We start from the raw sequence: 72,089 nt of genomic DNA on the forward strand, positions 1-72,089 counted from the left end.
TTTTTTGTAAAGTTACTGTAGTGTATATTCTAAACCAAAGGAACATAAAGTTATTGAGCAGCCTGTATTTCCCACTGCTGTTGGGCAAGTCTTTTTGCAGAATGCTAGAATTGCCATTCATACTGGAAGGCAGTATCATTTTCAGATCTATGACATGATTTTTAGAACTTTAATATACTGCCTCGATTAGTTAGGCAGTAGGGACAACTATGTTCTTACTCTACCCCACTTTTCAGCAGCCTTCTACTCACCTTATCCCAAGCTGCAGCTGGTAAAGGTTCCTTTCTGGTCCAGATCATTGGAAGAGGGGGCCACCAAGCCCTATCCTCTGCTCAGTACAGCACCAGATCCAGTCCAGTCTGACTCAATGCCAGATCCAGAATGAAATTAAGGAAAGTGGATCTCTGTTGTCCTATACTTTAGCACAGAAAACACTAAATGGATGCAGTTGTTTTTAGGGTTAAATGTAGGCAAGGTAGACCGTTATGACAGAAGGAAGCACACTAAGTTTCATAGATATTGGTATGAGATTTTTCATACCATTTTAAAGCGCCCGTAAAAATGAAGTTTGTAACAATAGTAGTCCTAAAATGGGGAATAACCTTGCAAAATTTGAGATGGGTATGAGTGTGGTTTTTGTTTGTAATGAACGAAACACTATCCTAAATGTAATGCAGGTAGTTGATGTTTAAGGTGGAAGTATAAGGAATTAATTTACTGATACTCCTTTGGATGATTCACAGCATTGAATGAATTCGTAAGTCAGACCAACTACCAGCACTCACAAAACAGATACAAAGCTCAGGAGAGATTAGGCAATCTTGAGGTAGAGCAGACATTAGATGAACACTGTTTTCAGATCCTGCCCCCAAGATTGGGTGTGAGTCCCAAGATGCTATGATTGAGGCAACCAATGTTTTAATCACAGGAATCATTGATTTGAGGGCACACCTTCCTGTGAATGGAGTTCATGAAAATTAGCCCTGGAACAGAGCTGTGTGAAGAATCAAAATGAAGCAAACTCAGAACCGTTTGCTCCATCCTGCATTCACAAAAATCTGTTTGAAATTACCTTGCTGCATCTTGCAAATATTTTAGTCAGATCTGATAAACAGCCTATTACGCCATATTAAATTACTTTATATGGTATTGCAAACTGCTCAGTCTGGATGATTGGAGCAGCCTAGAAGCCTAAGTAAATAAACACATGCCAATACTCCAAATCCTGGCCAATGGTTTATGGCCTAGCAATGTGACAGAGGATTAAAAATGATAGTAAAATGCAGCAAAATCAATGTAATAGCTCTTTATAATTAGCAGGATTATTTTCATCAGTGTTTAAAGACAAAATTGAAGTAATAACTTGCTTTCACCTGCCTGGTGTGAGCATGAAAGAACAAGCAACTAAATACTGTCAGCCAACTCCGGAAATATGAGCGCTGTTAATAGCCACTGCTGATTTCTCATCATTTTCCCCAAACCATTGACTTTTCCAGTTGAGGCTTCAAAATTGGAGGCTCTGATTTTTAATATGGCTATCTACCATTCAAGAATGATTCAGAAGTGCTTTGGACCTTGCAGCAAGCCCAGTCCCTCTCTTAACACAAGAACCCATTTCATTTCAGACTTCTAGGTGAGCCTGATGGGAGCCATAACCATTTAGGCTGGAACTCTTAAAAGCAGCTGCCAGTAAAAGTCAGGTCCTTTCTATGAATACAAGAGGGGTGCTGTACAGTATTTGCATGAGGTCCAAAGATACTTCTTCCAAATAATTTTCAAAGCCTGCATAGTCCTCGCATCTTTTGGGACATTTCCCATCCAGTTTTCCTAATAGTTGGTATACAAGTATTTCCCCCACCAAACATAAAAATACTGCTAACACTTCTTGTCCACAAGTAGAACTGGGGTGGGGAACTTGGAACACTTCAAATAAGACTACCCATATCTGTGATTAAAGATGTTTAGCTAATTTAAAAATTATCAGGGCCAAGTTACAGCTGTGGATATGGTACATCTTCCTGCTTGTAAATATGAATAATGCAAATTCTTAAGCATGCAGGAATGCTCTGACAAAGGACTGTACTTTTATTTTAATTTTCAGGCTTTTGCATTGACACTGCAATAATTCCTTGCCTAACAAGCAAAGGATTAGAAATATGTCAACCCTGAGCAAGAAACCACAGTAATGATGGAGAATAATATAGTTAAAGCTGTACACCTCATACTTTTAGTTCCCAAAAAAAGTTTGTGCTATTGCATCAAAACCGTTAAGACACTTGTGGCACATTAAGAATGGTTATTAAGATTGAAGGATTAAACAACCAAAGTACCTTTTAAGAAATATTTACTCCTGAGATAAAATCCAAATTTATGGGAACTGAGCTATGTTGCAAGAAATAAAATGGTGATTTAAAGCACCTCTGCTATTTATCCATGTCAGTGTTTAGGATTAGGTGCTGGTTACATGTTTGAAAAGAGTTAAGTGTTCTATTCAAAACCAAAGCAATTTGATGAGCAGCAAGCAATGCTGCAACCCTCCCGAAGTAAAATAAAGTCAAGGATCCAGTATATATTCTTAAATATGGTTTAATACTCTTCTCCATTTCTGTACATCACAACACCAAGATATCACTGCTTGGGAGCTCTCTGAAGAGGCTACGTAGTATGCAAAAGGCTAGGATTCTCACCCTTTTAATGTGTTTGTGTAAGTGTAATACATATCAGTATATATTGATATATACATCAATATATAATGCAATATATACCACCAGAGATCACACATTGATTAAAGAGATACAAAATTTTGGCATCATTTCCAAACTTAAATAGTAAAAATAAAACTACCAAAAAAAGGAGCTGCATACCCTAAATGTGAAACAAGCAGTATATTCAAAACTCTAAATTTACACCCAATTTTTCTGCTCTTGTCATGTCATAGCAGACCCATTTACAATGGCAAAATCAAAGTATGTTGCTTTGAAGAGCTTAAGGATGCTTGTGATCACAATTTCTGCAAATCAGTCTGAATATTCATAATCATAAAGAGCTTCCCTAAGAGATTCCACCCAATGTGAAAACTTCCTGTAGGCAAACACATGCATTGCCTGCTTGCCAAGTTATAAAAAGATACAAATTCTATTGCTCACATTGACAGAAAGTCATTTTGGACCTCTTTTAAGTATATACTGTGATGAGAAGGCTTAGTTAAGACAACTCTCCCTTCAATTCAAGTGAGGCAGGATTTGGAACGATATACAATGTTCGCAGGTTGGGAGTTTTTGACCAACATAAGAATGATAAGGAAAATGAGAACGGAGCTAGGCAAAAATATCAGAGTACCTTTAGAAAATCAGCCAGTCCTAGGGGAATGCAGGAAAGTGAGCTAACTGCCATAGTGTTGAATGTGAATCTTTGGTGCCTAACTTCTAAAAAAAAAGTTACTTATTTCTACAGAAGCTCCATAGCCACCAGTTCCAAGGCTTATGTCGGTCACATTTTGCTAGATAATTGCATTTTGAAGCAGTTTGTGAATGTTTGCTGTTGATTCACCAAGGCAGCTTATGCAGTCCCAAAGCAAAACATAAAAAAAAAAACCTAGTAAAGTACAGAACCAAGCGTAAGCAGTATTAGCTTGCTTGTGGAAACTGTTTATTGACTGACAAAAGGGAAGAGTGAAGGCCACACAACTCATAATCCCGGTTAAGCCTGCTGAGACCCTGGCACTTCAATTTTCTTTAATGAAACACACTTCCTGATTTATACAAACAGTGTTTTTGCAGTCTAAGAATGAAACAGGTGGACTTCCCAATTTTAAAGTCACACCTTTCAAAGCTGGCACAGCAGAGAGTTTAATTCCTTTTACTTCCACCACTGTAGACTGGGAACAATAGGAACAAGGTCTCCCTAAGATGGTTCTTCTGCAATCTAAGCCAAGAACGCCATGTAAATGGGTCGTATCACTGCAAAAAGCAGCAATAAATTTCCTCCTATCAAAGTAAGAAACAAACCAGTATAATTATTTTGTTTCAAATGAAGGTTGAGAGCAGTTAATGTAGCTGAAGGTTAAAAAAATCATTTTCATAAAATACAAGAGCAACCAATTTCACCATTAAGTAAAAGTAAAAACTGGGATTTTTTTAATTAGTCCAAATGGCATTATAGAAACCTAGTAGAGTGCTGCTGTACTGACACTATGACAAATCAGTAGGGTTTGCTTTCTTTCTCTTTCTTTTTTTGAAACCCGATGTTCTGGATAAAGTTCTGGAAATACTCCAATTCTAAGGCAGGGATCTGTTTTGTTTTCCATCATGAGTTTTCTCCTTGGGTTGGATGCTGGAGGGGTGAGGCACATTTGCCAGACCCAGGCCGACTACCTAGTAGTCATCAAGGTCAAAAAATTCATCATCTCCTCCTTGGTATTCCATTCCCTGGAAGTCCACTCGGTACCGCAAGATACCTTTGGAAATAAATGTTAAAGGGAAGACATTACAAATACTTCATATTTATGAAGTACACTCAGCACAAAAAACTGTTTTCTGGTACCAAAGTACTGAACTGGAATATATTTCCTTCCCACTAGTATTGAACATTTTTTATTCATATTAGGGTGCACTGATTTAAACCTTATAGAGAAAATCTCAATTTAACTTGTTGGCTTCAAACATGTTTGCCACTAAGAATTCATGTTAGAGAACATCTAAGATGTGTTGGTTTGCAACACTCCACAGCATTTCATTTCAGTTTAAACCAAAATGTCCTGGATTTTCTGATCCACCTCTGTTTCAATTATATTTAAAAAATTCAATGACAGTGTATTTGCGAACTTCATTTGCCACATCTGGGAAAGATGTTAAAGCTATAAGGCAGGAATAGGCATATGCTGAAACAAAGCAGCTCAGTGAGACAGGACAGAACTGGTGAGGAATAAGTCTAACCTGGGACAGACAAGCAAGTAATCCCAGGGCAAACTGATTTCAGACTAAAGTGTAATCTAAAATAGCTGTAATCTGGTTCCACTTTGAACGGCATATATGCGGCCAAAAATGTAGGAGTATAGAGGAATAAATACATAACAATTCTCATAAAAGTAGCAAATGATTGAAAACATTCTTTAAATACTTACTGTGGACAAATACTGTGCCAACTAATGCACTGTGAAATATTGCCTATGTTAAATAGTATTACTGGAGATGTCGACACACAAATTTTTCACATCTCTCTTTACACAAGATAGGAGATATTTGCATTTTTTCTTCTACCCACCACATATTTCTACCCATCATTCCTAATTCAGAGAATATCTGGCATCCATGGTGGATGGAACAGGGAATGATAACATTGTCATAATCAGTAAGAGCAGATGATGTGGCAATCTTCTTCCTGGTTAGAGCAGCAGGGTTATGCTAAACCATAACAGTCTTAGTTCATAAACAGTGGTAAGCTTACAAACCCCAATGCTGGTTTCATATCACATATTCACACATTCAGCCCACTGATGTCTCACCTAATACTAACCTTTTTTCTTGCTGTCATTTCTTAGTATACTGTTAATGTATTTTGCTCAATCTCTTTAGTACGTTGATCAGTGCACCTTAATACCAACCCAAGATGCTTTCTTCAATGAGAACACAGAGAAGGTAGCATTCACATACTACCTATTTTAGCACTCAGCAATAACTCTTATTTTGGAGCAAATCTCATTAAGATCAATGAAACTTACTTCCAAGCAAATATACCCTTTCAAAAAGGAAGCCTGTCAGCTATCAGATCTACAGAAAGCCTAAATGATCTGACAGAATTATTGGGATAATTATGAAAGTATCATGAACACACCATTCTCCATGTAGTAATTTGCTTTAAATTCTTATTGCATTGTTTACATTGGACAAATTTATATTATCATCTTTAATCAATAAATAAATCAAGGACTCTCTTGAAAAAGGCTATCACTCTTTTTTCCCCCTGTAGACAAGCTTATTTGTGAGCAACAATCCTTCAAGAAGAGCTTAAAGCATGTCAATGCAACTTGAAGATCAAGCGAAAAACTACATAAAGCATCCACTGAAAACAAATCTCAGGTAATTCATTATAGTGGGTATTTAATAAATTGTAACTGTTTTCCAAATGATGAAATATTGATAGAACAGTAAATTAACACACAAATTATCAGTATTTATGCCAAAGAATTAAACAACGGGAAGATTAGTGGTCTGGGAGAGTACTGCAAACAGTGTTTGGCACAAGTGCCAAAATAATCATTTGTTGAAATAGTTAATTATTTCACTGGATTTTAGCATTCTCCATTGAAATTGTATGACATTTTGACAGTCTTGCCAGTTGGGACACAACAATGAAGGGCATATAATGATCATGCACTCTGTTGTTTTCATTTTCCATTTACCTCCAATCCCTCCAAATCCTTTCACAAACTGGGATCCTTCCTGTGACTTGTCTGTCACAATTTCCAACGTGGCTCCAAATTTCTTGTAGTTGTTTGCAAACCACTCAAGCAGAGGCATGCTTTCTATGAGTTCATGCTCCTGTCCAGTCTAAAAGAGATGACATGTGAAGAATAATTATCAGCAATGCTATGTTTCAAATCAGTAGGCAATATACCATCTGTCTTTACACCATTAGAGGCAGAGCATTCTGTTGCCAAAATAAAAAAGTATGCAATGGAAAAATAACCAGTGTAATGCCTTTCATTTACTTTCCATAGTGTAGGAACCTAGCATCATTACACCAAAGTGAAATTTTAGCAAGTCTATTCTGCTTATCTCATTTATTGTTATATGAATATGCCAGTATCAGGGCCCCATTCAGGATATTACTTATCCCCTTTAGAATCCTAAATGGTTTGGAACAACAGGATTTAAAAGCCACCCTCTTCACAGAATTATCTGCTTGCTAATTCCACCTGGGGAAACTGCTGTGCCTCACTACTGTCAGAGGAGAAAGACCAAAAGGACCAAAAAAAGGGGGGGGGCATTTTGCTGGTTATTGTGAACCTAAAGCCATTCCCCTTCCTTTACTGTCTCCATTATCTTGCTAAACTTTTTAAATAATTCTAGATTTATGACTGTTTTGCCAAACCCTTGTTTATAGACAACACTACAGACTCCATAGGCCCTGTTAAGAACTTTCCCATTTTTCTCCTGGAACTCTGCAAAACACATGCAGCATCTACTAAAAGTTGTGTCAAAAAATAGGGTTTCATAAGAGATAATAGCAGACTGGATAATTCTTTGAAGGCACAGGACAGCAATAAGGCTATTACAGCTGTTGGGCTGGTCCTCTTTCTGCTGGCAATTACTTTCTAAAACAATTCATTCCAAGGACATTGCTTCATGTCCTTGCTCTTGCCTACTAAGGCAAGAATGAGGAGCACACAGGGGCCCCACTGCTTCATACCACTGCTCTCAACTGGAAGGATCATATGACAGCATGACCATTAGAAAGAGTGTGCTTAGGCAAGAGTGCTTCCAGTCCTTTCCTGAACAGCAACCTCCTGTATCATGAAGAAAGATTAAGCAAGGCAGATAATCATACAATTAATTTGAGTATCTAGGAGAATTGTTATTACCTGTATTCTTGAGTTCTAAACACAATATTTTACAACATTAGTGTCCATTCCAGCACATACTCAAAGCACTTAGGATACAAATACACGAACTACCCCATATTCTTCTCTGTGAAGTAGATTAATAGTGACTTATCTGAGATCATCAAAATGAGCTCACCATAAATAGCTCTTAGCATTAAGGGAAAAAATGGTTTTGATAAATACCTCTTTATCTGTGAAGTGGGATTTATCTTTTTCTTGTTCTGGTGTCAAATAGAGAATCTTCTCTTCTGCAGGAGGGAAAAAAGCATAACATGCATAATAGCATAATTTCCTAAAGACAAATCAGATAATCCAATTAGCATTACAACAAACATTACTGAACACAGATTAGAGAATCTATTCACTTTGGGGAGAAGTTATGGACCTTTACCCCCATCTCACACACTCTTCTTTAGCATAAAGGAGATGCTAGAATATTGTTTTGTCAAATAAGAGAGGAGATACAGGAGAAAATTACTAGCTAAATGGAATCATGCTAGCATCAGTTATCCCCTTGGAGAAAGCAACCATTCACCTTTGCCTTCACCAGTTTAGCAATCTAAGAGAAGCCAACATATTTGTAAGCAGTGCCTGGTACAGAAGGCAGTAGTATCCTGCTATATTTCTAGAAGGAAAACCAGAACACCACTGTTAACTAAACTGGTTCGGAAATTCCAAGACAGTTTTTTTTTCTTGCCTATTCAAGAAGAAGCTGCTGCAACCCAATAGATAAGTATGAAATGGAAGAGATTTATTGTTATGAAAATGCAGAGTTAATGTCGCATATGATGATTTGTACATGGCATAAGCATGAAGAAAAGCATAGAAATAAAAGCAGGCAAACTGAAATTGCTTGATGACCATAGAGGGGGTCCCACAACAGAAAACATGAGTCAAAGAACAGAATAACAATCCTTCCAGATTTTTCATCTTGCTGCCACATATAATGGCTGCTATTGGAAAATAGTCTTTTCCTTTCCAGATTTCAATATAGATGAAGGCAAATATGTTAATTGTCCCTTTTTCTGTCCTATGCACTCAGACAACATAGTTACATTTGCATGAATGTAACACCACAGCTGAGAAGAATGAAACTACAACCGTTAGGACAACTGTAGTTATCCCAACCAGACAAGTTCTGGTCATAACCAGTGTAAAATCAGAGGTACCTGCACAGATCACACCTGATGAGTACACATACAAGTAAATTCAAATACAAGCATCTCTTGTGAATGTTTAAGCACTTATCTTACTGCTTTATCTAAAGGATTTTCTAACAACGCATCTATTACAATTCATATTATTTTAAGTACATTTATGAGCTTTTTGAGATGCTGATTTTAGGTGTATTTGTAAAACTAATGTTAGAAGAATTATACCTGTCAGGATGTATGGATTTTCATTAATGGAAGCAGCAATAATGCGAATGTTTACAGTGACCTACAATCCAACCACACAAATAATAATTCTTGAAATTCTAAGAGCAAAGCAATGGGAATCACATACCTTCTGTGCCTTGGCAATGAAGTACATATCTCATTATATCCAGGTTCTCATAAACTATCAGGATTTCTACTGCTCCCATTTCTAAGGCTTTTAGAGTGTCTTCAACACCAAAACAGTATTTTCCTGTGTCCTGACTGATTTCATCAAAGTATCGGCCTACATTTAGTGCAAACCAGAGAGAGATGCTATAAAATTTCATAATTACTTTAATTCAGTGCACAAAAGCAAATTAATTTGGCCAAGAAAGCTACATTACTGCGACATGAGGGAGATAGTGATGATTATGTTTAGGAAGATGAAGGTTCATCACACCAGCAAAATGAGGCTAGCTGACCTACTGGACCAGATACTTTTTATGGTTTCATCTTTTGGGTGGGTGGGGATGGTTACTGAAGCTGCTGGGCAGCTACAGGGTATTCTAGAGGAAGTACCTCAGTCCAGGTTCAGACCTGGGCACACGATACACAGCACTGGTCACTCTTGTGGATGATCTGAAGTAATTCCCCCCTTCTGGTGACCTTTGATACCACTGAACATAGTATCCATAGTATCCCCAAGAGTTGGGGACTAGAGGCAGTGTCCTACAAGGTTTCATTCGTTTCTTACTGAATAGTTCCAGATGGGATAGGAAGAGAGGTCAGCCAGATGTTAAGTCCACGAGGATGCTACAGGTCTTGCTACATTCCCCTTGCTTTTTAATATCTATGTGAGGCCACTGGGTAAGGTCATCCATCAGTTTGGAGTATGCTGATGTTACCCAACAGTACCTCAACACCAGGGTCAAACAAGATGTTGTAAATGGCAGCTACTGACTGATGGACAGGTTAAAATCATGGCCAGAAGAGGCTCTGCCCAACTCTCATTGCTATGCCAGTTATGTCCCTTTCTGAAACAGGAGGACCTATTAATACTAACTCATGTCCTCATCACTACTTGTCTGTACCACTGCCTTATGTTCTAGATAGGGCTGCCTATGAAGTCCACTACTCAGAAACTTCAATTACTTGGGAATGCAGTGACCTGATTAGTAGTTGGCATTCATCCCCAACAGCATATTACATCTCTGCATTAGCTTCCTATCAGCCTCTGAGTGCAGTTCAAAATGCTGGTTGTCATCTATAAAGTCCTACATGGCTTGGCAATGAAGTTATCCAGCTGGATTCAACCCACCTGATTTGTACATTCTGAGGGAACTACTGGTGATCTCTCACTCCCATGAGGTATGGGAGCAGAGGCCTATATGTGCCACCTTTCAGTATTAGCATCTACTTTGTGGAATAGCCTTCCCTCACAAATCAAATCTGCTTCTACTGTTTTGAAGTTTTTGAAAATTGAGTTATTCCAGAGGGCTTATGGTAAGTAGGAAGCCCTGTTGGGTTTTATGTTTTGAATTTTAATTGTACCATGGATGTTTTATTGTATATGCTTAAGAACTCCTTATCTACTGCCAAGGGTTTCCTGATTGCAGCAGGTATAAATTTGATAACACACACATTTGTGTGTATTGTTTAAGTGGAAGGCTCTGATACTTGACCTGAAAAACTAAATGCTTCCTGATATGGAAACAAACTCCTATTTTGTGAGCAGCATGAAGGTTATTGATCAGTTCCTCTATCCATGGAGCTCTGATTCAGTCAGTAGCAAGTTCTTTCATAGTAAACTCATATAGTCACCAATACCGAAGCAATAGCATTTTCTTCTAGTAAGCTCAAGGTATCGTGAAGCACCAATATAAAAACAAGTATGCATATGCAATAGAAGCTATGATCTGATCAAATACTGTGTTGTCTTAAAATATTTTTTAGTTCAGAATGTTCACATCTCTAACTAACTTGAAAGAGTGTAGAGCGGAAAACTGTTACCACCATCTCTAAAGGACAAGATAATTCCTATCTAAATTAACTGATGACCATATGAACACTACATCTTTGTTTTCTTCTGTCTTGCATAACTTAAGTGACAATTTTTGTATATTTGACTATAATTTATATTGCATGCAGCATGAAAAGACTGGATGTGTATTTCTTCATACCTATTAGCTTCTTTTCTTGAATGAATTTCACATTAGACAGGACCTCAGTGGACAATTCGATTGCTTGATTGAATCCATTTTCACCACCATATGAGATGTCAACTAGCTTTAGTACTTTGGATTGCAACCTCTACAAAAATAGAGGTCTAATATTAGAAAAGTTAGATAAATGAACAATTAAAAATCTAAAAGTATTACTCAATAAAGTGAAATAAAAAGTAACCAGCGTTTTTGTTTTAAAAAATGAGAACTCCCTCCAAACCATATTCATAACTGGATCACTACAATGCTTAAATGCGAAGCCTCTTTATTGTGCAGCATTTCATGAATAATCAAATTCTTCTTAAGACATTGTGCCTGTCATCTTTGACTGATTTTATTATAATTTCTTTGATTGTTGCGAGCCGCCCAGAGTTGTTGAGTTGGGTGGCATACAATTTTAAATAAATAACAATAATAGTAATAATAATTCAACATCATCTAATAATAATAATTCAACAACATTTGCCTATTCTAGGTCCTTGGGAAGGACTTAATAGGTGGATAAAAATGCCAAATTCAGTCTAAGCATCTGGCTGACTGTGCAACCAACCATAATAATAATTCAAATCGCCAAGATTTTAAAATCTGTGAGCTCCTTTCCTTTAGTACTCTCAAAGTTACTGGTTTTTTATTGTGTAAATGTAGCTCCAATATCCACATATTTCAGTTACTAATATCAGCTTCCTACTGGTAAAATTTTAGATGTATGCTAGTAAGCTATACAACCATCAATAAGAGAGACTTTACATGTATAACTGCTAGTAAGACATACAACCATCAGCAAGATTACTTCTGTTTACCTGATCAAACATATCTGATTGACTTAATTCAGTTTTGAAATCAGCTGATCCAGCTAATACGAGACCAGCCACGTTCACCTTGTCGCCAGAAATGAACAGCTGCACAGCAGTTTCTGCTACTTTCCTTACATAGTTGTGACGCTTTTCCATTCTCAAACGAGCAAAACGCAAGGCGGACTGGCCTCCTCTCCCTTTGAAAGACAAGAGATATAAATACATAAATATCAGCTCTGGTACCTTTCAACATTCAAGCTGGGACAGCCTTAATTGGGTATGCTCAGGATTTTATGGCTATCATGACAAGCTTGGGTCTATCTCAACATGTCACTTGCCCAAGACATGTGGAAAGTCACAGCTTACTTTGTGGCAGTGATAGAGCAACCCCCTCCCCCAAAAAACTCTCACTGTGTCCTATAATGTCACCCAGCAGAGCTTTCCTGTGTGATTCAGGAACTTTTGGGATCTGGCCAACCTAGAAATCATACAGAACCCCCCCAATAGTTTTCTGTAATTTTGTCTAAATCAGTGATGGCGAACCTATGACACGTGTGTCAAAGGTGACACACCAGTGTTCACCAACACCTGACAATTATTCTTCCTGTTTGAGTTACCGAAGAAACTCAGTTGGTTTTACTTGTATTTCATTTTTGTAATTATTTGACGTTTCTTTATATAATACATAGCACTACACATGATTGAATTGTATTTTTTAAAATTAAAATGAATTTAAGTAAATAATTGTCTCTCTTTTGTTCGGGGGGGGGAGTGTGACACACCAGCAGAGTCAAGTTAGCCATTTTCCAAATTTTTGATATGCCAAGCCCGAAAGGTTCACCATCACTGTCCTAAATCAAACTTGTAATAACTTAGACTCTACATCAGGGTTTCTCAACGGGGGTTCTGTGGAACCTTAGGGTTCCACGAGAGGTCACTCAACGGGGGTTCTGTGGAACCTTAGGGTTCCACGAGAGGTCACTAGGGGTTCCCTAGGAGATCATGTTTTATTTTAAAAAAGCAAAGACAAAAACTGAATAAAACCCCTCCAACCTCCAATACTGGGTTGGCCTGCCAGAGTGTGCGCAGACCCTGGGCAAGGGTGGGGATTGTACACACGCATGCAAGCAGGGAGGCGAGCAAAGCGTAAGCCAAGGAGTGAGCAATAAGTGAGAGAGAGAGAGAGAGAGAGCTCTGTGCTGAGGGTCTCCTTGCCTGCGTGCACCTGCCTTTCTGCAGGCACAGCGGCCCAGGGGGCTCTGTCTCAGGGCAGGCGCAGGAGATCCAGAGCTGGGCTGGCCCAGGCACCAACAGCAGCAGGAGCCACCCAAAAAGGCAGGAAGAGAGAGAAAGAGGCCGGGGAAAGGAAGAAGTGATGGTGGTAAAGGTTTTGGCATCAGGGTGGCAAGATTTCAGGAGAGGTGGAGGAGTCCAAATACAGTGCATTCGGAAAGTAATCAGACCCCCTTCACTTTTTTCAATTTCGTTATGTTGCAGCCTGATATTACAATCGTTCAAATTCTTTTTTTTTCTCATTAATCTACACTCAGGACCCCATAATGACAAAGTGAAAACAGAATTTTAGAAATGTCTGCAAATTTATTAAAAAGGAAAAACTGAAATATCACATTGGCATAAGTATTCAGACCCTTTGCAACAACACTTGAAATTTAGCTCAGGTGCCTCTTGATCGTTGCTGAGCTGTTTCTACACCTTGACTGGAGTCCACCTGTGGTAAATTAAATTGATTGGACATGATTTGGAAAGGCGCACACCTCTACAGAAGGCCTCACAGCTGACAATGCATGCTATATCAGAGCAAAAGCCATGAGGTCAAAGGAACTGCCTGCAGAGCTCAGAGACAGGATGATTGCAAGGCACAGATCTGGGGAAGGCTACAGAAAAATGTCTGCTGCACTGAAGGCTCCCAAGAGCACAGTGGCCTCCATAATTCTCAAATGGAAGAAGTATGGCACAACCAGGGCTCTTCCAAGAGCTGGTCGCCCAGCCAAACTGAGCAATCGGTGGAGAAGAGCCTTAGTAAGAGAGGTGACCAAGAACCCAATGGTCACTCTGAGCTCCAGAGATCCTGTGTAGAGATGGGACAAAGTTCCAGAAGGACAACCATCACTGCAGCCCTCCACCGATCTGGGCTTTATGGCAGAGTGGCTAGACGGAAGCCTCTCCTCAGTGCAAAACACATGAAAGCCCACTTGGAGTTTGCAAAAAAGCACCTGAAGGACTCTCAGACTGTGAGGAACAAGATTCTCTGGTCTGATGAAACCAAGATTGAACTGTTTGGCCTCAATTCTAAATGTTCTGTCTGGAGGAAACCAGGCACCGCTCATCACCTGCCCAATACCATTCCAATAGTGAAGCGTGGTGGTGGCAGCATCATGCTGTGGGGGTGTTTTTCAGCAGCAGGGACTGGGAGACTGGTCAGGATTGGGGGAAAGCTGAATGGAGCAAAGTACAGAGATCTCCTCAATGAAAACCTGTTCCACAGTGCTCAGGATCTCAGACTGGACCGAAGGTTCACCTTCCAACATGACAACGATCCTAACCACACAGCCAAGACGACACAGGAATGGCTTAGGGACAACTCTGTGAATGTCCCAGAGTGGCCCAGCCAGAGCCCTGACTTGAACCCTATTGAACATCTCTGGAGAGACCTGGAAATGGCTGTCCACCAACGGTCCCCATCCAACCTGACTGAGCTTGAGAGGATTTGCAAAGAAGAATGGCAGAAATTCCCCTAATCCAGGTGTGCAAAGCTTGTCGCGGACTACCGAAAAAGATTCAAGGCTGTAATTGCTGCCAAAGGTGCTTCAACAAAGTACTGAGTAAAGGGTCTGAATACCTATGCCAATGTGATATTTCAGTTTTTTCTTTTTAATAAATTTGCAGACATTTCTAAAATTCTGTTTTCACTTTGTCATTATGGGGTCCTGAGTGTAGATTAATGAGAAAAAAAAATGAATATGAGCAATTGTGGTATCAGGCTGCAACATAACAAAATTGAAAAAAGTGAAGGGGGTCTGAATACTTTCCGAATGCACTATATTAATGGGAGGGGTATTGGAGGTTGCAAGGTGTCAACTCCCCTCTAGTTTTGCAAAGGGGTCCTTGGGAAAGGTGGTTGAAAGGGGGGGCAAAAAAGGAGACGCTGGGTTTGGGGAACAAAGTGTTGGTGGTGCAGGGAGAGGGGAGGTTGGCCGACCCCACTCAGCATCCCTGTGATGCATTTTGCAGTTATCATTCATAACAGTTTGATATATTGCTCAAAAACTGTACATGCCCTTAAAAGTAGCCCAAAATGGCCAAAAAAACAACAACCCTGCAACACGCAAAGGCCAAAAATTTCCCACAGCTCATCTCCGGAACTCAAGTTTGGCCCAGAATTTGAGTATTTGTGCAGCAAAAAACAAGCAAAGTTACACATTAAAGAGGTAAGTTTCATTCTTTATTTTTACTATAAGAACACTGTTAATGCATATATTCAGGCTACACATGAAATGAATATAATAACGTCTGGCCTAGATTTGAGCCTGAATGTGTGGGGGTTCCCCGAGGCCTGAAAAATATTTCAAAGGTTGCTTCAGGGTCAAAAGGTTGAGAAAGGCTGCCCTAGCAACTTCACATTTAGATTATTGTAATGAAATGTGGGGTAACCCTTGGACAGTTCAATTAGTGCAAAATAGTGCAGCATTTTGTTTCTGGTCTCTATTCAGGGTACTCATTCTAAGGCCAACTTAGAAGTGGCAAGCAGCTACCCAGCCTGGGCCTTTTCAGTGGTATCCCAATTTTAGAATGCCCTCAGTGAAGTATGCTTGGTATTTGTCTTTGCTGTTAGTGCTGTTGTGGTCTTTAATTTAATTGTTTTGTTTGACTGTCTGTAATTATCTTAATTGTATATTGTGTATTTTTGTACTGTGTTTTATAAAATATCTTAATGTATGTTTAAATTGTTTGAATGCATTGTTTTAAAAACAATTTTAACTGTAATCCACTTAGAGATTTATTTTAACAGGAAGGAGTACAGAAATGCTTTCAATAAGATAGATAGCAAGTAAGCAAATTTGGAACAGCCATTTCCATAAATATAGTTTCTGTTCTGTACTAAGCTCATATTTAAAAAACTCTCATGTTCAATGTTTAAGTATTTGTTTCAATGAAAGATGCAATTGCACTGTTGTTTGAAGCCATCACATGAAACAAAGCATATTCAGTGATGATTACCTTGCCAGCGGGACAGAGTATCAATTGGTGATGTTAATTTGGTCTCTGGCTTCCTATTTTACAAATCCAAAGACCACATAACACAAAATATCCAGCAATTCCTCTGCTAAAATGCAAGAGCTTTTAATTGTTTTGAAGAAAACCCCCCTTATTTGAAGACAAATGTTTTAGTGGAAAATACTTTACATAACTTTAGCCTCCATACTACTGTACTCAAATTACCCAGACATATTGAAATCACTGAACTAGTTACAAGTCTTACTCCCCAAAATTATTCTTTCTAAAAACACATCAATTTCTCTCGTTTTTGATACAATACCATGTTTCTTTGGAAGATCCACGGTGAATTTGTGCAGCACCTCTCTGGTGTTTCCTTGAAGTGTTCCAAAAAGTGCACCACTACCATCTATTACAATAAAGCCAAATTTGCTGTCATCTGACAATAGTGCTGTTAGAGCCTAAAAGTCAACACAACAGAAATTGAGAAATTTTGAACAAATTGATATATAACAAATCAGGCAAGAGGGATATTCTCCTGAAGGAATGTGCTCATCTTTTTTATACTTCCATAATTACCCCAAACTCATTAAACTAACAAATTAATTAGGTTCATTCAAGCATTTTAAACTATCGTCACTGTACTCTTTAATGGATCATTTGCTGCCAAGTCTATAGCACCCAGTAAGCTTGCTAGAATGGATTGTGCAAAGTCAGGTAAAAGGAAATCACCAAAAGCCAGTCTGGTTAAGAAAAAATGGACACACTCTTTAAAAAAAATACAAGTGATATTCAAATATAATCCATACATCATTTTGTGAATAAGAAAAGCGAAACTCCAAGAAGGAAGAAGCTCAAATGAATTTCTGCCTGATATTACAGCTACTCACCAAAGTAAAAGTGCCAATGTTAGTAGGAGAATGCCAAAATGGGGCACATAAAGCAACGCTCTCAAGCAAACTTGTATCTTGTGTAGTTCTTGGCTCAAATTCACCAAGATAAAACCTGTCAGTGATCTGTACCAGGCTAATAAGAGATTTCACCCAAGTTTATTAATAGGCATTTAGTATACAAAATGAAGGAATTGCAAAGATGCATAATCTTAGCACTGGAAGGCTAAGATTAACAAATCACAATTTGACTTCTAAATGCTGGGACAGTCCATTTAGATAACTTGGGTGATATCCGATTATGTAATGCTTTGCAAAAAAAAATGCAATGCAACTCAGCTCTCAGGTTATGTTTATATTCACATGCTCTAATTTTTCTTTTGTGCCCCATCTCCTTGAAAAAGACAATTGTGAACAAATTCTCATCTGGAAGTTGTGGAAATGATGTGCAGGAAAATGGTCGCATCCTCACACATAAACCAAGTGAAACCATTCAGTGCCACATGACTAGACTTCCCAATGCTCAGTAGCTTTCCTTGCTATTAAATAACCATTAGATAGTATAGCACAGTTGCAATTTAGAGAAAAATAAAAAATGTAACTTACCTCTGTATGGAATTTATTATCACACAAATACAATGATGTATTTATTGGTTTGAAAGGTTCAAAATCAATGTTCACTTTCTTCTCCTTTCCTTCTTCTGTCACAATTGTTCCACAGTAAACAACCAGACCATTTGGAGGTACTGTAAATATATATATATATATATATATATACATGTATGTATATATAATCTTAAGTACTGCTGAAGCTTGAATCAAATTATTTATAATGGAACTAGGAGGATATTTTACCTTTGTTATATAGTTTTAGCCGTTGCTGTACAGATGTAATGGCGCCAAGGACCGAAAGGCGATTCACTCGAGATTTAATATTTGATGCTGTGCCAAACTCATCGGCTAACATTTTTGCCACTCGGGAAATCTGGTCTTTGGGGGGAATGATCAAGGATATCATGCTGGTGCCATTGCTAAAAAAAACAAAAATAAAGGTTCAAACAAGGAATGTAACATTTAAGGGATAAGACTTTCTATACTAAATGTGGAAGAGAGATGGGCAGCCATATAAATTACCTAAATAAATAAATGGTGGATAGGGCAATAGTTATACAGCATTACACATAATAAAACATGCTATATAGGCTGTAAGTCAGCATATATACATCTATGTTGATGCAAATGCTCAAAATGAAATTGCATGTATTGAAAAAGCTTACAAGTTCCTGTCAAAGCTCATCAGTACATGTTAAAAAAAAAAAATCCTTTTGGTTCCAGTAAGTATGTAAACTTGATCTATGTTAACCAGAAACTATTAACAAATAATTCTTCAGCACAAGGGTCAAGAAATTTCGATGTCCGTTATTACTTCTATCCCTCTGCATGATGCTATGTTGGGCTAGGAGGTAGATAGAAGGATTTCTGGGGAAACAAAAAGCATGTTGCTATATACTTTCCAGCTGGAATTACAGCAAGTGACTTGAAATATGAAAGCAGCAATTATTTTTCCCAAATATAATCCTTTGTTCTATACAAATCCTTTTTAATTTCTATACAAATTTGTAAAATGACATTTTCATATATTACCTTGAAACTCAATTAGGAAAATTATCTTATGAAGGTAGCTCTCATATACCAGCACAGAGAAAGCTCATGCAGAGACAGAATACAATACTGCAAAGGTACAATGGTCTATGCCCATAATGAAATTGGTAAGAGTCTGCAATGGGGACTCTCTTTCATTCTGGCATATTTGATATAGTTAAAGGAAGAGCGTCTGCACATTCTCTAAAACTTGCTCTTAAGTACTGTGGAAGCATCCCTCTCCCATTCCATTTTTAATATTCTATTTAATAAATGCCCAGTCCTCCCATCTTACCTGAATCATACTGATACGGCAATTAACACACAAGAAACATTACACAAATGACTCATCTTCATACTGGAATTTTTAGTGACAGCTGAGGACAAACCTTCTGAAATGCAACCCTTAATGCATTATATCCCTTTCTAGTATTTTCCCTCAATCATAAGGGGCATATAGCTATTCTCTGCATTCCTACTATTTTAGGTGCTGTGACCATCATCAGCAAGTCATTTAATCTCTCACCAACAGTATGCATTTTTTTTTAATACTTAACATTCCCTGTCCCAGTGTTTAGCATTTAGCTGCCAGGAGATCAAACATGAGCTATATGCCTCTTTACCTAGTCATAATTCTCTCTACAGAAAACAGTGAAAGTAAATTAGCGTTGCAAAAATATGCCTTGGTGGAAATTCATTAGCAGTTCCCCCTCTAATCCTATCTTCTCAAAATGCTCATAGAATCCTTCCACAACCAATGAAAAATTTTGTCATATTGACCTTGCCAATGTCATCTCACAGCACTCAGCCACCTACAGCTAGTAATATTGGTCCGTAAGCAATAGATTCCACCTTCTGCAACTGGGTAAAACACCACGATGTTTTCAAAGCAAAATGTGGCGCTACTGGACCAGCATTTCCTATTTCCCAAAACCTTAATAAAGAGACTTTTGTTGGATGCTCTAATCTACGTAGGTATTTGAAACATGTCAACTTTACAACACATATAGTTCTGAGGTAGTGGCAACAAATTAAATTGTATCCAAGAAAATCATATGGATACAAGGAGGTGTTTTTTCACAACAGCACTGTCTGTACATTCACTTCAAAAACTAATTTTTGTACATTGATTTCTGACAAGTACAGAACAAACTGCAAAACTGGCAATGCACTACTACTGCGGACCACAGGAAGAGCTATATGGATAGCTAAAAACAGGTTTGAATGATTTGACTTTAAACCTGATGGAGTTTGCTTAAAATGAAGTCTTCTTCAAGTTAAGTTCAACTACCAGTGACAAAAAAGATATAAGCATGCAGTTTTCTTGGCCACAGTACCGAAATGGTTTCTGGGATTGTTTGTTCAAATTCCCAGTCTAGGTCCCTGCTCTAGAATTCCCGGTGAGTCTCCCATTCCAGAACTAACCAGGCTGATTCTGCTTAGCTTCAATGTCCAGACAAGGACAGCCAGGTGCTACTGATAGTTTACGCCTTCAAAAATCTCAGCTCTTCTTGTACAGTTCAGTGGAGAGAATCTTTTATCTACTCCTATTTCCATTCAGGTGCAAATTGCCTTTCCAAGACCATCTCACACTTCACAGATCAGTCCATTTCAACATTACTAGAACAATACTAATAATAATTAAACTGCTCAGTTCCTTAAATAAGATAATAATACAGCTATATTTGGACTAAAAGAACAAAGCTGTGTGAATCACCCAAGATTGAGTGTGACAGAAGTGTCTGCAACATGCACAAAAGTCAATCAAATTCACTGAATCTTCAAATCAAAGTTTCACACAGCTCCTTTGAAGAACATACTCCTGCCACCTACTGGATAAGTGAGTAAGCCCTATAGTTAGGAGAAACTGCAATGAAGAACACCAAGATCTGCTCCACCTTAATCAAGATTCAGATTAACTTTCAGCATTCAGTAGTTTCACTTCACAAGAAAACTGATCTCCAAAACTTTCAATTATTCGGAAGATTTTGACTCAATGGGCTTCAGTAATTAAACTGCACTGAGGAACAGAGCTCAGAGTATTGTATCTGTGTATGGTGAAGGTAAAATAGCTAAAGAAATGTGAAATTTCAACAGCTTCTAACGGTAAAATAGCTGCATATTTTGAGGCAAAAATCTGAGATGCTGTGGATTACTATGAACGCTTTGGGTTGGACTTATACTACGAACACAATTTTCCACAGTCCCTTGAGCAACACAGCAGCTAGAAATGTGAATTAAGACAAAACTATCTGGAACATTTTATTATCAATCAGTAGCTAAGCCACACTTTGAAGTACAAAATATAAATTATGTGCAAGCTACTACTCTTCTAAACAAGCAATTACTCACAAGCAGCTAAAAGCTTCATAAAATAGTAAATTTGAATCTATTTGAATCCATACTCTTTCACAGAAGCATACTAATGTTTTAATAAATAATCTATTCAGTTCCTACAAGAAGGTCAGTCACTAGGCCAATATAGCTGTTCTCTCACTTCATACAAGCTATGCTATTAATTATCAATCAACAATTAGTAGGCAAAGAGAAAGCCTCTAGAGTACAGGACTGTTCTCATTTACTATAGTTACTAGTCTACAATAGCGTCTCCCCAGTTATAGAAACCTGCTCTTGGGTTTTTGCAGTTCACTTTGAGTAAAGCATGAGATTAAGTTAGGGTTTCCTAAGTGGTGAATTTAGCCTCATGTATTCTTTGCAGCCACTCTGTTCTCTGAAATTTAATTTGGGAGTAGTTAGGATGTTTTGCAATAACTGACCCTTTTATAATTAGATTCTTTTTACTTTGGTACTGATTGATTAGATTGTAAACCAGCAAGCAGATGCCTCCTTACCTTTATTTATACACACACACAAACACACACAGAGTACAGTGCTTGGAAAGTTACACACTGTATAACTACTCAGAATATTATAATGTTAATTGATTATACATTACTGAGACAACTCCTGGCATTGGCTGCCTTAAAAGTACAACAAATAAATAATTCAGACAGGGAGCAAGTTATCAGAACTAGCTACTGAACAGAGAATATATCAACGCTGTCTCATAATCTTGCTCTAATGCAAGAGCAGCAATTCTCAAACATTTTGGTCTAAGGACCCCTTTACATTCTTAAAAATGATTGAGGACACCAAAGAGCTTTGGTTTATGTGGGTTACATCTATTGATAATTACTATATTATAAATTAAAACAGAGAAATTTTTAAAATTTTTATTTCACTTTGCGGACCCCCTGCAAGGGTCTTGAGGACCTCTAGACCCCACTTTGAGAATCACTGCTTTATAACAAAAATGCTTTAAAAATTCTAAGCTTCAGCAAAAATTTTGAAATGAAAGGTATATATTAATACTTTACTAACAGTACATTTATTTGAAGCAAATTCATGTATCTCAAGCTAAACTGTGACACAGGTATAGTTTACTATGAATTGTTGTTCTACATGCAACTAGACTATGTAAAATAAAATATGAGCTTTAAAATACATCACGTTCTGAACTCAGGATAGCACACCGAAATTCGCTAATGTGGCACCCTGTGGTCAACACTTGTCCAATATTTGTCTCTATTTTAGAAGAGTTCCAGTGCTGAAATATCTTCCAAAGGTGGCTCTCCTTGGGCTGAGTTGATGGGTGTCATACTGGGTCCTGGTGCTGGGCCTATATCCCATTTCAGGCAGCTATGAAACCACATTACTTCTTTTAGGATAACATCCCAGGATGGGAGGCCAGCATGCTCAGCCTACTTGAAGTCAGCACACAGGCTTAGCTCCAGGACCAGCATGATGCCAGCCAGGAAAAGCCATCCTAGAGGAAAGGTAAAACTAGGCAAAAGCAGCTTAATCATTAAGGAGAGCTGTTGCAGAAGTCATTCCAGTGGGTGTAATGACAGCCACAGCCCTAGGAATACGTTCTGACAGCAAGCCACATCTGTACATACACAGCTGGATCATTGCTAGAGATCACAGCCTGCTCTGCCTCAGCAGATTCTGATAGTTTGTGCTTTACACCTAGTTCCTCCTAAAGCATACTGCACTGATTGCACAAATTACCAAGTTATTATTACATCTGCTAAATCCTGCTCCTTCAAACATACATTAAGTTGATGTGCCAGTCTAAGTTGGCAAAATAAACTATAACAATGTACAGAACCAAAATATCCTATTATATTTATACTACCCCACCTGAAACAACATTCCAATGTGATGCATTTTACTAATTTCAAAATCAAGCACTTATATTGTTGGGTCTCGCACCAGAGATTAAATTATTTCCAGAGCTTCTTCCTCAAACTGAGTGAAATTCATTTGAATTGTTTAATGAAACATATATGAGGGTAGAATTGATCATACATTTAAATAAAAACAGTAGGTCATTATTTTGCATTTAGCTCCTTGTGACAGATTGCAAGACAGCTAAAATACATGGATTAGCTAACACAAAAATACAAATAAGGAACAAATGCCTGGGGGTGAGTGGGTTAAATAAGTAGCTTTATTTAATGTTACAGATGATGATGAGAATTAGTATTAACTTCTGACAGCCTTGCACATATTCCTTTGCAAAAATGCAAGTAGAAAAGACCTTGCCAAGAATTCAAAACAGCTTTTCTTTCTACTGACCCCAGAAACTGGTGAGATCACCAACAAGTTATTTAGGATAAAGGTTAAGTTGATATAACAGGACCAGAACAATCCAAACCAGGGAATTAAAAATAGGCATCAAAGATACAGAGGGTTTTATTGATAACTGTATGTTATTTACACCACCAAAAAGCCAGTAATGGGTTGAGTATTAATATAGTTAATAAGAACAAGAAGTCAAGGCTTAGGAGGACATCACAAGTGGTCATTAGGAAAGCATTATATGGTAGTGTACATCTTAATTTTTTTATTTTTTAGAGATTTTGGAGGAATTCAGTAAATTTTAGAGAAGTTTGTGTTGTTTTAGGAATTAGGTTTTCAGAGCTGGGGGGGGGGATATTCCTGAGACTGCAGATCATGTGTTTTATTATCAACAAGCTTAGCTTGAAGAAAAATTATGCTTAGTTTATATACTTAATATGGAGTATTAAACAGGTACTTTAGAATGCATAGTTTTTGTAAAGTTATAAAACGATGAAACATTCTCTCAAAAATGAATGCTGGCATAATTTGAGGAAGATTTTCGGTATCTGTACTTTCTTACATCTGTTTTGTGTGTATGTGCATGCAAAATTCCCAGTATCTAAAAAATTGCAGCAGGGCAATGGAAATAAGCAAGTGACTGTACAGAAGCTATTCCTGCAACAATAATTTGCTCTCTGGCAGTTCTCTTTGGGATTCCACCATTATAGAATTTTGCTTTTTAAAAGCCATTATTTCCTCATTCTATAAATGTAGGAGAGGTAACTACTAACCAGCAGGCAAAAATTAATTTATAAAAAATTGTTAGCTAGTTTCAGAAATTCAAGACTTTATTTGTTTAATTTTCCATTTAGCTTCACTCAATTTTAACCCCAAAATGATTAATCTAGGATTCAAAGCAGTTCAAAGCCACTCCATTATATTTTTAGATAGGGGAACTGCTTAAAGTTACTGACTAAAGCTAAAACTGAATACTGTAACACATATATACTGATAACGCTGAACAGTAACTTGTTTTCCTGGTTTCTGCAGCCTCAAGGTGGGATGGAAAGTGTTCATAATGACTGAAAAGAAAAAGGTATGTGTATGTGGCCCCTGAAAATACTGTTTATAAGCATAGTGAAAAGATACTGGTGAGATGAGATAGTTCAACAAATATAATTCCCTTTTCTTCAATTATTCCATATAGATAATTTTTGTTTCCTTCCCTTTCATACACACGCTTACTATTCATTTGTAAATAACAATGAGGAAGGAGAAGAGGAAATTAAGTTCTAAATGCAGATATTCTACAACAGTTTTCAGCCAATTAAGGATATTGAAAAGTTTTCCAATTTAAAATTCTCCAGAAAATTCATATCGCTGTAGGCTTAAATTATATTGCCATAACCTACAGGTGTGTACATGTTTGTATGCGTGTATACCCCACTCTCTCACACACACACATATAAAAGTAATCTACATCCAAAAGATTCATCACAAGCAGCACTTGCTTGTGGAAGTTTTTCTCTTTCTACTTTATTATTATTTCTCCTTTCTTCCTAGCTGATCCCTGGGTTTGGAGATCCTCAATGAAGTCACAAATCTGATATTCAGGATACAGCTAGAGAAAATACTGTTGACAGTTAGGAGTTCTTTCTTATATAAGCTAAAGCACTACTGAAAACTGCTTTGAGCTATTTGGAGTAAATGATTTCATAAAGCAGATTAGCAGGAATCTCTACTCAGTTATAATACTCTTTCATTTAATAAAAAGCTCCACTTAGCGATGCAGCCTGTTATGAGATCACTCTGCACCAATCTATACACTAAAATAAGTTGCTAGGCACTAGAAAAATGTAAGGTAAGGAAACAAAAGTATTCCTCATAAGACAGAATATTCAACTTTGCCTATTCTTAGTTAAGCCTTAGATGCTGCAAGTTTATCATGCAGTTGCCTGAAACACTCATAAATCTAAAAACAGTAAGCACAGTTCCTAAAAGCTAAAATGTTATATGAAAAACTCACACAACTCATTAGAAAGAGGCACAGGCATCCTGATATCCCTGCACATGGCCTTATTTAAAAAGTTGCAGAACTCAAACATCATTAGTATCTACCTTGAGCAAAACTATAGCAAAGGGGCCACATGAACCAGTCCACAGACTGAAGGTTTAACATCCAGCTGCTACCTTTAAACTTGCCCAAGATTTGAGCACTGTTTTATATACACGATGTGAACACTTCATGAGGATAGTGTATCACCAGGAGGTTTTACAACCATGGTATGTTTGCAGGAGAACAATAGCAGACCCAAAACACAAAATAGTATTCATCAGCTGGGATACATTATTTTTCATATCTTTTTCAGCAAAAGCTAAACCTATATATGCTACTGAAATGTGAAATTATTAATTAAATATTTGTATTAATGAAGTATTTCAAAAAAGAATATAATACTTTTATATATACTTTAACACTTAAAAAAAGTGACACTATCAAGATTTTTAAGAAGAAAAGTTAGAAAATACTATGCCCAAGAAAGATGTAGTTTATACAAGAAAGACCAATAAAACACTTTGTAAGCTGCTGTTTCCTCAGATATGCCACAAATTCAAGTCCTTCAGTGCATTTTACCTATAAAGTCATCACTCCAATTAATACTTTGAACTTACTGCTTTTGAAAATTAGCTTACTTCCTAGGTAAATTATCCAGCTCCAGAAATATCAATTGGTGCCTCAACAACCTGAAATACTACATAATTATGAGCAATGATAAATAGGCTTTCTGAATTGTGTTGTGCTTGCTGTCTTTTTTTACTAATTAAAAAGTATACTCAAGAAACTGCCATTGCTTAAGTTCTCATATTGGCAATTAAGCAGAAAGGCTAGGATTCAAACAACTCAATATATCTACACAACACTCTTCAACTTTTGGAAAGTGTTTTAGATAGAAAACATTGAAAGGTGAAAACAACATGCAAAGCAGAATTAGAATGTCAACTCTATATATTAAAAGTCCAAATTTTGTTCATCCTTTCCATATGTTGGATAGCAAACATATACGGCTGCAGAAAATTAACTGGAAATAAAGAATACAGTTTTCCGGCATGTGAATTTCTAGTATACTTAGGTGTTTCCCTCCAAGAGAGACAAAAAGGATTGGAATCAACTGCTTTTTCCATTCCCAGTAAAGTGCTAACACAATAAAACAAACTGGATCTGATTTAGGGAGGCTCAGAGAGAACTGTAAGGAAAGGGGAATTTGATCTCTCAGTAATCAATATTCTACTGGTTGAACAGCAATATGTAGTACTTTGCTAAGCTTTTTCACAGCTGGTTGTTGAACAAGCCATAATGGCCTAGTTCACATACCAACACTAAATCATAGTGGGTAGGCTAACTCATCCAAAAGCAAATCAAGCATACTATGGCTTCCATTATGTGCAAACTGAACCCCCGCATGAAGAAGACCCTTTACGAGTATTTAACTAATACAGTACTTAATTAAGAAGCATTAAGGATAAAGATAAACAAAAAAAAAATCAATACTGCTGATAATTTCCAGTGAATATACAGAGATAATTTTAGTAACTTTCTGTTAAGTCAATCCTTAAGCTGAATGACCATTAGCCTGGCCAGTCACATATCAAACACTAACTAGAGATTAATGAAACAAAGGAAGCAAGCATTCTTCATGCATCTTTTCCTAAAGCCTATCATATACAAATCTATAAGGGAGATAAATGATTAGTGATGTGCAAAACTCACCAATTGAGGAACAGAACATTCCAGAACGTTCCATACACCCTGCAGACCCTGCTGTTCTGGAAGTAAATCCTACATGCAGGAAGTGACTGAAGAGTCCTAGAAAGAGCATTCTGGACAAAACAGACCTGTTTGGAGGCTGGAACACCCAAAAAAGCTTCTGGTTTAGAGGGTTTACTTCTGGAAACCATCAACCCCTCCCCCCCAAAAGGAGAACAGAGTCTGGAAAGTTCCAATCTCAAATCAGTAAGTTTTGCACATTCCTAAAAATTACTAAGAACCTGAGATCAATGTCATTACTTAAAACACAGCTAAGCTTTCATATGAATCTTGGAGAAGCTAATCATTCAGCAACATTAACATGTCCCTTTGGCACTTGAAGCATTAATATATACAATATTTTTTTGCTGAGGTCCATAAATCTTGGCTGACTTTTATAGTACGCCATTATTTCAAGCTACTCACTGAATTAATATCCTTCCCCAAATCCCTGGCACACAGCTAGGATTCAAGGGAGAAAAGAGTCACTGTCTTTTATAACAGGCCTTCTACACAACTGCAAGGAATAGATGTTAGTTCAACAACCAAATGTAAAAACAGTCACACATTCTTCATGTACACAGGGCAGAAAAGCAACAAAGGCTATCTTTCTCAGGCAGCACAAAGCAAAAAACATTCCCTTACTTGCTTCAACGGATGGAAAATTTCAGAAAAAGATCTTAGGAAAAGAGAAGCCAATGAAGGCCACTAAGACAGGTGGTCAGCTGACCATGTCAACTCTAAAACATCCTGTGCCTGCTGTCCTCCTTTAAAAGGCCCTAACAACAATATAAGGTAGACAACCCTCCGTACTTGAAAACTGGGAAAATGTCAACAAGAAGGGAAGGGGATGAACTTTTATAACTAAAAAGTTGTGCTTTATCTATATGAACATATGTCATTTTTCTTAGGTCACTTTTTTATCAATGACTGTCTGGCAAGTTCTGGCATGCAACTGAAAGTCAAATATCCCAGGCTGAGACACACAAGACCAAAAAAAAACCAAAACCCAAATTGGGCTGCTCCACCTACAAATTTTACTCTGAGTATAAAAACAGTTTGTTGTGGCAACAGTGAAGTACAAGTTCAGAGGAATACAAGACAAGGGGAGATGAGGAGAGAAAAACTATCAAGAGATACAAACATTTTAAATGGAGTAAAAGTGATTATATATACTGGGCTTTATGAAATTCATTTCCAGGATTTAGAACAAGTGCCCAAAATGTCCTTCACATTTAAAACAGTACCTCTATCTTAGTCCTACTAGTAGCCCACCATCACAGAAATCAACAATGGAGCCATCAGAGTGGATGTGCGTATGGAAAAGTGAAATGGAGGCCTTTACTTACAGACTTAGCCTGAACTACAGTTTTACTGTTACTGAAAGTGGCCAAACTGCACCACAGGTGTGCCACCTCTGACAGCAAGCGGCCCGTGTACTGTAATGGAGAACCTCGCTCCATTCGAAGAGAAGAAAATCCCTCACTAACTGAGGACAAGTATCAAACACCGGAACCGTTTCTCCCTGACACGCTTCTTCTCCGTGCACTCACGGCTCCACATGGATCCGGCCTCGCAAAGCACACTCCCCAGAAACTTAAGGCCTAACTCACCGAAAGTACTCAGCCTCGTGTTCCAACTGTGGACTGAGCATGTGAGGAATCACACACCGCTTATCGCTCCTCTGTGCTGGAACACGAGCGACCAGGGGAAACATCCCTGACATTTCAGTTTTCTGCGGTGAGGAATTTGTGGGGAGGCATACCACGCATAACGACTCCCCCCCTTTGGGCCCAGCACGCAAGGTTGCTCCCTCGGCACACGTGAGCGCTAACCCCTTCGCCGCCTCCAAGGTCTCTCCTTACCCGCGCGCCGCCTCGAGACTCTTGATGAGCTTCTTGATCTTCCAGATCTCCACGTTCCTGTCGGCAGCGCTGGGATCGTCCGCCATCTTCTCCCTCCTCCTCCTCCTCTTCCTCCTCCTCCTCCACCGCCCCTCCTGCGGGTGTAATCAAGCCACCGAAGCCGCCACGCGGAAAGGGATTGAGAAATGAGGGAAGGAAGCAGAGCCGTTAATCCTGGCCGACGCCAGCAGGGCTCCTTCGGTTCCCCCAGCCGAGGAGCGCGGCGGCGGCGACCACCGCCACCACCACGGCCGCCCGCCCGCCCCGCTCCCACTGGCGGGGCGACTCTCCCGCCCGGACGCGCGCGCTCACCTCAGGCCTCGCCGCCGCCCCCTCCTTCCCTTCCTACTCCGGACTGCAACGAAGGGCTCCTCGCGACGGCGCTTGTGACGTCGTTCGCCGGCTTCTTCCTTCCTTTCCTTTCCCCTCCGCCTCTCCTGCTCTTCCCCCTCCCTCTCGCTTCTCCTCCGCGCTGCATGTGTTGCAATCGCCTCACATGGGGTTTCTGACATAATTTCCGGTCCCGCACCAATTTTTTTTTTTTAAAGGAAACGAGTGCCTGCGAGGAGGTGGATTTTCAGCTTTCCGCCACTTCTCTTTCTCTCATTGGCTACATGTCTTCTGAAATTTCTCTTCATTGGTTGGTTTCTGCCCATGACGGTAAGGTGCCCCCCCTCAAACTTTTATATTAGGCTGTATGCCGGGAAGCGTAGTTTGTTGGAGGGGTCACTCAGGGCGGTTAAGCAGCTCTCGCGTTACCTATCTGCACAGCTCTCGCGTTACCTGTCTGCACAGCGAGTGCGTGTTCTTTAAAGGGGACGCGCACACCTTTTTTGGGGATGTGCGGAGCTATGAGCCAAAACTTTCCACGGCGTGGGATGTAATTGACAAGCAAGGAGAGCCCGCTTGTACGTTTGCAGCTACAGAAATTCTGAATTAGCTTAACATAAGAAGTTGGACGCTGGCACTTTCCTACCTGTAAGTTTTACCCAGCCCAAGAAGCTTTAAAACAAGTTAAACTAGGGACACCGGATTTGGGATATAAACATGTGTACTAGGACTTGATAGCAACAAAGATCTGGTGATCGTCTGGAGGTTTGCCGCCTAGATCCGGTAGCCCTTGGGACGGCTGCTACCCACTTCAGTTCACGGAGGGGATGTATAGGCAATGGGGATGGTTAGAGGACAACTGAGCCGCAGTTCAACCAACCACATTTTAGTCTTGGGCATTGTGAGAACCCAGACTATATGGTTTCTTTGTGGTGTGGTGGTTAGGAAGACCAGTTATTATATTTTCAGCCCATCTGTAATATTTCTCCCAATGGATTAAACAGTTAATTAAACATATGTAACAGCTTATCAGGATCAGATTGGAGAAAACTGTGTTATATAGTCACTGAATTAGTAAAATGAGAACTGTATCACATCGCACTCGAAGCTCATCCAGGATCTTGATTTCCAACATCAGCTGTCCATCTGATCCTGGAAAGACCATAAGCAGTCAATAGTCCAAGGTGTTTGTTTCTAGAACTGGATCTTTACTCAGTTGTATTAATACATATCATAAAGATAACAAATTTTTTGCTGGAATACTGTCTGGTTCAGTTTTGTATTTCCAGCAATATCCAACAGTAACTCTCAAACAAGACAACATGGGATACCTTTTACCTGAATATGTCCCCAGCACCTGGCCCAAAATCACTTAGTCCCTTCCCCCTAACTTTTGATTTGTGTTTAAACAAACAAACAAACAAAAAAAAATCTGACTTCAAACTACATTGAGAAGGATCAGATAATGTGTGCTGTAAGAATTTCTGGTTAAGCTGGCATCACTTACCCAGTTTCAGTCTAGCTACCAAGGCTAACAAGTGTAGCATGAATTTATACAAGGTTTTATAAGAAGACAGACCAGGTTAGGGACAGATCATGATGGAGAAAGTCTATCTATAAGGTCACTAAGAGTTGACACCAACTTGATGGCACATAACAGTATTGGATCATTACACTGAATATCCACCTAGTCCAGCAGGCTTCAAACTTGAGATATCCAAGGAACCCTTCTCGATATGAAAAATAAGTGTGGAACCCATTAATAAATACATTTCATATAATACATTGTCACAGACTTCTCTCTTTTAAACAAAATGAAGATCTTACAATATCACTGTAATCATAAGAGTAAACCGTCATGTTGAATTCCTTGATTTTCGTGGAACCCTGGGGTTCCAGGGTACACAATTTGAATACTGCAGATCTAGGCCAATATCCATCTTTTCCCACAGAGATCATCAAGATGCTCCCAGAAAGTACACTGTGGCAACAGGGTTCCCATAAATGAGGTCATATGTAATAGTTACTGATTTAGTTTTAGTTCTCTCCATGTCTGATCCACTTGTTGATTTTGAATACTCCAACTATTAAACAGTACTACATCCTGAATCGGGAATTCATCTGCATAATGTTCAAACAGTATTTATAAGACCAATTGGCACTGAAGGGCTTCAGCATTTCCAGAGAATTGACAATCAAGCCAATTCCTCTCTTCATGGGCAAGATCATGGTTGGATTTACCACATTAACAACTTTTTCAAGGTAGCATCAGTCTTTGCAGAACATGGTTATTCATAAAGTTAAATCACAGGTAGGTCAATGTGTGGCCCTCCAGATGCTGAACTGCAACTCCCAATATCCCCATGGGGTAATACTGGCCAAAACTGTTAGGAGTTGGAACGAACATCTGGAGATCCACAGGTTGCTCATCCTTGAGATAAATATGCAGCAGCTAATTGGGTAGCACAAAAGCAGCACTCATTTAAAAAATGCACAATTGCTATTTCCTACTGTTAATCTTACATGGTACAAAACTAAAACAGAAACTAATGGAGAAACAACTCCATGGGAAGTATTCCAGTCATGTCTTCCATGTGCTGAATCTCCATTTGCTACAGTTAGCCTTACATCAAAATCCAACATTAATTTTATCAGATTAAAAACTTTACATGCACCAAGCTTTGATGGTTATGCATTAAGCAGTACAAAAAACTAAATATAGAGCAGATACACAAAGCTCAGGTTGCCTTTCTGTTCACTGACAGGTTTTTTGGTTAAGTCTTCATCAAATCCCCAATTCCAGTCCATATATTTCTGTCGAAGTTGAGCTGAACTCCAAGATCTTTGAACAAAGCACTAAAACAACAGGATACTTACTATTCCAATGGCCATCTGTGCATTTACATTGATGGACTTTTGAGTTGAAATGGGGAGTCCTCCTACTCTTATCACTGCCTACATAGTATGTATGCAACACAGTGATGGGACAGACAGTCCAATAAGTAAGCAACAGAGCCCGAAGCTCTACCATAGATCTGCTCAAGATCCTACATCTAGTCTATAATGCTTAGAGTGGATGAATTAGATTGTACCAGTTTTGCAAATATTATAGAATTCCCTGAGGAAAGGCAGCTGAGGTAACAATGGCTCTGGCTGGATTGCCCTGTAACAATCCAGGGGTTCCATGCCAATGGAAAAAGCTGCTAAGAAACCTTCCTAGTGATGTGTGAAAGCAGAGGCAGGTGTAACAATGTTCTTCATTAAGGAATATTACATTGCCTCTTTGCTTCAATTAAAAAAAAAAAAAACCTCTGTGATGCAAATTTTTTACTGCGTTGATATGAAGTGCATAATAGTTTGCCTTGCACAAGCCTATTATGCACTTCATTCATTGCACATGGCAGGATGAGGATTTGGCCCTATTAACATGGAGAGTAAGAGCAGTTTGAATATTTTACAAGAAGCTAGTCAGCTATGTATGGGAAGATCTTAATGATCTGCAGATGTGCCACAATAGCTAAGCATTTAATAAAGATCTGTGGACGTATTATGTACAATGTAATGCAATAAACTAGGGTTGATGAGCTAGCGACCAGATTCACCATAAGTGAAACTAAGAAATTCACAGAGACAAAGCCAAGTAGATCTAAATAAGGACATGGTTTAATGGCAAGATATCATGTGACCACAACTTGTGATTTTACTGCTGGCTTCTCCATTGACTCTGGTTGCTAGAAGCCAACTGTGAAGCATGCAAATGGTGATCGCATGACACTGCAATGGCTGTAAATGTCTGCCAGTTGTGGTGCCCACATCTCAGCCATGTGACCGCGGGAATGCTGCAACAGTCGTAAGTGCAAGGACCAGTCGTAAAGTTACTTCCTCATGCTGCTGTGACTTTGAACAGTCGCTAAGCAGGGCAGTTGTTAAGGAAAGACTACCTGTATAATGAAGAGCCAATTTGGTGCAGTGTGGTTAAGGCATCAGGCTAGAAACCGAGAGACTATGAGTTCTACTCCTGCGTTAGGTATGAAGCCAGCTGGGTGACCTTGGGCTAGTCACTCTCTCTCAACCCTAGGAAGCAGGCAATAGCAAACCACTTCTGAAAAACCTTGCCAAGAAAACTGCAGGGACTCGTCCAGTTTCCAGGAGTCAAAACTGACTCAAAGGTGCACACATATACATACATCTACTCCATAAAGATAACAAACTTTCTTGGCAGGCCGACTTCTCTACCTGTCACCCGTGCTTCTGCCAGTTTTGCACCTACTTTCAAATGCAGCACAATCACTTATCAGATACAGCTTTAATCAGAGCAAGAACAAGTTGTACTTGCTCAAAATCCTGCATGAATTATTCTTAAAATAATCAAGACACGGACTGCTTTAGAGACATTACGCAATTAAAACCTTAGCAAACCATGAAATTTAGTTTATCACATTTGCACAATTGTATAGGAAATCAGCAATGAAGAGTTTTTTAAGACACGTTAACAGAAGTGAAATAACCCCCAATTTGTGTCTCATTAGATAAGGACAGTATCAAAGCAGCACAAAGTGCAGCATGACTATTTATTCAGACTGCAAGATTACCTTCATATGCTTTACCAGTTGTGGGAACTACCTATGTAACTGAAAATATAAATAAATTGCAGCTTAAGGTCTACAGCAGGCATGGTACCTAGCAATATCATGGGGCAGCGAAAGCAAAGTTTTCACACAGACTACTTGGTCAACTGAGAACAGTTTATTAATAGGGAATCAGATTTTCTGCAAGGGAAAAGATAGTGGACAAAGCAGAAAGCCTACAAAAGCAATGAATGGAGTATCCAAGTTGTCTTATGGTTACAGCTATATTAAAATGAGTCACATTCTTTGAGAGGGATATTAAAGCTAAAGTGTAGATCTGCTTATTCGTTTCCCAAGTAAATTGTCGCCTGATGACCACAGGTCCCAATATCATCTCTTCCCCGAAGCAGAAACCCACTCCCTAAAGGAGACTCCGTTATTAAGGATGGAACTTACAATTCAGCAACGATGAATCCTAGTCCCACTCTGAATTTGAGACATGGTTTCTAGACCTTCAAATTAAACATGCCAATTCCTTCTACTTAGAGGTAAGATTGCCAGGAATCCTCAGGATGTACTTAAACTGTCACTGACCTTTAGAAGTTATCTTGCATTAATTTTTTAATCAGATAGCAATTTCTCTAGTAGACACCATCACTAAATTTATACATTTGAGAAAGTATGTATAGAATACTGCAAAAACACAGTAAGACATAAATCAGTCCACAGCTGGTCAGGAAGGTCCTTTGGCTGTCAAGCTGTGGAATATTGTCCTCTTTCTGTTCCAGTCTATACAAGACTGCAATTTACTGTTTTTCTTCCTTCTGATCCCCAGAACTCCCAGAACTCCCAGAACTCTCTCGCTCTGATGCCATCTGTGAAGAGGGAAAAAAAGCACAGTTAAGTTTTGTGAACATTTTTCTGCCCTAAGGAATAACTCAAGACTGTGGGAAGAATCACCCTATCCGACATTTTCTTCTGAAGAGTACTGTACTTGGGATTCTCTAACAAGAAAATAAAGACACCTGCATATAGACACTGCGATACTATCGCAGAAGCAGCATGCTGCATTCTTGAAACAGAATTCAGCCTTTGAAGATAAATGGAAGTTTTAATACCCAAGTTACACATTTGACCATTTGTTTAAATACAAGGTGAAGAGTACTGCATAGGGTAGGAGGGATGTTGGGAGTTGCACTTCAGCAACATCTGGAGGGCCACAGATACCTCAATACAACAGAGACCAAATGTATGAATGCTCAGTGTTGCATTCTTAATTCCCCATGCTGAAGAAGATAAACCATTGCTTTTACTCTGAATGATATGCAACTATCCTAAAGAGTGGCAATAATTTTTATGAAACTGGATTCTTTTTTAATCTGTGAACATGTGCGAGCCAGTTAATCTCTAAGCGCACTTAACATTGGAGCACTGCTGTGGCTCTTACTCTCTGAGCAATAGGCTCTATAAACTAAAGAATTCCACCCCTGGCAGTATGCACTGAAAATGTATAGCTCTTAGAACAGAATATACAAGAAAGAATATGCAAACACTGAAATGCTTATTCGGTGGTATGATTTATGTGTCAGACCAAGCTGTGCAGAATCTTATACAGAATAAGACAAAAGTATACTTTAAGAACCATAGCTTAAATGTGGTTTGCTGAATAAACTATTGGTTGGGTTTGCACAGCAGCTGGGATTATATAGCACACTAAGTCAAAACCAGCCATGTTTAATGTTACTCTGTGTGTGTGTGTGTGTGTGCGCGCGTGTGAGAGAGAGAGAGAGAGTCACCCAGCTGATATACAGATGATCAGTAAAGCCAGCTGGGTGACTTTGGGCCATTCTCTCTCAGCCCTAGGAAGAAGGGCAATGGCAAACCACTTCTGAAATATTCCCAAGAACTTGTCCAGGCAGTCACCAGGAGTCAACACTGACTTGAAGGCATACAAAATAAAAAGTAAAAATCTGGTAAATCAAAATTACTATAAACTATGATTGGGTAAAACATTTCTAAAAATATTGTGGTGTAGTGGTTAAGGTAATGGGCTTGGATCAGGCGGAATTAAAGGTTACCCTTATCAATACAGCCTCTCTGAGTTCTTAAAGAAAAGAAAATATGAGATATAATTACTAAATTATCATTCGTTTAGCACAGAAGGATTAGCAGGGCATTGGCCGTGTTTACATTTCCTTCGCTCATTTGGCTACTCCTTTTGAAAGTCACTGGCACACATTTCTGGGATATCCAGCTGGATCCTTCTCTGCCCAGACAGATCTTCCAACATGTTGTCCTACCTTTTTGTAAGCCATTTCGAAAAGTTTCAGGGATGCTTGCTGCAGGGTTGTTGCAGCCTGCCTGATGTTTTCGCCTGTTTCGCTATCTTTACGAGCCAGTAATTCCCGCACTTTTGCAATTTCTTCCTTCAATTTGTTGCACTATAAAGGAACCGCAAAAAAGAAGTCCATAAACATTGCAGCTTTTTGTGGAATGAATGATAATGCCATATAACGTATTAGCAAGACATGATCAACTACTGATATAGCACTTTAGGAGGCTGCACAGCTAACATTATCAAGTGTTACAGATATATTCACAACCTGTCTAATAAATCATCTAATATTCTGATATGAAGCTATTCCCTATTTAGCTTTTCCTGTTGATGACTGCAGCCCAAAACTCTTGTGAAAGCAGAAACATAAAGGTAAGTCTGCATCACCTTCAGTATCCCAGAGCTGTAATACCCAGAATAGATTATTCAATACAGCCCAAAAGTTTTGGACATAAACATCTGACAGATAGGATGATATCTGGGTGCATGACTTGGGAATTTTAGTTTTTCTCCTAAAATTTCACCTCTTGCAGCACATAACCAGCTTTCCTCAACATACAAGGAATATGCCATCATGCAAACCCATCTCCTACAGACACAGGAACTACTGCAGATGGAGAAAGGAACCACCTTTCTTCATGTAAGAGAAAGCAGGAAGCCACCCTTCTTTTCCAACTTCTGCCTATGCAGAAAACTGAGGTGAATGGGTTATGAGAAGGCAAGCTTTACTTGAGATCCTGCAGACCATAACAGGAAGCCTTGCAGATGACACGTAGCCTGCAGAACGGAAGTGCTCCTTTCTCCCAACTCCACCCCAAATCTTGGATACAAAATAAGAGGCTGGGAAAACACAGCTGCAGATAAGAGACTGGGAAAACACAGTTGCCTTCATAAATTTAAGCAGATGGATATCCAGCCATTCTTAAGCAACATACAATGGAAGCCCTGGATGTTCCAATTTCAAGAAAAGCAGGGGTGCCTAATGCAAACCATCTGTTACAAAGAAATCTATAAAGTGCAGATGCTATTTTCCTCTTACTCAGTGATTCTCAAAAAGGTAAGCTGCAAAATTAGCTTTCTGGGAGAAGCAGCATCAATCGCAGCAAGCACATTGCCTAATCTAATTCTAAGGTGATCAACCTGGGCTGCATGCCAAGTGGGATTCATACAACAAAATGCTAATAGAAAACATCGCTGCACACAGAAACCTAGCTTAACCAGGGAATTATCCTAGAACACGTCTTCAGTGTGCCACTTTTCAACATGCTGTAAATACATTCATTTGATTTGCTATGCATCTGAAGGAAAACTCAAGCTTCACAAAGGACGGTAACTCCCCAGAAATCACCGTCAGTTTAAAGGAAATATTTTGGGAAAGAGTAAAAAAGCAAGCTGGAAACTCTTAAGACTAAATTCAGATTTATTAGAGATAGTCCTCGTTTAGCGGCCACAACTGGGACCAGCAACTCCATCACTAAGCCAAGAGATGGTTAAGTGGAAAATCACGTGATCGTTGGCTTTCGTTTGCCTCCTAACCACTCCCCTGCCCTTTGGAATGCTCACCCTAGCACTGGGATAATTAACAAGAACAGAATTAATGTTTGTATTTACATTCATTGGAGTGGAATAGATTACAAGAGAGTAAGCAGGCACACAATGGGAATACACCAGGCTGTTTGTGTAGCACACTTGTGGCTGCTGGCACCAGCGTATTGCTTTCGATGTGTATTCCCCATTGTGTGCCTGCTTACTCTCTTGTAATCCCTTTCTCTCCAATATTGCCACTCTGCAAAGGGGGAAAAAAGAAAAACAACAGATCAGGCACAGGGGAACGTGTATTGACTATAATGGTGTTCATGTGACTGAGGGACACTGCGAAGGTTGTAAATGTGGGTATTGGTCATAAAGTTATTTTTTCAGCGCTGTCTTAACTTTGAACGGTTGCTGAACAAGGCAGTCAGTAAGCGAGGACTACCTGTACCATAAATGTATTTATATTATGAGAAAAGGGGCAAGCCTCTTTATCCTAGTTCAATCTGTAATTAGGCTAAGATTTTGTTCAAGTCCAAATGCAATACCACCTTACCAATGGTTTAAATCAGAAAGCTGTGCCTGACCGCTAAATTTCACCCACTTGCCTTACAGCTGCTCTACTGGCAGCAAAGCAGCATCTCTTGCTCCTAATGCTGTTGCAGCACCAAATCAAGGAGCACTGTGAAAATGATATTTTCCAATGTGTTTGGCTGACAGTTATCGTAATGTCAGTTATTTGTAGTAAGAAGAATCCTTCCCCAAGAGACCAGAAGCAAAGCAAGCTGGAAAATGGGTAGAGGATGGAAAAATTCAGGGACTGCTTTTTAGAGGCCAGCCTTATCACCTTTAGTATTTCATGCAAGAAAAAATGGAGGAAAACAGATATACCCAATTTAACTGGCCTAACCAATTATGTTGAAAGAGCACTGCATCTTCAGGTTATTTTTCCTTCTGACCTGAACATTTTGGAGTTGTCCCTGTGTGTCTTCCGGTATTTCTATTATACACAAAGGGTGTTCCTATGCACCACAATTTTGTTCAACTACACTATATTTTTTTGAGACTGAAGAAAATTAACAAACCAGGGATAAAGTAACAGTTCCCTAATTTGCACACTGAGAACAAATTTTAAAAAGTGCATCCACTTGAAACATGCCCAAGCAGCACACCACATCCATACATGTTCATTTTAGATTTTAAAAAATCCTTTATAAAAAGGCAGCACAGAAGACCTACCTCTTCAGCAGGCAATTGATCTTTAAACTCTTCCATCTTGGATTCTGTGTCATGGATTATTCCTTCTGCCATGTTTACAGCTTCAACACGTTCCTGAAGAAAACAATAACTTTGTAAGATATAAAGCCAGTTTGTAGTTCCTAAGCATCTTACCAACAAGACACTTGCTTACTTAATGTGCATAGAGAATGAATTCCTGAAAGAGAAACCAAAACTAGCTAAAGGCAAACATGTGTTCCACTGACAGAAATGTTTGCATGATACCAACTTTACCAACAGTATTTAGTTTCTGTAGCTGCAGAAGGGGGGGGGGCTCCTAATTTGGAGTTAGGGACAACCCAGGAAAAGAACGTTTCAAGGACTTCCTTTTTGGGACAAATATATTTCTTATGTACTCCATCATCTGACCACAGAAGGCATCAAAATTTTTGGTAAGTATAATAAATGTTTTGGCCATTTTGTAAAAAATATTTTAAAGCCCTGGGATAAGTTAGATGTAATTACTTGGAAGACTGTATATTATTTTAGTTTTGTATGGTTAGGGTTAAACAAACCCTGGGAATATAAAAGGCCAGAAAAATATTTATGGGAGAATAACCCATACTAACTTGCATGGAAAATAAATTGCATCGGCAACTTGGCAACATTACCTTTTTCCGCCTGTCTTCTTCTGCATATTTCTCTGCATTTTTTACCATGTTTTCAATATCATCTTTACTAAGACCACCAGAAGACTGGATCACAACTATAGAAAGGTGGAAACATGTTCTTTTTACAGAATGCTATTATTGAACAAACTCAACATGAAACACATTGCAGGATTACAATATTACATATTAGTGGAACACAACCATACCTGAGAAAGATTTTATATCAGGGAAGCATCAAGTTAGGGAACGCTGTTCTAGGTTGTCAAAACCAGTCTCTATTAAGCAACAATTTGGGCTCCCAGTTAAATACATTTTACTAGACAATATTCATGGTTTATGCCAGTCTATGACTGTAGAATGTGAAGTATTGCTGCAATTCAACTTCATATCCTTTATCATTTTAGCATACACATAGGCTTTTGAGACCAGAAGTCCTGTATGTTTGGTTGGCATATTTAAGAGCACCGTCTATAATTTCAAAATTAGACCAGTTATCTTCCTCAATGTTGTGCTCAGTCAAAAATCTTCCACACAACTTTTCAGAATGATGTGTTGATAATTGCATCATAGCACACAAAGCTTGATTCTGGCCAAACACTAAAACTAAGCGATTGTATTAAGCACTTCCAGAAAAAAGGAAACTTGGGCAGAAAATGCAATGATAAATTATCAAAATGATAAATTATTAGGGTTTGTTTTATAGTGGATTTTAATGGATTGTGTATTTAATTATTTATGGGGTATTTTAATTGTTTATAGGCTTTTGATTTTTGATTGTGAGCCGCCCAGAGTTGCCCACTGGGGGAGATGGGCAGCATACAAATTTAATAATAATAACAACAACAACAACAACAACAATAAAAATAATTAAATAAATTGTGCCATGGTAAGTTACAGATATTCTTATTTCTGCTACAATTATCCTCCTAGCCAGGCTTTTGCAATAGTACTCTCAACACTGCTCTTCAGTCTTTAAAGCAGCAACAATTCAAGTACTCACTCTGTTGTTCTCGTCCTGTGCCTTTGTCTTTTGCTGATACATGAACAATTCCATTTGCATCAATGTCAAAAGTTACCTCAATCTGGGGCACTCCCCTTGGGGCTGGTGGAATCCCAACCTGGAATCACAATATACATTGCTGTTGACTTAGAGAAGAACCTTCCTACTAACCACATCTGTCACTTCAAGCAACCTAGAGTGAAATTGCTGGTACAACCTATTACTCATGAAAGTGAAAGGGTTATACAATCTGAAAAGATTCCACAGTAACCTCAAACAAAAGCAACCACAAACAAAAGTAATCTTTATTCATTATATATTTCTCTATAATTATTATCATTATAATATTTCTGCTCAGGAAATTTTATTACAGATGCTTTCTTAACACAATTTACATTAGAAAACTTTAATCAGAAAAGCATCATGGGGTATACATTCTATAACAATTAAGAGCTTCATTCTTTAACCAAATTAATTATTGTAGCAGTCTGTTTTCATAAGTATCTGCCAATGCTAATAATTTAGAGGAGGCGGCTTAAATAAATGAGGAATTGTTGTCACAAATATTATTTCCTGCTCTAGGGAAAGTTTGCGTTTTAACAAGAAGAATAAAATTACTTTCCTTTCATTCATGACTATTACTTTAGATTAAAAATACATTAATCAGAATTCCAACATACCAAAGTAAATTGGCCAAGTAGTTTATTGTCACCAGCCATTTCCCGTTCACCCTGATGAACTTTGATTTCTACTTGAGTCTGCCCGTCAGCAGCTGTAGAAAATACCTGCGGAAACAAAGCACATTTCATATTATCAATGCTGCCTAATAGGATCATATAACTAAATAACATGATGAAGTAATTTCCTGCAAGTAGCAGAATGGAACCTCAGTACCTGCTCCATGAGCTGTTAGAAAGAACAGGTTATAAGTGCGAGAAAAACTACTCTATACATTTTTAAAGAATTGAGGCAACATTCTCAGTGGGTTTTCATTCCCACTCTTACTAGTTTTTGACCTCCATGTTCTAGTTACATCACAAATACCAACCACTGCTGCTGCCATAGTGAAGCTGCAGCTTAGTGCTCCAGCCTTGTTTACAGCAAAAATAATTATACAAAGACTTATTTTTTATTTTAAAGCAGCTCTTACACACTAGTGCCTTCCAAACAAGTTAAATCACAACCCCAATATTCCCAATCAGCACAGTCCATCACTTGTTGGCTAGGACATCTGGGAGTTGCAGCCTCACATAAACGGAGAGTCCTTGACTAGGAAAAAAGGCATTTTGAAAGCTCTGAACAAAAGCTGCCTAGATGGAAACAGGCATTACATCAAGCACTCCTGAAAAACGTGGCTCCTCCCCCAGGCTTTGGGTTAAGATGAATGGATGGGCCTGGAAGGGGACGTGGGAGGATGATTTTGTTCCCTTGGACAGTGGTTGTTTTAAGGATGTTGGTTGGTCTTTTTATGGAATTCCTGTATTTTTAACCATGTGAAGCTGCCCAGAAATTAAATAAATGCTCTTCTAAAAGAAACAGACTCTAGTTGGACCTTATGAAAGAATAATTCACACCCCTTTTTTCCACATCCATCTTTCCCTATGTATCCTGGGCTTTGGATAGTTAAAGAGAGAATGTCTTGGTGCCAATCTTACATAAAAGGCTTCTCATCTGATCAGCAACTAATACTGTGATTAAGCTCTGCTCAAAGGCAACAAAACTTAAAGCAAATTTGAAGTCACATATCTGGGGTCCCACAAGTTGGGAAGACTGAATTAAAGGGAAGACTGGTTACTGGAAGAGAGAATGGCACAGCAATGACAAAAAGTAGATGAGTTTCAAATACAGAAAAACTTTTAAAAACACACTTTCTCACCTGGCTCTTCTTGGTTGGGATAGTTGTATTCCTGTTAATAAGCTTAGTGAAAACTCCACCTAGAGTCTCAATTCCCAGGGAAAGAGGAGTGACATCCAACAACAGCACATCAGTGACATCTCCAGCCAACACTCCTCCTTGGATGGCAGCACCAATGGCAACAGCTTCGTCAGGATTTACTGCTTTACTTGGAGAACGCCCAAACATGTCCTGTACAGTTTGCTGCACCTGTATGGATATATGCATATTTATCAGCAATACAGGGAAAATGGTCACACAGTGCAGAACATGGCAGGTGAATTCAGCACTTGAAAGGAGCAGGGAATTTGGAAACTCAGATATAAAAGTTTGCAAGAACACTGTAATATCTTACAGTACTATTACATTTACCCTGAAGCAGGAAAGATGTGGAATGTTTACCCCTTGACCTTGCAATAAGCCAAGCCCAGAATAATACTAGTCCAGTCCATGAATTCATCCATATGAAAAAAGTATAGCACTAGACTATATGTAAGAAACTGCAAGGAGACCTCTACATACCTTCAGTGAGATTACTGCTCCTCCCCACTCCATAGAACCCCAAGAGATATCCCATCCCTTAAAGCTGAAAATCTCTTTTAGTGCTTCAAATATCTTCCAGAGCTTACAGCACTGAATGGAACGCTGATGTACTAGCAAGAAAACCCACAAAAATTAAAAAGATCCCTGAAGAAAGTAGACTTCCTATCAAAGCTATCTCAGGTTTCAAATTTAGCAAAGATAACTGCAATTCCGCAAAAACAGCAGAATACCCCATATAAAGTGTTAAGGTTAGTTCTACACATTCTTCTCTACTGATTAACACATTGCCTTAATTTTTGCTGTTTTTTTTTAAAAGCAAGTAAAGCATAGTCCAAAGGGCACTTGGCTAGGCTGAAATGACAGGATCTTCAAGTACATCAAGTCAAAGGGGAATTATTGTACCTTTGGCATTCTAGTCATGCCACCAACCAAGATAACTTCTCCAATGTCACTCTTGCTAACTTCAGCATCTTGCATGGCCTTCTGGCAAGGTGCTATTGTCCTTTTAATCAGATCTGCTACAATCCCCTCAAACTGAGAGCGAGACAGTTTCATATTCAAATGTTTTGGTCCTGACGCATCCATTGTAAGGTATGGCAAGTTAATGTCAGTCTGCAATGTAAGATTAACAAACATTAGAAATGAGCAAGAACAATTAGCAACTAACCTTATTTGAAAAACATTCTGTGATGCAGCTATAGCTGAACTTTAAGTGGCCCACATATGGCTACCTACTGTTGAAGCCTAACATTACCAAAATCCATCTCAGACAGCACTAGATTCTTTCATCAATCTTCAGAGGCAATTGATTATGTGCCATCAAGTTGGTGTCAACTCTTAGCAACTATAGATTTTCTCCAGGATACATTGTCCCCAGACTGGTACTTCAGATCTTGCAATGAATTATTGTTCCTAATGGATATGGCAGCAGCTCCAAAGTATAAAGCCTCTTTAGAAAACCAGTTAATTGCCCATGAGGGGTTAATTTTTCTGCCACATCTCATCCCCAAATAGTATTTTATTAACACTGAGGATTTATACTTTTTTCTACAGTATTACAAAACATGATCTGCTCAGTGGTTGATGTAAATTGTTAAAATGGAGCTAATTTTAATAAATAGCTGGAAAATTGCAGGCTTTTCTATTAAATAGTTGCAATCTCAAGCTCAAAGTATCAATTAGGTCTAAGTGTATCACTAAGATATCACTGGGAGGATCCCTTAGGATAAAGGACAGAATCTGCATGTCTTTCCATCTTCAGTTTTAAGTTTTCAGCTTTTTATTACTAATCTCCATGCACAAACACATTTATTTCTTTGGGAGAAATGACAAGTGTTCTATTTGGATAGGGCCTAAAGCTGCTGTTTGGTACCAATGAGCTGAATGACTCACTGAAAATCAAAGTAGTTCTTAGCTGCATTCTGAATTTATTCAGCATTAGAAGCAGTACCTGCTGCTCTCTTTGCAAGCCTATGCTCACTGTCTCATATTACAAATATACCTGAGAGAATTTAACCATCACCACTCTTGCCAGATCACCAAACAGGTAAAAAGTATAAATATTTTAAGGTTGCTTGCCCAAATTGCCATTATATTTAGCTGTACAGTATCTTCACTTGCTCTTACCAAATACAATACAAAAACTAGAACTGGTGATAACCCTCATAAAATGCAAAATCATTTTCAGTTCCTCACCTGGACTGAAGAAGAAAGTTCACATTTTGCTTTTTCGGAAGCTTCCCTTACTCTCTGCAGAGCCATATTATCTTTAGTTAGATCAACCCCTGTCTAAAAAGAAAAGGACAAGTGTACAAGTTCATTGTCTTCTACGTAGTCTTGATTAAACATTAAATAAATCTGCTAAGTTGGATAAAAGCTTAATACAGACAATCTACAGCCTGTCACACAATCAACATTCACATTAATTCTTCAGGATCATAATTCAAGTGACATCAATCCTTAACACTGCACAGCCCATGATTTAAGTTACTTTACAACAAATGTGATGTAACATACAAGATTTATTACCATTTTGTAATTTATATTACAGACGCTAGAATTTTTTAAAATTCACATTTGAAGTATTTGTGCCTTACTCTGCTACTAATCCCATACTATGGTTCCCTCTAGCTATATAAGTACATTCCTACTCAGAAATGCTAGATAACTATTTCCAGTTCTATTCTACTTGCATTCCAATTATTAAAATGCAAACATAAGAACTGAGCTAGATCCAGAATGATCACAATTGCCAAAAAAAAAGGGGAAAGAAATGGAAGCAAATTTACTACTGCTACAGTATCAACAGCATGTACTGGATATTTTGTAAAGTAAATCTAATTTCTTCTATATAGACTGGTAAAGGTCAACATGCAACCCCCTTATTACATATTCAATAAGCTCCCAGTATGTATGTATGTATGCCCCCTTCAAGCAACTTCTATAAGCCTAGATTTGGCTCAGTTTTTCTGAAAAGGATAATGAAACTGGAACAATTTAGTATATACAGATTACATCCATAATGGTAGATATCTATGAGTCTGGACTGCAATATAGACATACAGTATGGATTCAAAAATCATACTCAGAATTGTGTCTTGGCTTTCTATCCACTACAGTTCTCAACACATTTAGACAAGGATACAAAGCATATAGCATGAAGAAAGGAGATCTATGGCACTGAATGTGCCAGTCATGGACAAACACATCTCTTCAGAGTAAGTTCAGTATCAGTTGCCCTTCATCCTTCTTCAGTACTTTCTATAAAGGAACTGCAGGCAGCACTAAAGAAATGCAAAACCTGCTTAATTTGAATGATTTATACTTCAAAATGGGCAGTTTTGACCTAGTCTGAAGAGTTCTGACCTCAAAACAGCCTACAGGCCCAAATATTCCCAGCAAGGTTAGAAAACTGATGAGGCTGCATCCTCTGAGCTCCCAATCACCTAAATTTGAAAAATCTCTTGCATGCCTCTGTGAAACTCATTCTGCCATGGTAAAAAACAGAATGGCTATCAAAGAGACAATTGCTCTGAGATTAAAGATAATATACTTATTCCATTGGTGCTGCCACTTCAAAGTTACATTTATAAGGCAGCGATAAGCTTTACAAAACTGTTACTGAATTATACAAGAAGTAAAGAATGGTAGGAAGTGAATACAATAGTATGTTGAAAACTAGTATTCTGCTACTTAAGTAAAACACAATTCTGAAATATTAGTACCACAGTTTTCTTTTTCAAATTAAGTTTCACTTGAAAGGTCCCTGAAGACCAGTTTATGAAATACAAACTGCTTACCTCTCTTTTGAATTCTTTTACTATATGCTGCAACAAGGCCTGGTCAAAATCTTCACCACCCAAGAAAGTGTCACCATTGGTGGATTTGACCTCAAACACTCCCTTTTGAATTTCCAAGATAGAAATGTCAAATGTGCCACCACCCAAATCATATACTGCAATACTAGGGAAAAAAGAGACATACATTAGTACCTGAGTCTATACATCAATGGAATGTCCAGTTCTTCATATCAAATTCCTCCAACGTGATTTGTTCTATTGAGCTATATTTAATCTTAGATTTTCAGAGTTTACCCATTATTGGAGCATTTGATAAATAGATCTTAGAAGTTTATGATGCCTAGTTGTAATATTTTGTATCAATGGCCCTTGTTCTGCATAGAAAATGATACAGGTGAAACTCGAAAAATTAGAATATCGTGCAAATGTTCATTTATGTCAGTAAGGCAACTCAAAAGGTGAAACCAATATGTGAGATAGACGCATTACATGCAAAGCGAGATATGTCAAGCCTTATTTTGGTATAATTGTGATGATTATGGCGTACAGCTTATCAAAACCCCAAATTCACAATCTCAGAAAATTAGAATAGTGTGAAAAGGTTCAATATTCTAGGCTCAAAGTGTCCCACTCTAATCAGCTAATGAATCCATAACACCTGCAAAGGGTTCCTGAGCCTTTAAATGGTCTCTCAGGCTGGTTCAATAGGAATCACAAGCACGGGAAAGACTGCTGACCTGATAGTTGTGCAGAAAACCATCATTGACACCCTCCATAAGGAGGGAAAGCCCCAAAAGGTAATTGCAAAAGAAGTTGGATGTTCCCAAAGTGCTGTATCAAAGCACATCAAGAGAAGGTTATGTGGAAGGGAAAAGTGTGGAAGAAAAAGGTGCACAAGCAGCAGGGATGAGGATTGTCAGGAAAAGGCCATTCAAAAGTGTTGGGGACTTTCACAAGGAGTGGACTGAGGCTGGAGTTAGTGCATCAAGAGCCATCATACACAGACGGGATCCTGGACATGGGCTTCAAATGTCGTATTCCTCTTGTCAAGCCACTCCTGAACAACAAACGACGTCAGAAGCATCTTACCTGGGCTACAGAAAAAAAGAACTGGTCTGTTGCCCAGTGGTCCAAAGTCCTCTTTTTTGATGAGAGCAACCTTTGCATCTCATTTGGGAACCAAGGACCCAGAGTCTGGAGGAAGAATGGAGAGGCACACAATGCACGATGCTTGAAGTCCAGTGTGAAGTTTCCACAGTCTGTGTTGATTTGGGGAGCCATGTCATCTGCTGGTGTTGGTCCACTGTGCCTCATTAAGTCCAGGGTCAACACAGCTGTCTACCAGGAGATTTTGGAGCACTTCATGCTTCCTTCCACAGACGAGCTTTATGGGGATGGTGACTTCATTTTCCAGCAGGAACTGGCACCTGCCCACACTGCCAAAAGTACCAAAACCTGGTTCAATGACCATGGGATTACTGTGCTTGATTGGCCAGCAAACTCGCCTGACCTGAACCCCATAGAGAATCTATGGGGCATTGCCAAGAAAAGATGAGGGACATGAGACCAAATAGCGGAGCTGAAGGCCGCTATTGAAGCATCCTGGTCTTCCATAACACCTCAGCAGTGCCACAGGCTAATAGCATCCATGCCAAGCCGCATTGCGGCAGTCATTGCTGCAAAAGGGGCCCAAACCAAGTACTGAGTACATATGCATGCTTATACTTTGCAGAGGTCCAATATTGTTCTATTTCCAATCCTTGTGTTATTGATGTCATATAATATTCTAATTTTCTGAGATTGTGAATCTTCATAAGCTGTACGCCATAATCATCACAATTATACCAAAGTAAGGCTTGACATATCTCGCTTTGCATGTAATGCGTCTATCTCATATATTGGTTTTACCTTTTGAGTTGCCTTACTGACATAAATGAACATTTGCACGATATTCTAATTTTTCGAGTTTCACCTGTATGTTAACATGTTTAACTTCTTTATATTTCTGATAAAAGTGTATCACTTGAATTGTTAAGCATAGAGGAATTCAACTGAAAGTTTATCTGAAGGCCTTTCAATTCTATTATAGGTCTTAAACAGCACTCTTTATATGTAGTTATATACTAAAGCTGGTAGGTAAAGAAATTAGCACATCTGTTGCTCCAAGAGGTAACAAAAACCAATGAAACACACACTCCCAGAGGTTATGAAGTAACATTGCAAATTGCATGGGACTATCATATACTTACACTTTGTCTTCAACCTTATCTAATCCATAAGCTAGGGCTGCAGCTGTTGGCTCATTAATAACTCTCAAAACATTCAACCCAGCAATCTGTCCAGCATCTTTAGTGGCCTTTGAAGAAAACAGCAATCTATTAGGTACTGTTTGTTCAACCAAGGGAAAGATCCAACACAATGGGGTGAATCCAATTATGCTTGCTTCTGCAAAGGAACCTTTTTCTCACTCATGTTCCACCCACAGCCCATGCATTCTCAAAATCTTTTCTAGAAGATTATCCAGAACAGATTCTAAAACTGTACAAGGAATTGCAAGAGGAAGAATTACAGACTCCTATTTTCACTTACAATTTACTTTAGAGAAATATTTCTGATATAGCACAGGTTTTTTAAGCGATTAAGCTGGATTGCTGTTGATACAAGTTGTAATCTGATCTGTGTTCCTACTGTACTAACCTGAAGGAAGACTACGTTTCCCCCAAGTTAATATATTTTTAAAATGGAACCATCAACTTTGATTTGCTGCAAATACAGCAATGGAAGCAGACACCGTTTTTCCTATTAACCTCTTTTGTGAAGAGCTTCTTTATCATCTCTCCTCCACAGAAATACAGTATTTACTTCATACTGTTTTTGAGCTCTTAGTGGGTAAGGTTTAATTTTAGCCTATTTCGTTACATCTTACTTGAATACTATTTTTTGGGAGGAAAAAGTGGGGTAGAAATTGAATAAATGAAAACAAATGAACAACTCTTGCCAAGTAAGCAAGCCGCAGTACATTCTGAGATCTGACAAAGCATTTCCCTAAAGGAACATACAGTGATACCTCGGGATACGAACGCCTCTGCTTGCGAATTTTTCGGGTTACGACCAGCTCTGGCCCCAAAATTTTACCTCGGTTTGCGAACTCCGCCTCGGGGTACGAGCCATTTTCCGCCCGTGCCACGTGGTCCGCGGCTGTTTTTCCGGCCCTGCCGCGTGGTCCGCGGCCGTTTTCGCGCTGCGCCGTTTTCGCGCCGCGCTGCACCCGGCCATTTTCGCGCCGCACCACGCTGCGCCCGGCCGCTTTCCGTGTGGTCCGTGGACGCCAGAACGGATTAACGGTAATTACATTGAACCTTATGGGAAATTGCCTCGGGTTGCGACCAAATTCGGGCGGAGGGCGGAACGGATTAACCGGATTTACATTGAACCCTATGGGGAAATTTGCCTCGGGGTGCGACCAAATTCAGAGGGCGGAACGGATTAACCGGATTTACATTGAACCCTATGGGGAAATTTCCTTCGGGTTACGACCAACTTGGGATACGCCCAGAGTCACGGAACGGATTAAGTTCGTATCCCGAGGTACCACTGTATATGGAAAGTAACTATAAACATCCTCTTTCTGATCTCTCTCTCTCTAGAAAGAGAAATGGAACCCCAATTTCTGCAACCATACCTGTCTCTGAGAATCATTGAAATAAGCAGGAACTGTGATGACAGCATTTTTGGCAGGATGTCCCAGGTAATTTTCTAAGAAAGAGGAAGCATAATTTTAAGAGAGGTCACTATTAAAGATACTCTTAAAATTTTAATCTGGGGAGAAATACATGTAGCAATACTTCAGAACACGGAACAGTACTTGCAGATTTGCTTGGGAATTAATGTTCTATTTCACTAAAATTAAACATAATTGTAACAGCTTTTTAGGGTAGGGCTTCAAAACCAAGATGCAAACAAGGAAATATTGACAACCATATTAGCAAGCATCAACAGAATACTTTGTGAAGTTCCTTATTTTCATTACAAAATCAATTTAAAAAATAGCATTTAAGAGAGCCTCAGTCAGGTAAGGCAATAAGAAGAGGGTCCAATTCTGAGGCCAGTCCTGAGAGGGACTTTTACTTGGATGTGCCAGAAAATTCCCCTAAAGTATGGCAGGATTTTACAGCCCTTCACAAACACGGTACCCAGTGTTTAAGGCTTTAAAAGCAAGTCTAAAACTGAGATTTGGATCTGGAAGCTTACTGGCAACCAATAGAGCTAGCATTTCAGACTTCTTGAATCCCAACAACAACATTTTATACCAATTGCAATGTTGAGCTTGTCCTCAAAAACTACCCCAGGCAAAATACACAGGAAGGATATCATTCAAAGTTAGCCAATGCAAGCTCTGGATTTGCTTCCCATTTAGGAAAGAAATTGGAATCATCATAATACAATGCATTTTAAGCACAGGCCAGACTAATTGGCAGAAAAGATGCCACAACCATCAAAAAAATATTATACTTCTCTATTTAGTCCTTGGGACAAATCATGTATCAAAGGCAGTTTTCTGCTCCAAACCAAACTAGCAGAACCCAGAGAGGAATGTATCAAAATAATCTAAGTGTGAATTTGGAGAGGCATAACAAAACACATTTTAACCCTCCAGCAAGTTAATTGGGTTAGAAGAATGAGTGAGCTTAGACCAATCACAAAGGTTCTTCTGCACAAACCTGCAGTCTCTTTCATCTTCATTAAAATGAAAGCACCAATCTGGCTTGGAGAATAGAGCTTTCCATGAGATTCTACCCAGGCATCACCATTGGAGGCACGGACAATTTTAAAAGGGACATTCTTGCTGAAATAACAATTTTCAGAAGGTTAGAGCATAGCTCCCTGCTGGCAACACCTAGCTAACTCTGACTGATCTCGAAAACATAACTACAAGCAGACTTGGTTAGTAATTGGATGGAATACTAGCAGACTAGGACAAAGTTTTTAAATCTTTGTTAAGCCACAGAACCTTTGATCAAGAGGGGTGGGGCTTCTGTATGTCAGATGACAAGCCCCACACTTTTTGCTGTACCTTAGCAATAAGGAAGGGGGAACCTCCACAAAGGACTACCAATTTTTAGTCCCAGATAATTTTTTTCTGTAATCCCTTGCAAAGCATTCCCCCCCCCCACCCCCGTCACTAAGGTAAAGTATTGCAAGGGACCAAGGTGAAAAAAAAAATTCACAAGAGAAAAAGGAGTTTTCCCTTCAGCCTTCTGCAGAGAGCCCTCCCTCCCAATGTTTTATGGCAAAAAACTAGTCAGTTGGTCACCAGCGATCAAGCTTGAGTCAAAGGACTATTTACTTTTTAAAACTGTAACAACTTTCAAAGCACTGGACTAATACTATCTTTGGTAAAACATCAAAGCTAGCAGACCATAAAATCACAATGTCATAATAATCTTATACCTCCTTCTTGCAACTTCCTGCAATCAGAACATACTATATGCAAATCTTCACATACTTCAGTTAAATTTGAGAACAACTGTGGAATTATTTAACTCTCTAAGCATAGAGAAACTTGTATCATAATTGTACATACATGCAAGTATGCTGTGCACATACATGCATGTATACTGTTCACTTTTTTAAGAATTAAAAAAAAAACACATTTCCTCACATATCTTTCTGCACTTCTGGATCATCATATCGCCGTCCAATCAGACGCTTGGTTGCATACAATGTATTGTGAGGATTCGTTACTGCCTGTCTTTTAGCTGGCATGCCAACCAATCGCTCTCCATCACCGGAAAATGCCACAACAGAAGGGGTGGTTCTGGCACCTTCTGAGTTTTCAAGCACCTACATAAGATAAGAGAATTAGCTGATATGGCCAGCAGTGGTCAAACTTACAAAAATCATGAGTTGGATCAGCAATTTGATTTGACTCACTTTTGCCTGCTTTCCTTCCATGACTGCCACACAAGAGTTGGTTGTGCCAAGATCAATACCAATAACTGCTCCTCTGATTGCTTCTGAGCTGAAAGGGAAATGTAAAGTAGTTAGGCTTAAAAGGAACTTAGCACCTAGTTTTATTTATTTCCACTTGCAGGGTAAGTGGTGTGTTTACCTTCTGCTTCCAAAGAATTCAACTGAGATTAAAAAAAAAAAAAAAATTGACTAATTAGGATTGCCTTCCCCAACACAGCACCCTTTCAGACGGCTAGGGCTACAGTTCCCAGAATTTCCAGCCAGCGTAGCTGTTGGTCATACCAACTGAGATACCAATGACAAAGCTGCCTAAAGCCAAACCAGTAGCAGCATTAAATGTATACTGCCATGATTTTCCAGTAATGGTAACAAAATGAAATTCAGCATATATATATGCATAATAAATACCATTAATTCTAACCGGAAAAGTTAAGAAAAATGGGAATAATACATGTCCTTCAGTCCGTTTACTTGTTAGTCTACCCAAATACCCACTTCAGCCTAAATGTTTTAAAAGAAAAAAATACAAAGAAAAAAAGTTCACCTGCTTTGAACAGAACAACAGTACACCAATCTCTGAAGCTGGTACTACCAATGGCCTCAATTGCTATATGGAGCTGCCACATGTAGAAAACAGCAACATACATATAGCACCAAAGCATAATTTACGTACAAAATAGGACTGTCATGATCTTTTCTCTTTTTCAGTGGATACTGCCTGGATTTCTGAAATCACACTCAAAAGGGGTCTTTTTAATACTTTTTCAAAAACAGCATTGTTTGCTACACTGAGAATGTGTTAACATAGTACGTTTAACATAGCTGACAAAGAAACAGTTTATGTATTACATCCTAAAACAAGTTGTAATATCAATATATAAATCAAACCTTCCAGAATGTCATCAAAGTAATCTAATACTGTATTTTGTTGCCACAACTACAAAGAAATCAGTTTGCTCTTGTTCCATGTCAGTCCCTCCATCTCCTTATTTGATATACTGCCGCCGAAATATTTTCATTCTGGTCATGCCACATTTCCTCATTAAATCACTATATTAGAGTATGATCTGCCCTGATTTACCACTACATATTGCTTTGCCTTTAAATTTCTTTATTGCCTTGCCATTCCCATCTGTTCTCTTTGACCTCTGCTTGTCCAAACTTCATTATTCCCAGCCGTATCAAGGTCACTTTCAGGCTCAGAAATACACTCTTTCTCTCTTGTTGTCTTTTATTCATGGCACTGTTTCCCAGATAGCCTGTGTAATTTCAAATCCTTTCTGAAAACCCACATTTTCTATGAAGACTTAGGCATAATCCTCACAGCTTTCATGTTCACTGCAGATATTACTTCCATTTTTATTTCTGCTCTGCTCCATTTATTTAGTCATTCATTCGTCCTGCATATCACCTCAATCACAAAAGCAACTCTTTAAACCAAATTATATATACATTCCTAGTAGAGGATCTTGCTGCCTTACACTTTGTAAATATAATAAATCTCATTTTTCTTTTAAATATAACTTATGCTCAAGAGTCACAACTGTTTGATGTTATACCTTTATATTTATTTCCAAAGATTTCAGAAATCTAAAATTCTGCAGAAACTGAAATGGATTTCACAATTCTCTTCTTGAAAATGTATTTTATCTTCTAATGTTGATTCATATTTTTTAATGATATGGAAGATAGTAAGAAAATATACAGATGCACATTTTGGTCTGATTCTGTCAAACTTTCTATTCATTCCTCAAATTTCCAGTTCTCACTATTCTCCCCTCCCTTTATTGCTGCCCATTTCTCTAACAGAACAGATTTTTTTCAGAAACTTCATGATTTTGTTTCTTTTTTCTCTGAAAAAAGTTTTCACAGGCTTTTTCTATTCATATCTGAAAAAGCTAGAAGCTTGTTCAGCCATGTTATCCATATTATGAGGTTTACAAAGCTTCCCTTAGCAGCAAATAGATTCTCCGTTTCAACATATAAGACAAATAATTTTGAGTTTTAATTTCATTACTTACGCATAGTTCCTGCTTGCTACAGTTCTGAGGATATCTTGACTTAAACCATTCCAGATGACCTATAAAAACAAAAGTAGACAATAACAATGTACTTATAAAGAATTGCATTCTTCACAGATGTTGTCTTCCAACATTCTTCATGCTTTTCAATCTTCAAAACATGCCTCTCCTGAGGAAAAAATTCTATCTAAAAAAAATGTCAGTTAAGCAAGACCCTTCCCCCCCCCGCCCCAGAATACCCTGCTTATTGTAAAAGATGGAGAACAAAAGCTGCTCATATTGCAGCCCTAGGAATAATAAAAATAAACAAGTCTGAGCACACTCAAGAGGACTTATTCACAAGGACGTACAGTATCTGTAGATCCGAAAAGTTTTCATCACAGAAACACAACCAAGAAACGCTACATCCCAAAGAAACTTCTAACCTGTGTAAGTGTTGTATTTTAAACAGCCCTACATTTAATTTCAGCTAAATTACAGTTTTGCTGTAGAAGACCTCTCACCGTACACTATTTCTTTAAACGATGGCATCATAAAAGTGTGTTGTAATCACTACACCTTAATGTAACTTTGCTGCCTTAGCACGGATTTAAGTACAAAAATGGTTCAGCACCCTATTAACGAAAGCAAGAAAGCGGATCTCCCTTCTGCTAGCCCACTGAATACGAGGCGCTGCTCCATCCGCCTATCAGGCCGAACTGGCGGCAGAGCACGTGCTCCCTTCCGCACTTAGCGGCGGCCGGACGGCAGCCGGACTCTCCCGGCGCCTTCCACACGGTGGGGGGCTTCTAACCCCTCAATCTTCAACCGTGCTGGCTGGGGACTACAGGCAAGGGGACCCAGCTCTCTCCCGAAAAGCATCAGAATCGGCAAGGCTTTTGTACAGAAGTCACCAGGCCCATAAGGACCCCCGAGTATTGCCTAAGAGAAAAATATACCCAAAGTCCACCCACCCAAAACCAAACCTCAAGCATTCCCGTTTCCCACAAAAGATAGCAATCCATTTAAACACATCTGCCTCTCATTCGTGGCCTCCAAGAGATGTAAAATCACGCCACCGCGACTGCCCATGTTGGCCCACCGAAGCCTTCCCACATCCCCAAAAACACTGGAAAAGCCGCCGCTTTCATGCTTTGCCCGAGGGCATCCCCGCGAACGCTTGTTGAGCTACTCGTGAAGCGGGAGGCGGATCTATCTGGACTTCTGGCCCCGACGCAACCGAAATCATTCTGGCCTCCTTGCCGTAAAGCCACGGCACACCCGTGCCGCGAGACCTGACCTCCTAGTCCAGCGGCAGCCCCCTCCGGTTACCACAGGCTAAAGGGCACACAGAGGGGGCCGTTTTAAGGCCCCCCCCAACGCCCTTGAGAACTGTCGGGAAAGGAACCGGCAGCTGCTGCTGCTGCTGCTGCTGCTGCCCTCCGGCGGGCCTTACCTGGGCCGGCCCCGGGACGCCCCCTGCACGCCGCAGAACAAGCACGCGGGCAGCGCTCAACATGGTGGCAGCGAGACTAAGGCCGCGGAACAAGCCGACTTGCGAAAAGAGGCACGCGCAGCAGCGTCTACGGCTTTCTGGAAGTCTCCAGCCCACGTGGGTACGAGAAAGAGGCGTGACCGAAGGGCTTCCCTTGGCTTTAGCTGTCCCAATAGGCGCCCAATTAAAAGAGGCCGTCATGGAAATCCCGGCAAAGTAGCTTTCCCATGAACGGGATCTGAGATTTTAGGGAGGCGTATAATTTTTTTTTCTCTTTCACATGCTATGACTATCAACCCAAACAACGGTTATCCTACAACAGGCATTTTTCAAGACCAGCTTTACTGGCCCTTGGAGGAAAGTCCCCAAGCTTCAAGGTCAGAAAGTGGAGGTTGATTGACGGATGAGCTAACCGGAAGGCGGGGAGATGACTGCGCGTTTGCGCGAACCCTCGAAGAGATCCCAGAGATTTTGCGGCAGAAGAGTCTTTTGCGCTAGAGCGACCTCCGGAAATGACGAGACGCCCTCTCCTTAGGAGCGGCTGGTGAAATAGGTTGCAATGCTGCGCGTGAAGCAGTGAGCTTCTGGGTTGAGGCAGATGGAGTTGCTCAATCGGACGTTTAAGAATTGAATGAAACTGCGAATGAGCCGCGGCTTGTTAAGCTTTTGTTCCAAACTACCTTTTTTGGAAAGAGGCAGCTGGGCAATAATTGATACAGAAAGAAACGGCATACTTAAATAGCTTAAATTATGTACAGTGACTGTAACTGACACGGATAAATAAGTGGCGTCTATGACGGACAGACCTTACGAATTTAAAAGGATCTAATTGTCTTTATTGTGTTGCTCCCCCTCATTTTTTGTAAGGTTCTCATTTTGGCTCAGTTTCCCCTCACAACGGGGACTTGGCATTGCAACACACCAGAGATGCCTGCGTGTTTACGAAATTTTACGAAAATTTGTCCTATTCCTTTCCAGTCCCCCCCCCCCCCGGGGTTAGCATTTCATTGGCTGCTGAGCATCACTTCTCATTGGGATGATCTTAATGGTTTGAGATGTGTGGTAGTTTGCTTTTTTTAAGTAGAGCTAACTATCTGGCATACATAAGTAACGGCATTCACATCTGAATATCAAAATGGAAAGTTATTAATCACACAGTCCACCACAAAGTAGGCTAAAAAAAACATAGGTGGTTCTCGCTTCAGCAGTACATATACTAACATTGCAACAATACAAAGAAGATTAACAAATATTACCTAGGTTAAATGCATTTGCATTATATGATTGTGACTTTGGGGTCAGATATATTAATCCATGGTTCATTTAGCCATGTTTTATTAAATAAACCATAACTGGCTAGATACAATGCATCTGCCAAAACCAAGGAAATGGAATTATGCTTTAGTGTCATGATGTGAACTTTGGCATTTTTTTATGCAACCAAAAGCCATTCTAGGGATATTTCTCATGTTTTTAGATAGTAGCTGTGTTTTCATGATACGGTAGGCCAAAAGTCTAATTCATGAGTACCTGCATACTGCCATCTATCTCCTCTCTTTCACACAAAGTTTTAGCCATGTTGAGCAGTCCGAATATAAGGATGCTGCTGTTTTGGATTTATAGAACTAAAATTAAACCAAAGTTTACAAGCTCTGTTTCATAAATCCTAAGCAGTGATAGCTCTGGGTTCACACAGCATGGTAAGTGAAATGGGGATAGCTGGTTGTATAATAAGTTGGCAACATATGCAGTCTTTTTAATTATGCTTTTTGGCTTAGAGTTTTTGATGAAAGCCATCTGACATATTTAGCCACTCTGAAGGTGCTTCTGTTTTGTTTCCTACAGAGGACAAACTATCTCAACCCAACCAATTCAGTAGCAGCAAAAAGACTCTTTCCAGCATCCCAGAAGGGAAAGGAGGTATCATGTTGAGGACTGTTGTGTTTTGTTTCTTCATCCTTTCTTTGTACAGTGAGCCCTCATGTAAGTGGGCATGGAAGAAATGTACTTTGCAGTTTACTGCATCTAAAACGTGTTGTAAGGTTTTATTTTTCATTTAATTGACTTATAAAACAACTATTTTTGAACATAAGATCTGATGAAGCACTTTTTGGAATTTTCAAGCCAGAAAAGGTTACATTAGATGCTCAGAATTCATTTTCTGTGTGCCATTCTGTTCCAAATATGGTCACACAGTTTCAGAAGATTTACATTTTTTAAACTTGATAATAAAAACTTGTTTCTTAACAGAGTAAAGCTTTTTACAAAGATAGATGAAACAATTATATATAAGTTTGTCTCAGCCACTGCAGTATCTTGTAGTGGCAGCTATCTGATAAAATGTGTTGATAAAATCTTTTTATTATTTTTTGTTCCATATTAACCTGTTTATACATTTTTCAAGAAGCTTTGTACCTGTGAAACCAATGTTATTTTGCTGACCTCTTTGAATAAATATTTTTATTATTCAAAATGTTTAAATATGGATCGTATAATTATCCTTTCGAACTAGAAACGTCAAGGACTGAACTGTGGACATTCTGAAGACAAAGTATGATCTTCCATTGAGCAAAGCAAATAGATTGACTGCCTTGTATTATACATTTCCACATGATTTTCCTATTTTCAACCTGCATGTTTATATAAAGTTAACCACTTAAACCATTCCATTTTGTTTCTCCACTCCTCCCCTCTCCCGTCCTCTCCATATATGTGACTTTCAAATTTTTCACCATCTGGATTTTGCCCCAGTTTTTAGTTTGTCTAACAATCTGTACTCAGATTGTTTCATGGTGGAATGCTCCTGTTCAAAATCTCAGTCAACAAACCATAACTTTTTTAAAAAATTAATATTCTATTTCTCCGCTCTCCCTTGACTTTTGTTATTTTCATAATAGGAACTTCTAGATTCACATAAAGCCATTATTTGCTTTAACCATTTTTAACAAGTCATAGGTAAATTTGTGCAGTATGCAAAACCACACAGTATTGTGCTTAGCTTATTATATAAATCAGAAAATGGTCCCAGGGTATGATTAAGACAGAGGCAATGTACTTTAACCACAGTGTGTGGTCAAAATCTTACTGTGGGGGATTAACTAGAGTTCCCTCTTCAAGGTTCTAAGCATAGATGTGGGTGAAAGGTGTGACTGCAGAATGAAGTCATAGCTCTATGCTGTTCCCAGTTCTGTTTGCAATCCTTATGGATGCACAGCATTCTTTCAGGACAGGTGAGGAAGAGGTCCACCTTCCCCCACATATAATAACTCCAGGTTCAGTTGTTCCATTATGTACCTCTTTTTGTTTTTAAATCAGGAGCCAGGCTTGGATTTCTAGATCAGACCAATGCATGGGGGCATCGATGGATGCCATATTTTCCCCCATTGATCTTATCACTGAAAGTGTGCAGTGCCAAACACTTTCAATGTGTCTTTGTGCCAGTGGTAGTATAGAAGTGGACAAAGAAATGACATCTAAGTCATCACAGGCAACTTCTTTAATGCCATCTTATCATTGCCTTTTGCAGTGGTTGCAAAGAGTTGGTCTGTAATCCCATTGGAGAGAATTCTTGATTTGCACCACTAGAAACAGGCTGGCATGGCATGGTTAAGGAAAGAAGCCCATATGCTGAATTGTCAGTATGCTAGGTTTAGGAGCCTGGAATGCAACAGAGGCTAACCGCAATGGTGAATGAGAAGGGTTTGAAAGCTTGAATGCATGCATTCATATTTTTATCCTTCTCATTTAGCTCTGCTTCTACTCAAGCTGTCTCTGGGAAATACATGCAGGGAAGCACACGGAGTCCAGGAGAGGAGGAATGCTAGCAATTTTCTGTTTGTGAAGAGATTTTTGAGGCACAGATCCAATGAAATTTGAAGGAATGGGATAAGATGTTCAGTTATTGGCTGCTTGACAGGATAGCAAGCTAGTATTGATGGATTAACAGTTGTCTGTGTCTAGGTATTGGCCAGAAAGGACTTGACTGACTGTTCTCTGCAAACTCTTGGTAGATTCAGAAAACGGTCAGGATGAAAAGCTGAGAGGCCTGACACTTCCACATCTTTTCTTTTACCTTGTTTCTTGCAGTTGTGTTGCAGTTATGCAGATTGGTGGGGGAGGAGAGTCTACCCTTTGGGGGCTGTATATGTTCAAAGTTTTAATTTCTGTGCCTGCTTGTTGACTTCTGGGCCTAAAGTTCAAGTGGTTCATGCTTAAGCTTTAATAGATTATTGCTGAAACCCTAGGAAGTTAACCTGTTAAACATAAAGAGATTTAATTCTGAGTAAACTATGTAAAATTGTACTCATCACCCTGTAATCTGAAGGGCCTGTATACTATTGAGGTTTATGTAGTAGTAATAGTAGTAGTAGTAGTTGCTTTTTGGTTTTTTTAGACAGCAGTATAAGATTTTTTTACTTTAAAGAATCTTTGAGTAAGGTGACTTACACCTTAAGGGGTTTTCTCAAGCTGGAATCTTCTAAATATATTGAATGAATTCCCATAATTCCCAAGCTATTTGTAATGTCAGCTGGGGGACTTATGGAAGCTGAAGTCAAACACATCTGAAAGATACCAACTTGGGGAAAATTGGTTGAAATAGTTATCTTAAGTCCTTAAGCTCAGAGTCTCCTACCGATTAGCTAGAATTTTAAAAAATCTAGTTAGAATTAAAGATATCCCAGGTTGAGAAGATCCCAGGTTATAGTTTTATATTTCTATTGATTTTGAATTTTTATTCACTAGCTGCCTTGAAGATCTTCAAGTAATTAGAAATCCAAATCAATGCAAATAGAGATATATAAAAGCAAAAAATAAAAAGTTAAGTCAAAAGCATATTATTAAGGGTAGGTGTGGGGAAAGATCACATATGTACACACATATACATAGCCAGTACAGGTAATAAATTTATTCAGTATAGTTGTATATGTTGAATAGCTAAGCAAATGGTCTCAAATGAACAGGGCTACATCAAATCAAGAATTAATTTTTCTGCACTTTGCGTAATGTTGCTTACCCTGAAAGGGAAAATAGTGTGATGGGTATGTGTGTAGGAATTAATTTAACCTCAAGGTTCTATAAACAAGCTTCTTGTTCATGCAAACAATTGTTTTTATCATGCTACTAAAGAGAAATGACACTACTTGAACTGTTCTATGCACACAAATGATTAGATGCATAAAAGTAATTTGTGATATACTGGCAAATCCTGGAAAAATCATGCCTATTGGGTCACAACTGAACAACAAAAACAATTGTGATGCAGGGCTTTATTCCTGAGATAATACAAGGCCCCATATTGAATACTAAATCACAGTGGCAGGCTGATACATAATGAAACACGCTTGAACCAGAGAGTGGCGTGAAAGAGCTATCCAGGATTTTTTCCAATTGCTCTTGTGAATAATGAGCAAGGGGAGAAAAAACAGCTCACTTCAAGTCACTGACAAATGGCATGCAAGTATTGGCAGACTGTAATTAAAGCAAAAGCATGCTCAGGGGGAAACTATCCCAAATCTTTGTTTATAACAACTCCCCTTTGTTGTCATTCCATTTACAGAATCAGTGCTAGAATGAATGGATGTCAAATGTTTCAGAAAACGAGGGTTTAATTCTTGGCTCAGTCACAGGCACAGCAAAGAGTGCTATCTACAGAGCAGCAGGCAAAAATCCATTTCCTTTGCTCCCAGGGAAAGGCTATATTCTTCCCCCTCAAAGCAAAAAACCAAAAAGTTTTGTAAATAGCTGTGCTTAGGTATGTCTGATCTGGACATCTCATTCTGCCTTTGTAGTCATTTTACCTGAATTCCTGGCTGATAGCAAACGAGTAGCCATACTTGCCTTCTCCAAAAACCTTGTGTTTTATTTCGTTCCAGTGAGTTAAATGAAAATTTTAATTTAAGTGCAGCCCAGCCTATAATAAGCTTTCACTTTGTGCTCCACATCACCCTTTTTTCTGCCCTGCACAGAACTAAGGATGCCCACCAAGTGGCAAGAACAAGTGCTGAATCAGAAGGACAAATAACAAAAAAATGGATAGAGGTCAAGATTTTTCATCCATGTTTCTTAAATTGAGTTTTGTCAGCATCACCATTGAGTGATCATCATTTGTATCCATGAACCTCTTTAACTCCTTTTTTGATGGTTTTACGATGCCTCAATGGTAAATCAGAAATTGATGGTGGTAATAAAAACAAAAATAAAAAGATCATTTTCTGTAAGAATAAAAGGAAAGAGAACATTGGGAAGGGATATCATGATCACCACCACAGCTCCAACCCAATGGCTTATAAGTAACATTAGCTGTCATTAACAAAACAATAAACAACCTTTTGATATATAATACTGCCAATATGTATTACTAAAATCATAACTTTTGGATCCTTTCTAGAGGGCAGTTGGTGTAATGGGCTTCTTAGAGCCTGGAAAGGGATTGACAGTTTACAAAAACATTGCAAATATAGTTACATACTGTATCCCTCCTTGATCAGGAAAATGAGTAGCCACCTCCCGGGTGCATCAACAAGAGGTTAGTAAAAAGATCAAGAAAACACTGGCAATAGTATTAAGTTAGAGATAGGTGGAATGCTAAGGCTACGTATCCAGTTGCCAGGCTTTCTGTTACTCAGTCTCTTTCTCCTTTCAAGAAATCTGTTTAAAGAAAACTCTGAGAATCTTACATTATGGTTGTAAGCAGCTGCTAAAGACTTTATAGTTGATGGTAATGCCCTGTGGTAGAGCATTTTACAGACTGAGGACTGCAAGAGGTGGGATGATAATGGAAACAGAAGATGGGATTTTTATTTTGGTTTTCCTGGGATTTCAGGAGATATTTGAGGTCTTTATCTTTTTTTAAGCTGTGGCATGCCTAGGTTTGGGCTTATATTTCTGTTTTTTGGTGGAAAACTGTACCGTCAATTTCAGCACCTGTGGTCAGAAACAGCTCCAAGGGGCACAAAAAGTGGGCTCAGAGGCCTTAGGTTGCCTAGCCCTATCTCTTGGAAAGGGAGAATTCAGCTAGAAGCAGTTTTCTGGATTGTTTTCACCTGATTTCTTCCCTTTCTTTAAAGAGAAAGAAAAGAGAACAAGGTGTATTATCCGTATAATTGTTAGGGCTGTTCACACTTAAAAATGATTTGGAAGAAGTGCTTCAAACCCCATGCAGGCAGAACACCTCAGCCCATTCATTGGAGTTCCTCTTTTTTCAAGCTACTGCATGAGCCCGGGGGGGGGGGGGGGATGCTGCAGTAGCTTTACAGTTGATTCTTTACAGGTAATGTGACTGCTTTAAAAATTTCATGGGGCTGGGGGCGGAGGATTGGCTTCATTAAGGAACAGAGGAGTGTGCTTGTGGAAGATCTGAAGCACTTCTTCCAAACAAATTTCAAAGCTGGCATAACCCTAATAATTATAATTCAAAGCGCAGTGAATTTGTTTTGCTGTTCTTCAGAATGGTACATTTATATGCAGCCTTGGAGAGGTAGTTAAGGAAGCTGAGGAACAATTGTTGACGGTAAGAATGGAAGAGTGGCTCAGATTCTTGAGTGAAGAAGACAAAAATCAGTGAAAAGTTGCAGTTATGCCTACTTTCCCCACGGAGCAAAACCAGCACCCCAATTTTCTTTGGTACTGATTGCACCGTTCTCTGGATTCAGATAATATGTCATGCCCCATGAATGGAATAATAGTCAAAGAAGTGTTGTTCCCCCTCCCCTCCCAAGAAACATTCTAATTTGGACCAAATGAACAAATTAAACTATATGGATGCAAATTATTACTCACTTCTTAATTCTGTGTGTATCACTTTTTAATTGTATTATGATTAATATAATATTTATCCTTTGAAACAAGCAAACCTCTAAATGGTCACGTTCTGGCCCATGACATCCTGTCATATTCCTAATGTCTGATACGAATTATGTTGCATTGTTTCACAGGGCATGGGGAGAATAAAATTAGACAGCTGTTGTATTGGAGATGCAGAGAAAGTTGAAGTTCTTATGAAATCTTTGATACCAGCAGTGTAATGATCAGGTTTGAAGGGTAGAAGTTCATCGTGGCATTCTAAAATCTGTGTAACGAATTATCAGTTTAATTGGGAAGACTCAATATCTAGAAAGAGAATGGGAAGTTAGAGATAGGAGCTTTTTCCACTACTGCAAATAGTTAGGCGCTATCTAGTGAGTACGTTCAGAAATTAATAAAAAATGTTTAAAGGGAACTAAAGATTGCAGCTGTTTAACATTAATGAAATAGGGTGGTGATACATATAGAACTCAGTTTGTTAGATGTTATTTATTCTCTCAGCATAACTGTAATCTTATGCATAGAGATTTGAGAGTGAACTTCAGTGAAAGCAGTGGTGCTGAATCTGTGGCAAAACCCAGGCTACCATTGATGATTATTAGTTTGGAAAAAAATGGACAATAAAAAAATACAAAGTCCTATGGGGCAGAAAGCCTTGCAAGCACTGAAGAAAGTTTCCATGGATATTCATGGTATACCTCACTCATTACCTACCCGTCATCATATTTATTTCAGTCATTGACCAATAAAATACATACAATAAAACAGACAACAGTATTACCCCTTTCATCCATAACTATTAGTAACCATTTGCGGGCGAAGCTTACACATTATGTAGCAAAATTTTGCAACTTTTAAAGAAATAGATTTATCTTGATTATTTAGCAAATAGTGCAAATAAAAATTATCGGAATGCCCGGGGAATTTAAATAAAAGAGGGGTAATCAGCTGAAAGCGGAAGTCCCTATAAAACTGACAATACAAGAGAACATGGACTGTGGTTTCAATGGCACCCGTGCCACAGGGGCAGTATCGAATATCATAAGGGATTTTCCTGTATCTTCCTTCTAGAACGGCTGTAGGGAGAGCGTTAAATCGGGCTAAGGATAAGGCTCTCCTGAATTTTGGAACTGTAATATGGTACAAGTATGAAACTGGTTTGTTCACTAGAATTTGGTTGTTTGCAATTATATTATGGGTAAAAACAGCAGTTTCTGCTTGGCCTTCTATATCTAAGATCCTTTGCCTTAATAGTGACCTGGCTTGATCAAACTCTAAAGTCAGAATGGCATCGTTGGAACCCTACCCCAGTAAAGAATAGAGCACTCCCTGTTTAGTCCTAAGGATAAGTAAGAAGTTCAGGCAGTTCATTTTTTGAGGAAGATGTTTCCTGAGGATAAAACAGGAAATAATTTGATATTTAAGAACAAAATCTAATTGATTCATCCATCCAAGGCTTTGTGTGTTTAGCTCTTAAAAGTCTGATTTAGAATCTCCGTATATGCAACCATATTGTGGTACTGAACTGACTGTCAAGGAATGTGGGGCAGAGAAGGGGGAAGAGAATGTCAACCCATTACAGAAAAGATATCTGAGTCCTTGGAAAGTAGAAAATGTGAGAAACTCAAAATAATTCCGGCTTGATTGTGCTAGGTATAAGTTGAAGTAGACAGGGAGTTTGATATGCTTTCAATATTCTGTTACTATGTTCTAACACATCAAACTACATTCCAAGACTCCTAGTGTTAGCCTTGTGAGGTAGTCCAGACAAGAAGCACACCCAGAAGTACTAGTTCTATCTTTATTGCAAGGTTACATTAACAGAATCTTGCAAGTCTGAAAGTATACTTTCCCCCCGTCACCTTTACAGCCCAAGAAACTAGAAAGGGTTCCTTTTGAGACGTTTGCCATTCCCCCATTCCTTCTGCAGGCTCAGCTGCCCTTATCTGATCATTGCCTAGTCTGTGGCTCTTCCTCCTGTCTCCCAAGGTCATTCCCATATACCAGTGATTCTCAACCTTTTTGAAGCTGCCGCCCCTCTAAGGAGCGGAAAATTTTTCAACGCCACCCTTTGGGGGGGGGGGAGTTACTGAATTATAAAAGGCAAAAATTTTAAGTAATTTTTTTCAGTAGACTTACACACCAAATTTGTTCGATTTAACTTGATACTTTTGCCCTGGAAGGTAATTGCATTCCTTTTATTAAAATTAAAATGACTAATGCAAAAAAAACGAAGCGAATGAAAAGCAACTCAAGAAACACGGGTCAAATCAAACATTCATATTGAAAGGACGCTCAACGCACGCACTGCGATTAATCGCGCGGGAAGACAGCTGACGCACGGGCTGCGATTAATCGCGCGGGAAAACAGCTGACTCATGCGCTGTGCTGGTTGGGATCGGAGAAGAATCGTAGTGTCGAGTTCTTCAAGGTCAGCCTACCTAGAATACAAATTCGTCTCACCATTCTTAGAAGTGCATGAGGGCAGCCGTCGCGTAAGTTCGTTTTATTGCTGGTACAAATGGTGTAAACCGGATAATCGATTTAATAAATTTTTTTGGGAGTTTTAAAATTAAGTTCGAATGCCAAAACATGCTCATCGCCCTTCTACCGCCCAAAACATGCCCACTGCCCCCCTACCGCCCAAAACAAGTTCACCACCCCTCAGCATCCTCCCACTGCCCCCGTTGAGAACCAATGCCATATACCATTATACCTAGTGACTCCTGTTTTCTAACCTTGCCTGCCTCAAAGACTTGACGCCACCAGTTTCTGGTGGTTGCAGGCATTATTGCAAGGTACCACAGCATAGTCTTTTTGCTTTTGGGGAATAACTCTGCTGATGTATGAAACCTGTAGCCTATTTGAGGTTCCTTATAAAGAAATAAAGATGGAACAAATTTGAGGCAAAAAATAAAAATAGCATATTTATTAAAGGCCCCGTGCCATCTTCAGTCTACAGATTTTGCACATAATACTTCCAAGTGAATCTTTATAATCCATCAGGAGTGCTGACCCCTCCCAAACTCCATCAATTTACCAAAAAGTGAAACATCCTTAAAGAAGCAAGTCTGAGGCTCCAGCAAAGCATTCCTTTCATCTACCATTACTTTTTGAGTTTTGACTTTGACGGTAAACAGTTGCATGATAAGTTTGAAATAAAACTCAGGAAAAATAATCTCTGTGGATTCAGACTAAGATGGCTATGCCTGGTTGTCCTAGCTGTCACCTTTAGTAGAAGCACCATTTCTGAGTTGCAAAACTATTAAAGTGATCCACTGCCATCTAGTGGTCATCCAGAATTATGCAACCCAGATATTGCCCTAAACTTCAGGCTTATTCTTTGGCAGGCTCACATCTCACACTTTTGGAACTATTAATGGTGACTGTCATCTAATAAGTTCTCCCTCTATGTCATGACACAGTTTAGTTTACACAATGTATTATCTTAAGTGTTCTCAGTACTAATGTTGCTTTATCTCTCTTTCCTGATTTTAGCCATCATCAGTATACTGTATATTCTGTGACGTTGCTGTACAGAGATTTATATAATGACTGCATTAAACAACTCATGTGCCCCTTTATAACAAGTGCAATGTGTCTGTTTTTAATCTATTTATAAAGAATATATCCTCACAATATGCAAATGATACCGCATGCCAGCTTTTAGGGGTGGCGGGGAAACACTTATGTTGTTCCCAGGTTCATGACTGTCATCAATTATCCATGCTAAGGTAGACTACCCACATTTCTCCTCAGCAGCTTGATTCTTTTGGAGAAGTATGTATAACTAATCCCTGTATTTTCTCTCTTTAGAGTTTCCAAATTCAATCAGAAAATACATTACTGAATACATAAAATATACAAATGTGAGAGGAGAAATGAAACTTGTAACGCTCCTTTGACATGATTTAAGTATCTCAATACATCTTGAAACAGGTGATTTTAAAAGTGAAGGATTTCTTTTTGACATACTAGCATTTATATATTGCTGACATTTGTGAAAGGTTCTGGGTTTTTTGCTTCTTGATTGAATTGCCTTTGTTCTGAGATACAGCAGCAAGTAATACAACGGCCAGAGGGCGTATGAAGCGTATCATCACCCATTTTCTTCTCTTTGGATCCAGATAACTAGCAAAACTGCCTGGAAAACCCACTTTTTTGGATAATGTTTGGTACTGAAGCTTATCTGGTAAGCTGGGACCAGTAATGAGTGGTTCACAGGTACCATTAAACCTGGGTGAAGTGTAGCCTGTGGCCTTCAATTTTTTTTTTTTTTTTTGCTGGAACTGGAGATCCCTCTGACTGCATCGGCTGAAAACAGGTGACATGATTCCCCACCATTTTAAGGTGGATGTGTCACCAAGACTAGTAGTCACCTCTAAATTATTGTATAAGCCATTCCCCCCACTCTATCAAAAGTCACCCCCACCTCCAAAAAAATCCATTAAAAAGGTAGGGCTTTCCTGACTATAGATCTCACTTGGAGCTAAACTACATCTTGAAGAAAGAGAAAAAGCCAGGAAATTCCCTAGACTCTTAAATACAGAGATTTGCTTAACTAATAATATGTTGGGTGAGAGGCAAATAGGGGAACATCATGGGAACACCATTCCTCTTATCCATCTCTCCCCATTTGTCCTAGTGGTCAGGCTCCTACATGCAAAGAGAGAATGGGGACCCCAAGTCCCCTTACGAGGGCCCTTGATGCCCCTTCTGATCATGATTCCTGAAAACAGACCTCTTTCTTTCCTGCCATTTTGAGAGAAACCTTTAGAAAAGGGAGAGAAAAATTCCACTCCCCCCCTCCAGAATCTTCCCATGCCATAGAAGAATTTAGCTCTGGCCTTGAGATGGAACAAGGAAAGGGAAAATGGTTGCTCAGCTCTGGGAAAGTAGAAAGCATAAGAAAGAGACTCAGAAGAGCTCTGCCTTGTTTGTGTTGTCCTTAAAAAATGGCACGGAAAATTTTGGACAGGCTTTCAAGCTTCTGTTAATATTACCCTACACCAATTAAGTAGCATTTCTGGAATCCCTGTAGTAGCTGTTCCTTGACCTGGCCTACTTCAAAGGGGTGACATTTGCCCACATGTATGATTTGGCCCAACCTTACCCAACCCAAAGTGTTAAATGCAGCCATTGGCCACTAAGAGGTTATCCCCTTCAATTACCTGTTATTATGTTTAAAGAAGTCCTTGAAATCCATAGGATTTACTTCTGAGTAATCCAGCTCCACAGTAAGTTCCACAATGATGTCAGACACAAAGGGCAATTTGATGGAGAGCCACTCTCTTGAATATAAAAGATCCAGCAGAAAGTCTAAACCAAACCAGGTGCCTATCAACACATGTGTGGTATCTTGTTCCAGTGTTGGATGCCTTGTTTCTAAAACCCAAGACACACACTCTCAGGTGTCCTCTGCCCTCATGCTATTTTCCTTCAAAAATCTGTTGTAGTGTTTCCCTGGTCGGTTTCAAGCAAGGCTGACCTCTATGCATTGTTGAATCCAGCATTTAAAACTACAGATTTATCACTTGAGAGATCTTGCAAGGCAAATGTGCCTCTGACTTATTTAAGCAGAAAAAAGCTGGGGAGCATTCTGTGGGCATCGTGAAACTAAATAGAAAAGCAAAAAAAAAAAAAAAGAAAAGAATAGGAAAGAAGGAATGATCATTCAAGCTATGTGAGTCTGCAGATAGAACACTGGATGAATAAATTAACATGTATGGTAGCAGCTAATTGCCTACAATGGTCAAAAATCCATAGTCCTTTCTAGCTTCTCCTACAGTTAGGGTGTGTGTGTTTCATGCTCATGTGATTGACACAACTGATAGATTGTAGTGCTGTTTGTCATAGCATACATATACCTACCAAGTACCATTTTGGAAAACTATTGCCTGATCACTTAAAGTCCCAGTAAACCAGCCACAAATCAGGAAACTGTCAGGGCAGGTAACTCTACAACTTCAATATTCTATGTTGTGAAACCTTGGAGGATGGGAAAATATTACATTTTTAGAGCAACACCCCTCCCAGCTTTATAGCAGTGTGTTGATGGCAGTCCAAATCCAGTGATACTAACTCTTCCCTCCCTCATAACCCATTAGCCACTGTGAGACTAGGCTGAAGCTGCCATAACCTAAAGATGAAGTAGGCACGTAAGCAGAGAGGACAAAAGCCAGGAAACTTATCTATGAGATCCCTTCGGGGAGGAAGCAAGTCGTTAAGGAAAAAACAAAGGACCTGAACCAGAAAAAGGAAGTTGGGCCTGAGCACATGGAAACCCTCACCCCAATCCCATCAACTTGTAAATCAACCCAGCAAGGACTTTTGGGGATAAAAGGGGTCCCGAAGCCCACCCACGCGGGTCTTCTGAGTCATCTTTGGATCCAGACTTGGTGGTTTCGTCCCTCTAGCTAGTGCCTGGCAGCCTAGTTGGGAAGGATGTGGGTAAGTGTGGATGAGTGCATGTGTGTGTGTATGAGAAAGAGCAAATGTACCTTGCAACCAGTAAAGTTTTGCTGTTACTTTAAATTCACTGGGTCTCCGTGTATTCCAAAGAACCTCTTGTGCCTCAATGTTCAGTTGGAAGTGATTTGTGTGTATCCCTAATTATTTCCCAGCTGTTGACCAGGGCTGTGTGTCTGTCTTCTCCAGCCGCACCTATCTGGAAAACCCAGGTAGAAAGCAAGGGGGGCTGACAAGATCCGCATGCCTCAACAGGCTGTGAGTGTGTGAGTGAGTGACCATAAGCCGAACCTGGGAGCAAGATGTGTATCACCACAAGAAGGTTATGGATTTACTGTGTCCCTTCTTTGTCTGCCACTCTGCCTGCTTTTTCTCTAAGCCAGTGGTTCTCAAGACTGGCTAGGGAATTCTGGGAGTTGAAGTTCACGCATCTTAAAGTTGTTGAGGTTGAGAAACATTTCTCTAAAGGATTGCTAATCTGAGGTCAGTCCTTCCCGCCTTTCTTCCCAGACACACACTCAGAGCGCATGCTCTTGGACACTCCCTATTCCTATAATGTTTTTCCTGCAAATAGGTCTCTTATAAACCTTGCTTCACTAATCAGGTGAAGGTCAGATTCCTGCTCTCAGAAAGACTAACACGCTCACAAAGAATGCTTCAACCTCCAACAGTTTAAAGTAGGGCCATCTGTGGCAGATTTTTTTTTTTTTTGGTACAGATTTTTAGACTCATTATGGAACTGAGCTTTAAGAGGCAGAACAAAGCAGAACCCACATTGCTTGTGACTCCTATTGTGGTTAGCTTCTTCCCCCGTATTTCACTCCACTAAGAAGATCAGTCCTTAATGTTGACACTGCAGACATTGAAAAATGAGGTTTACAGCTTACCCTTTACAGATCATTTAAATGTTCTAAAGCAATTCCTTCAAAATATGAACAAGGTCCAAGATCTTGGCAGATGTGCATGCTGTGCTTCTCCAATAGTAATTTTTTTAGAACAATCAGCTTTTAATCTTTGGCTGCTGTCAGCATTGATAGAAAATTTATTGTATTTTCTCCCAATAAAAAGTGATGCTTTTATTGTACTTTTATATAAATGTACCCTTATTTTTGAATTATGCCAAGTGACAAGCACTAGTCATGGTTGAATAGAGAATAAATCATCTCTCTCTCTCTTTTTCCTTTTCCTTCCTTTCTCAAGTTTTCTAAGCCTAATTCTATGGCTGTGTTACTTTTACCGGCTGCAAGAAACTTTCCCATTTTCCATGCTGAAAAAAAAATCTCAGTTTTTATTTGTGCTGAAGAAAAGCTTGATACTTAAAATAGTAGGAGCAGGAAATAGTCTTAAATGAAAACAAAACACTTGCAGCTAAGCACAAATGGCTGTTGAAAATTGAATTTATCCACAATTTCACAGGGGCAAGGCTCCCCCTTAGGGGTAATTGCTACTGAAAAAAAACCCAATGAGAGGGGTTCCCTCCAGGGTTGCACCATGAGTAGCTGGCCATTGCCATGGATGCAAAAGATGGAACACAACTCTGGAAAGGAAGTTCACATGCACACTGTATTGAGACAATGATTTTTGGGATCCAGATTACAGAAGAAGAGGAACAAGACATAATAGAAAGGTAGGGAAGCTTGAACCTTAGAGAGGGAATTTTCAGGGCTCTGATTTGCTGCTGGGGTCTTGGGATCATAGGAGGGGAATTGGGATGTTCTTGTTCCATGCAAACGGAGCCATTCTATTATTTGAGAAAACCACGCTGTCCCGGGGCTGGAAATAGCCATTGCCTCTGGCTAAAGAGTAGGAGAACATTGATGGGATTAGGTGCTTGTCCTTGACGTTTGCCATTCTATTATTTGAGAAAACCACGCTGTCCCGGG

General features: G+C 39.1%; 2 protein-coding genes and 1 non-coding gene across 3 annotated transcripts; all 3 read right to left on the minus strand.

Annotated features, from left to right (window-relative positions):
- Positions 1 to 2,570: 2,570 nt before the first annotated feature.
- Positions 2,571 to 29,515, minus strand: ETF1 (eukaryotic translation termination factor 1). The gene is made up of 11 exons (XM_088135077.1): positions 29,392 to 29,515; positions 29,041 to 29,174; positions 17,959 to 18,134; positions 17,710 to 17,849; positions 16,536 to 16,674; positions 11,984 to 12,174; positions 11,142 to 11,271; positions 9,110 to 9,265; positions 7,787 to 7,851; positions 6,401 to 6,548; positions 2,571 to 4,456 (listed from the first exon to the last, which is right to left on the minus strand). The coding sequence occupies exons 2-11, from the start codon at positions 29,124 to 29,126 to the stop codon at positions 4,374 to 4,376; spliced, it is 1,314 nt and encodes a 437-aa protein (XP_087991203.1). The 5' UTR covers positions 29,127 to 29,174; positions 29,392 to 29,515; the 3' UTR covers positions 2,571 to 4,373.
- A 4,621-nt stretch (positions 29,516 to 34,136) lies between these two features.
- On the minus strand, positions 34,137 to 56,052 carry HSPA9 (heat shock protein family A (Hsp70) member 9). The gene is made up of 17 exons (XM_088135090.1): positions 55,897 to 56,052; positions 54,462 to 54,520; positions 52,402 to 52,489; positions 52,130 to 52,311; positions 51,189 to 51,313; positions 50,150 to 50,223; positions 48,717 to 48,823; positions 46,468 to 46,630; positions 44,864 to 44,956; positions 43,571 to 43,780; positions 42,608 to 42,835; positions 41,412 to 41,516; positions 40,732 to 40,849; positions 39,732 to 39,826; positions 39,082 to 39,174; positions 36,278 to 36,418; positions 34,137 to 34,852 (listed from the first exon to the last, which is right to left on the minus strand). The coding sequence occupies exons 1-17, from the start codon at positions 55,957 to 55,959 to the stop codon at positions 34,784 to 34,786; spliced, it is 2,013 nt and encodes a 670-aa protein (XP_087991216.1). The 5' UTR covers positions 55,960 to 56,052; the 3' UTR covers positions 34,137 to 34,783.
- On the minus strand, positions 40,239 to 40,304 carry LOC112542833 (small nucleolar RNA SNORD63). Its single transcript, XR_003086413.1, has one exon. It is a non-coding gene; the product is annotated as a small nucleolar RNA SNORD63 (small nucleolar RNA).
- Positions 56,053 to 72,089: the final 16,037 nt, after the last annotated feature.

This window comes from Python bivittatus, unplaced genomic scaffold (genome assembly GCF_059951505.1).
Source record: "Python bivittatus isolate LINGU-HERP-01145 unplaced genomic scaffold, Pbiv_v1 ctg000020_np1212, whole genome shotgun sequence".
Lineage (NCBI taxonomy): Eukaryota > Metazoa > Chordata > Lepidosauria > Squamata > Pythonidae > Python > Python bivittatus.

Bases quoted from the DNA above. Each gene is read 5' to 3' on its own strand.
- HSPA9 (XM_088135090.1), bottom strand. From the start codon at position 55,959: ATGTTGAGCGCTGCCCGCGTGCTTGTTCTGCGGCGTGCAGGGGGCGTC. The intron at 44,957-46,467 runs GTAAGCAGTTTG...TTTTCTTTTTAG, and splicing joins TAAAAGAATTCAAAAGAGAG to ACAGGGGTTGATCTAACTAA. The intron at 34,853-36,277 runs GTAGGACAACAT...CCCTCTTCACAG, and splicing joins TCGAAATGGCTTACAAAAAG to ATGGCATCAGAGCGAGAGAG.
- ETF1 (XM_088135077.1), bottom strand. From the start codon at position 29,126: ATGGCGGACGATCCCAGCGCTGCCGACAGGAACGTGGAGATCTGGAAG. The intron at 9,266-11,141 runs GTATGAAGAAAT...CACTAAATGTAG, and splicing joins TCAAGAAAAGAAGCTAATAG to GCCGATACTTTGATGAAATC. The intron at 7,852-9,109 runs GTATGTGATTCC...TCCCTCCTGCAG, and splicing joins TCATTGCCAAGGCACAGAAG to AAGAGAAGATTCTCTATTTG.